Here is a 68,422-nt window from a genome sequence, read left to right on the forward strand (position 1 = left end):
CAAGCACTCACATCTTCACATATGAACAGGGAACATTACGATGCAGCCCTCAAATGAAACTCCTGCAATGCACCTGGAGCTTGTTATTCAAAAACATGAAGCATCTTCTTGACATTACACTGACATGGAGCTGATAAAGTAATGTAAGAAGCATGACTTTTGCATCAATGGGGCTCCATCCCGACTAGAGATGTAAAATTTCAGGAAATTTTGAAGCTCAGAAAAACCCCCAGTATTTTCCATTTTTTTTTCCAGGAGAAAACGGAAATTTTCAGAAAAATTGAAAAAAAAAAGCTACCTTAGCACTTCTTTCATCTTTTCCAGATTGAAAGTCATTCTGTTACTTTAGGAACATAAAATAGGACTTTGGACAATTTTACTTGGCATGAAATGTGTATCCAAACAATTATTACAAACAGAATTTACTTTTTAAATATTTATTTGTAATTGTAACAAATGGAGCAACAACCTCCTGAACTGTTTACTAGTCTATGTGGAACAGACAAAAAAACCTCCACAAAACAATTTTAAAAAATCCAGAAGTAACGATTGTTCATATTTCCTCTCCACAGTATTAAATAAAAATAAAAAAACCCCTCATTCTCATAAAAAGAACTGAAGAGGGGGGAAGTGTATAGAAGGGAGCGTAGGACGAAGTTTCAATGAACGGGCACGACCTAGGACTTGCTTGTCCTCAGTGCACAGAAATTCGAACAATCCGATACCACAATTTTTTAGAAATGATTTGAACATCTTGTTTTAAAATATTTTATTCAGCATAGTAAAATAAAACATAATCAATTTCTTTTCAATTTTTCCATTTTTTTAGAAAAAAACAAAAAGGGCTTCAGGAAAAAAAAATGGAAAAAACCCTGTTTTTTTCCCGGACCTTCACATCTCTAGTCCTGACCCATGTGCCACAGAACTCAGGTAGACTGTTTGGACCTATTTCATAGCATGCTTCTCATGAAAGTTGCCCATCTCAATGAAGCATGTTTTGAACACCTGTCTATATGCCAATACATGAAACAACAGCATGGGTGACCCTATTATTGGCTCACTTGAAGACCAGTAAAGACTGGCAGCAGACTCTGAGGACGAAGACAGCCTAAAGCCAGATCCAAACCATATACGTTGGATGACCTGCCTGCCGCCTGGATGTAGCATCAGCTTTAACAATGCAGTGTGTGGTGCCACATTTTCGCCACACCGGATGATTATCTAGATCAATGGTCTTCAAGTTTTCCAGAACGAGGATCTACCATTAATTTCATCCTTCCACACAAGGTCATTTTATTAAAGCTTCCATTCTCTTTCTACTTTTCTGATGCTGTCCTCCGCAGGCAGCCTAGCCACAAATTTCACCCAGGCTGCTGAAGTCCCACATGAAAGCCATTCTTTCTTCCTACCTAACTGCCACAATGTACACAAATACTTTTTTGAAGGAACTGGAAGTCAGGCCACAGTCCACCAGTTGGAAAACAAAGAGTCTAGTTCTAACAAGAAATATCTGCAGAGTATTTTGAATGAGGATCTCTCATAGTTCATAATTACTTCTGCGGTGCATCGCTGGATCTGGAGTTCTCCCAGAATATCAGCTGCTTTCCAGACAACAGATATTAGTTCCCCTTCAAGAAATGAAGCTTCAAAGGGCAGATTCTATGGCATCATAGCGCCCCCCTCCCCCCCCCCAGGTTTCTACCCCTCCTGAAGCTCTGCCTTCCCCAGGTACTGCACCCAAATCTCCAAGAATTTCCAGAGTTGGCAACAGAGATGGACATGGACTGGAAAAATGGAGGTTTGTGGAGGTTTATGAATTTCACGAACCACAAACTTCCATGAATGTTTCCAGTTTATGAACCAGTTTATGGTTCGTGAGGTCTGTGGGGACCTGGAAGTGGGCTCAGAGGTCTTCCAAATGAGGATGATCTCCAGTGACTTTGTTGGGTCAAACTTATGCACACATGAAGAGTAAGCAGGTTGGGTCTGGGATTGCCACCTTGTGTAGGAATCAGACATACGAGGCAGGTTCTCAGTTCCCACGTGAGAGGTGTCCAGTTGGCTTCAGGATCACAGCATGTGTGCAGAAGTGTCTTCAGCCTCCCCTTGCCCTGCACCTTTCTCCCAAACTGAAATGGTCCAGGAAGTGCTATTTGGCCCATTGGGGAAGTCCATGTTTTTGCTGAATTGGTCTTACAATCATCCCTAATATCTGATGGGCTCCACTACGCTGCCACCCAGCAAAGAGTGAAGCATTTGCAGATAGAGACCTGATGGGGCAATTATCATGAGCAATCGTGGTAATTTGGAAGGGACACCTAAAAGAACAGCAGTCTCAAATCCTGCAGCCACTCTGTTCTTCTGAAAACAAGCTCTTACAAAATGCATTTTTGTCTAATATATGACTTTGTTGTTTCATTTTTTCATGGAACCTTTACTGTTCCTCATTGTCAGTCCTCTGTTCTTTCCTTCCCAAGCTGTTTGCCCCTCATTTTAAGTTGAGAGGTATGGTTTACCATGGCCTGGTCAAAGCATACGAATCTACATGCAAAACACACACACCAGTAATTGCAGCTTCTAAAAATTGCACAGTAACTTCTGCGTTGCCCTGATGCTCACTCTTTTCCAACCAACGTGGCTCTTCACGCTTTGGAACAGCCATGGGATCTTGCCAACATTTTTTTTAAAAGGAAAAGGATATGCCCTTGAGGTCCATCAGGGAGAGAGTGTGTGATTTTTCTCAACTGTGGTCGTCTCGACATTTTCGTTTCAATTTGCAAAACATTTTTCACCTTAGGGACTTGAAGTTTATCTGTGTACACCTCTGTGAAATAACTGGCTTAAAGTTCAGTGAAGTTAGTTTTTTTCTTAGTTGGTGCTATAGATCAGTGTTTGGGGACAATTTTCTGATTTTAACCATTAGGAAAGAGGGGGAAAAAATCTTACGGATCTGTCAGTATTTTGCACATACGTTCGCACGAACCAAGGGGAGGCAGTATTAAGGGTCACATTCCTTTCAATGACAAAAACCAATTTTATGCATTATACCTTTTAAAGAATTGTGTCGTCCTGTTGCATGCATATGCAAATAAATCCCCCCCCCTTTCCAAGCCTATATGTATCCTTTTAGCCAGACAACATTAAACACAGACTATACTACAAAGAAATATGCATTTAGTAACTGCACTTCTGGGGCAGAAGGAGTGGTAATAAAGTCATGGCTATGTTAGTGCCATCCTAAGCACATCTATTTAGAATCTTTCCCAGGTCTATTCAATCGGGTTTACTCTCAAGAAAGTATCTTTGGATTGCACAGTCACCTAAACCTCAAGCTACACTGAAGTGTGTCAACGTGTCACTCTTTCAGAGATTTATATGCTATGATCTGAAATGTGCTCAAAATCATACCCTGTCACACCAGTACGGAGCCCGAGATGTGCAAGCGAATCTATGGAATGTCCGCATCAATGTCTTGAAACAAGAATGTATGCAAAAAGATCAGCTTCCAAACTTTTCTTTCCAAGCAGTAAGCACAGGTATTCTAATCTAGAGCCCCATGTATGCTGTGGCTCACATGTGGAGCTCCTGTGCATATAGAGGGAGGTGTGAGCAGGAAAGCCTTTGAAAATCAGGGAACTCTGTACATGCACCAGAGTCACTGAGCTGAGTTGTGCTGGTACTCCACTTACCAGTGATTGCCCCTATTTTTAAACATTCGTTATCAGCTGCTTCAAGCCAGATCTTCTTGTCTTTCAGTACATCCTACTCTAAGCCATGCCTTAATCGCGCCTTGATTTACATTCTTCTGCTTCAAATTAGTCATTATTATTTTTTTCCATAGAGAGAAAAAAGGAAAACGGTGAAGACTGGAGATATAAAAGTAAAGCCGATGGCAACAAAGCCTTTGCTGACATTGTGCGGAAAGTTCGCAAGGTTCCCGAAGTTTTCGCTTTGCATGTTAAGAAAAGACGAAGCCCTAAACACGTTTTGCTCTATACCACCCTCTGCTGCCTCACCTGCACAGGTGCCTTCTCTAAACCAAGTAGGGATTGAGAATCCCACCTTACAGCTCCCTGCTCTTGCAAGCCTCGTAACATTTAAGTTTTGAAACGACCCCTTCCAACCTTCCTGCCATTCTTTTTTAAACAAACACTTTATTTTCCCTTTTCTTTGAACCGCCCCATACTTTCCTCCTTTCCCCATTACATTGCTCCTTCTTCATGCACACTGTACTGCCAACTCAGAGGATCCACTGGTTTGCAGAAGGAAGATGAACAGGGTCCATTCTTTTGTGATTGGTTAGAAAGGGGCTGGCTTTGAGTCTCCATTTCTTTGGGGGGGGGAGTGGGTACATGGGTGTGTGTCTGTGTGTGTGTGTGTCTCGGGGCAGGCTGCACTGTTCTGATTGGCTGAGGGGCTGGCCCAAGATCTCCCCCCCTGCAACCCTCTGAAGCCAGCAAAGAAGGGATCCACCTCTGGGGCATTGGACCGTATAAAAAGGGAGCCTAAGAACTTGACAGAGTCAGTAGGAAGTTTCTGCTGGGGTCTGGAGTGGAACTACATAAATCAGACCATCCCTGTATGACTGGACTCTAAAGCAGAACCAAGGATACAAAGAGTCTTCATGTCTAATATTTAGACATGTTCAGCTTTGTGGATTCCCGGTTACTGCTTTTGATAGCAGCAACTGTTCTACTCACCAAAGGCCAAGGCGAAGAAGACAGTAAGTACAGCAACTCAAGCAACTTTGGCCACTATGCATGCGCTAAATAACAGCATTTATTGCAATCGGTTTGAGAAGGGGAGGGGGAGACTGACCTTTTCCCCTTGCTTGCTTTTCCTGTCTCCTCCTGCCAAGGATGAAACCTGTTTTTCCTCAAGTTGCGGAAATGTAGCGGTTGTCAAGTGATCGTCAACCCACTTCTGTAGAGGAAGGGGGGAAAGTTATCACTGTAATGGTATTCCGGTGACATGCACCCCTGTCTCGGGATATGTAAGGAAATGGACGGGTCAAGAAACACCTCCTTCTTAAGAGCTGTTCTTGAGAATCCTGTTCATGGAGAGAGGTCACCAGATGTTTATGACCTTTCTGAAGCTTCTGGGGTTGGCATGAAGGCAGGAGGAGAAAGGAGACAGCAGAGATTGGAAAACTCAAGCGTTTCTTCCTCTTTGCTCTTTGCAAGTGCTCTAGGAAGAAACAAAATAACTTCCCAAAACCCAGCTGCACATAGCCTTGGGCGTGTTTCTCTCTCTTCCCCTCCCTCCCTCCCTCCTCTTTTCTAAACATGCCCCTTGGGGCAAAGCAACAAGTTGGATCAATTAGAATTTCTGCAATTCTTTGCCAAGTTCAGCAAACCGGGGGTGGGGGTAGGTGGGGAGGGGGTCGTGATTGGAAGGAAGCGGGAAAGGGGAGAAGCTGCAGATGATGGAAAAGTCACTGTGTATTCTTGGAAAGCAGCGGCTGTGAGGAACAGGAGGAGGAGGAGGAGGAGAATAGTAGTGGGACAAGCCTATTTTCCTTGCCTTGTTGAAGAAGTCTGCAAAAATCATCAGGCAATTATTAAAGGGGGGGGAGCTTCAAGATGAGTCATAAGGAAAAATGTTTGAGCAACCAATAAAGCACAAAAGTCTAGACATCACTTCATAGACAAAGCCTGTTGGATGTTCAGGATTCGGAGGGATGGCTTTCTCCATCCAGTCCAAAGGCGACATCTAGTGGCCACTGATGGACTCACCCTTGCCCTGTTGCATTGGTCAGAAGGCGGGGGGGGGGATGTGGGGAGTGGCCTTGAAATGGATCAGTACTGATCAAAAGGAGTCTATTCTAGGGTCAGCAACTGAAAAGAGAACATCCTCCCACTTGGGGAGAAAATAGGAAAAAGTTAATTGTTACCAACAGCTGAAGTGATGTGAAAGTTTGCCTCCAATGGTGGAATTCCTTCTGAGTTTTGCTGCCATCTAGTGGTGGATCCGCTGTTTTCTTGCAACGATTCCAAGAGGGAGTAGTTCCAAGTTGCAAAATCCCATTATCATTTTTCCCCCGTAACAGAAGGCTTTCCCCCCTCTTTGTAATAAACAGCTTCCTGATGACTTTATGAGACAAGTTATTTCTATAGTCAATAGAATGAGAAGTATTTCTTAATGGGAAGTATACCCTATACCTGGAGAAATAACTCTTAGATGCAGAACTCACATTTCCATTTTAAAACGGTTACGGAGGTGGTGGTGGTGCTGGTAGAGAATCCCTAAACCCTCTCGATCATCTGCCTTTGGTGTGCTCTCCTTGCTACCATCCTTCACTTGGGTCTGCTCCATTTAACATCCTTGGTGCTACTAAATGCATTGGCTTTTGAACAAACTGGGATAGGATTTCAGCCTAGGTGGGAGAACTACGGCCACTAGACTTGTGAACAAGCCCTCTTATGTTTAACACCTGCTGACTTCTCTCCCTTCCAAAATTGTCTGCACCAGATCCAATTTCTCAAGGCCCCAGGCCATCAGCAGAATACATTTCCTTCCCCTCCATGAGTCCTCCTTCAATCTGAATTCCTGACTCTCTCTCTCTCTTATCTTCTTCCTTCCCTCCCTCCAGGATTTTTGCAGAAGGCTGTTAATTTCTTTCTCTCTCTTTTTTATTCGTGTTTGGTTTGGCTTCAGCTCCAGAACGCTGAGGTTACCAGTTGGATATAACAACTGGCCAGAGGTTTTTGTTTAAATTCCAAAGCAACTGGAAAGAGTTATTGTGGGTCTGGCTCATTTCCTGTGTCATAGAGTTGGCTTGATGAAAAGCAGATGACAATCTGGAATAACAACAACAACCAAAGTACCTCTCTTCGTGAAGTAAAAAGGGAAGAGGAGAGAGGGAAAGATCGAACCCAGAGTCATTGAGAAATATTCCTGCCCCGGTAGATCCATTATCAGAGATTCTCCCATATGCTCTCTTCTCTGCTGTCAGTGTTGACTCCCAGCCAGATCTTTGCCTCTTTGCTTGACTACCTTGTTTCCTTTTCTCACCTCTTCAGTTCCATCTGGGACCTGCATACAGGATGGTATAACATACAATGACAAAGATGTTTGGAAACCTGGAGACTGCCAGATATGCGTGTGTGATGACGGCAACATCCTTTGTGATGAAGTGATTTGTGAAGATACGGCTGACTGTCCCAACGCTGAGATCCCCCTTGGAGAATGCTGCCCAATTTGTCCTGATGCCGGTACTTATTTTATTAACATATCTCCTCCCACCTCCTATCCATTTGTCCCATCACTGACCAGCCTACCTATGCATCTGTCCACTGTTCCACCCAGGGCATTTTTCCCCGTGGGAACTCAATGAAATGGAGTTCTGGAACCTCTTTGGAGAAACGAAATTCTCAAAATATGTTTAAAAGTTTATGAGGAGCACCCATGTGTTTCTCCTTCGTTTCCCTCTTGAGAGTTTTGGCACCTCTTTTTCTTTGGGGGGGGGGAGCCAATTCCACCCATTTCATCATATCCTTCCACACTCCCAGCTAGCTATTCAAGGATTTCTTTCCTACCCATATAGCCCCCATCCTTCATATCTATTACATTCTAGTCTATTCCAGTTGATTCCATTAAGTCACCATTAATAATTTCAGGCCCTTGACCCATGCAATGTATTCCCATTGCCTTCTCCTGCATCATCACCAGCCAGGTCTGAGCTGAGTTCCTGTGGCATTGCAGCAGGGGTGGAGCTCAGATCTGACTGGCAGCAGTGTAAGTCCTGGAAGTGGTACCCACACCACTAATGGTCTGGAATAAACTAAGCCCAGTGATACATCAGCATTCTTCCACAGGGCCACTCCAAGCAGTTCCTTGGATGGAGAGTCGCTCAGCTAACCATCCAACATCTACTAACCTGCCCAAGCATCTAGCCAGATCTAATACTTCTTCTACACTTTCTTCCCTTCCCTTCCAATTTTATCCACTCAATAATATCTACATCTCCACCCAATGTTTCCAGACATACACCTAGGCCTTGGATTCAGCAGGAGCTCACAGGAGCACAGCTCCTGAACCTTTTTGAGGGTTTCCCCTCCTCCCCACCTTGTCCATTGAATAGTAGGTGCAGCTGCATAACAATCCCTGAATGAGCTTCACCACCTATTTTTCAACAAAATGACTCCTGCATACACCTATTGTCCATCTATCATTTTCTGACCTCCCATTCCCCCAACAACTCATTCCTCATGTAGCTACTGATCTGAGGCTTTATTTTCATTGCTAACACAACAATAACAAACCACCCCCGCAATCTAAGGCCACAATCCACATCTCTTCTGTGATTATACCATTTGGATTAGCAAATATAAGTATTTGTGTAAATATTATTGTGTCTTCGAGTGCATGCAAGGGATTCACGGGGAAGGCAAGGTTGGAACAGTTTTAAGAGACCATCAAATTTTTTTTTTCAGGATATGCCATCACAGTCTCCTTAGTTTTAACCTGACACTAAAATGAAGGCATTGGAATCAACTGGGCTCCATTTCCTTCCTTTGAAATAGGAATATTTCCTTTGAAATAGGAATATTTCAAATGAGATTGCCTAAACAGTTTGGTTGATGTGAAAACTATTCCTTAGATTAGCACAAGGCGTCTTTTAATTAGGCTGATAGTGAGAGCCCCTAGTTCCTGGATTCCACAGGAAAAGAAGCTTATTTATTTATTTATTTAATTTTTATCCCGCCCTCCCTGCCAAAGGCTTGCTTTCTCAAGGATTATTATTATTATTATTTGTCAGTCTAATTTGATGTTCCAATAGCATAGTTGGTATTCAGAGGCTCTTTCAGAAGTTTTCCTGTGGCTGCATATGAGAATGACTACTTTAGAATATTAATGGACCTTTTTTGCTTCTTTGTTTAAGATACCTCTCCTGTTTACACAGGCAATGAAGGTGTAGAGGTAAATGCCTTCTTTTCTTCCCCATAAACCTAAATTTCATTTCTTTTTATGGATCTGTTTTGTTCTCTGGGCGATAACAGTCTAATCACAATTCTCTTTTTACCTGGCAGGGTCCTAAAGGAGATCAAGGCCCAAGAGGTGATAGGGTAGGTATCTATAACTAAACCTTGGATTACTGCTGTTGAGATAAAGAACAAAAAGGATTGGCAGGAGGATCTGTAGCAAAATACTGTGTAAGACTGTCATAAGATACTGAAGACCCTTTCTTTGGTTCTATTTTGACATTTCCCTTCCGAGTTAAAAAAAAATAGGCTATTTAGATAGTTCTTGTAGGTTATCCTACCCTACAAAAAATAGAATTCATTTTAAAGCGATATTTACGGACATACAAAAAGCTCTAATCTTCACTGCAACTTTCCATAAAAAGTTCAACATGATTTTAACTGCACATCCACCTGTTGTCTCAAGCAGGTTCTAAGCCATAATGCAATTCATAACATACTTCACCACGGGCTAGAGATTTCCAAAATTTCCCATCCAAATTCCAGCCTTGCTCTACCTTATTTGGAATAGATGTGCCCCTGTTCCAATTTGTGTCCCAGTGGAAGCATTTTTCCCAACAGGTCTATGGGTCAGAGGATACTACGAGAAGTGCTAATAGGGGGATGCTTATTGTTTTTAATCTACAGGGACTTCCTGGCCCACCTGGCAGAGATGGCATTCCTGGACAACCCGGACTCCCTGGACCTCCAGGCCCTCCTGGCCCCCCAGGCCTTGGCGGAGTAAGTTGGATTTACCTGCTTACCTTACTTACTCCACCAATGCAAGGAGAGAACTTAACAAGTCTCTTTTTCCCCCTTTCCCCCAATAGAACTTCGCTCCTCAATTGTCCTACGGTTATGATGAAAAATCCGGTGGTATGGCTGTTCCCGGCCCAATGGTAAGTCTTCATGGTCGCCATTGTGACCCGAAGAGGAAGAATTTATTGCAGAGGAAGGAAAGGAGGGAGGAATGGCAAAAAGGGAAAGGGTAGGCTTCGGACAGATATTAGCCAAATAACCTTTCAGCTTCCTTCATATCTTAAGATGGTAAAAGTTTTGCAAGGTGGATAAGTAAGGCTGATGCTTGTTTCATAGAGAAGTTAATTTCTTGGAGCTGAGAATCAAATAGTAACCTGATTTTTGCAAGACAAGCATCTGACCACAGGAAAGTGGAGTAAGAGCTGATAGACCCTCTTTCCATAAGGAAAAGGGATTAGGTGGGGATTGTTACATTTAATCATACCAAGGACAGTATTTGTGGTGATTCTAATAAGGATTTGTATAAGCTCCATCCCACCCACCCCCCCGGGCCAGCCATAGACTGTATGGCACTCTAGGAAAGACTAACTTTTGTCCCCCCCCTTCCGATAACGTCACAGAGTCATATGGTGGGTGCCCAATTCAGCACCCCCAGAGGGCCAGTGCCCTAAGCAATCACCTAGTTTGTCTAGTGGCAGAACCAGCCCTGCCTCCCAACCAAACATTAACCTTACTAATCCTCACTGTAAAGTAGGTCATGGCTATAATTGGAGGTCATATGTGAGCTCAATATATAGACTGGGGGGTGGTTAGACTCATGTCTGCTATGCTGCCCTGAAAAGAAGCAGGAATGCTTGAATATAAGATTGATAGAGATAACAGAGAGGCATGCGAAATCCACCACCCCTTGCAGAAATTGTTATTTAAATGGTGGGTGGGGGCTCTCTGTCTTGTATGCTTTGGTCAAACAGAAAGATTCCTATTTTCCCATAAATTTATCCCTGATTACCCCTTGCTAGCTCACTGGCAAGCACCACTGGAAAGCCTTAATATCATGGTGACTGTAAAAACAGAGGTTCTCCCAAACCAATGCAGAAGATGGGTCAATATGGAAATGATACAAAGGGGATGGATGGGCCCATAAGACAAGAAAGAAAGAAGGATTCGGGAACTCATCATTATGTAGGCCTTTGAAAAGATGGAGTCAAGCAAGGTCAAGGCAGACCTAAAGAGCTTGGGTGTCAATTGGGTTTTAGAAAAGATGGGGCGAAATCCATTCAATCTGACAATCTAATGGCTTCTTCTTGTCTTTCTAGGGTCCAGCTGGTCCCCGTGGTCTTCCTGGCCCTCCTGGTAGCCCTGTAAGTACTTCTTTGATTTCTTCGTGATAATTAGGAAGTAGACCTTAATACTCCTTAGATAAGATGGTGTATTTGGAATTTTAGTCAACGGGTACATTGTAGAATCACCAAATTTGGTACATGACATAGAGTTTGCCATATGGTATGGGCAGTACATAGGGATATATCCATAAAGTATATGGGTACCTGTTGGTGAAAGAAGCAGGGTGGAAGGGAGACAGTCAGATTTCCATTGGTGAAGAAAACAATATTCACTACTTGCTTAGCCTTCCCTTCATTTCATAAATCAGAATAAATTATGCAGAGCAGGCAGAATATTTGCAAACATATTCAATTTGTGTGGTTTAATAGTTGTGGAATGCAGTTATTTTTGGCACAGAATTTGAAGTAGCCTTGGTTATGAAGTTCTTTGTTTTGCCCATACAGTCTTTGCTTTAGAGGCCTGCACCATTCAGAATGTTTGCCTTCTCAGTAATGTTTCGAGTAGAGGAAGTGCTGAGGGTAGAGGAAGTGCTCGATGATTTCTACTTTTCTCTTTGATACGGGGTGAGGGTAATGTAGTTAGATCAGTATGGACCAATCATGTGTGCTGAACTCCAGGCCCAGAAAACAAGGTGATACAAAACCTACTCCAGCCACCCCAGGGCTAATTTTTGTGCTTGAGCTAACGGGTTCCTATAATTCACGCGATATAGTGACAACTCAGCTTCCCAATCCAAAATGGGCATGAGGGTCTAATGTCTGCCCTCTGCACATGCTTGAGAGGCACTTGTGACTTTTTTTTTATTGCTGTCCATCATTGAGGGCTGAGGTTTGCTGAGCCTTGCCTCATGTTATTCTTTGTCATTGGTTTATAATTGGTTTACACTTTCTACTGCATTGTGTTAGATTGACAAAACCAAGGTGTAGAAGGCGGTTGAATGCATGGTGGGGGCAGGGGGAGAACCAGATTGCAATGGCGGACCATGCAATTGTCATCTGGGGTGTTTCAAGAATTCCACAAAGGTTTAGGAATCACAAAGAAGCGGAGGCTGTTCTGGGCCAAGACAGCAGAAAAAGGCATGGAAGCATAACTGGGAGAGGAAGGCAAAAGACAGGATCAGAACTGAGAGTTTATGGGCTCCTCCAGGATCCATTGAAAACAAACTGGGGTGCAGTTAGTAACTTGCTTTCTAATGCAACTCTTCTTCTGACTCTTCCAGGGCCCCCAAGGTTTCCAAGGTCCCCCTGGTGAACCCGGAGAGCCTGGTGCTGCTGTGAGTACCATCTGATCTTTGTTTTGCATTCTGGTTTCGCATCCAGGCCAAGCGGAACATTTTTCAGATCTGTTCTTGGAATTCTCTTTTTTCGCCACTCGAGGGAGCTTTCGGACAGTGGATGCCAGATTTTTTGGATTCAGAGGCCTTCTCTGGCTTGCCTTTTGAAGATTAAAGGGGCATATCTGCTGGGCTATAGATAGGAGTGGTCTTCTTGCCTCTGATTCTAACAAGTATGTTTCTTCTTGTGACACTCTAGGGTCCATTGGGTCCCCGTGGTCCAGCTGGTCCTCCTGGCAAGAACGGAGATGATGTGAGTAATTGTACTCTTCTTGGAGGGGGAGGGGGACTCCTTTCTTGCAAAAATCCAAAGATGGGGTGGGCTAAAATTATTAGGCAGGTAACCACCATCTGTGCTGAATTTTCTCAGAATTCTGGCATGAGAGAGTTAACTCACATATCTGTCATCAATTATCTCCAGAGAAAGCAAGTGTAATGTGTGATTTTGCACTGGGCTGGTTACCTGTTCCAGGTGATCAAAGAGCAGCTGCTCATGCTCTCGCTGCCTCTGGATGCTTTGTAGTTTATCTGCCCCAGAGGAGTTTGCTCCGTTAAACTTCACCATCTTCCATCAGAGACCTGAAATGGCCAACTAGCAGTTGAGAAGCCCCCAGTAATCCACATTCATCCCTGTCCAGTGCTCCTCCCATGGCCTTTCCTCTTCCTCTTGAAGCATGATAGCCTTTGCAGTTTGCAGAGTTTTTCATGTCTCTTGCAAATTTTAAAGTCGCACTTTCCTGGAAAGTTCAATCGTTTGGATCTTTTTATTTTTATTTATTTATTCAGGGCACTTATTACGCCACATTTCTCCCCAGTGAGGAGAAAAGGTGACTTACAAAAATGTCTAATGTAAATAAACAACAATTAGTCAACTAAAATACAAACAAAATCCCCAAATCTCCCTCCCCCCCAACAAAACTACATCCTGGACAGGTTCTGAATCAAGGGGTCATCTCACTAAATGGTTACAGACTGTAAGGCACAGGCTTACAGTCAAGGGCCAAGAGCCCTTTGGTTCATGCTGAAAGGCTTGTGCCTCTGACCACAGTATTAAACATTCTTACAAACATGATTCATCAGTCAACAGGTGTATACTTCTACATTAGCTGTAAGCATCATTGGTCCAGTACTGGCTTGTAACTTTTGTTCTCTTCATTCTTCAAGGGTGAAGCTGGAAAACCTGGCCGTCCTGGTGAGCGTGGTCCTCCTGGCCCACAGGTAAGATGTTTCTTCCTAGTTTCTAGCTCTTAATGGGCCAGACGTCAAGCAACTGCCCTTTTATAAACAGAGTTTGGAAATCCAGTCCAGTTCAGCCCAACCTTTGTCAGCTTTAGAATTCTGACACAGCAGGGTGGGCGCAGCCACAAAATGGCTGCCACTGAAGGTGGAGCCAGCCACAAAATGGCTACCACAGCTTACCTTCAGTCACACAGTGAAGATAGTTGTGCTGTGGTGGCAGCTGCTGCCAAAGCAGCATTTTCCGTGCAGCCAATCAAATCTCCAATGGCCAATCAGATCTTCCCACACTTTGAAAGAAATAAAAGAAAGAGCTAAAGAAGCAATGAGGCTACATCACTGAGGCTACAGTTGGCCTATAATTGTTTTTCAACCAATTTGTAATAAATACATGCATTTTTGTATGATTTGCATTACTTATATATTCATCTTTTATACTTATTGAAATTAACATTCCCCCTCCATTTGTATCTAATTAACCTTTTTGGTTCTTAATTCATCTTTTTGGGTTAAGTTTTTGTTCTCTGCCTTTTTTCTATTGAAGGAGCTTGAAAACCATATTAGCAAGGGATAGCTCAATTATAATTCCCAGGTCATATTCCAGGGTTTATTTATGCATTTAGCAACCCGCTGCAAGTACTCAATGATGTCATATAGTATATATATTTTTTATCTCACTCGCTTCATCATCCCAAATTATCCTGCAAGGTGATAGGATAAGTAGAGAGACACAGCCTTTCTGAAGGCCACGTTGTCTAACGAGCAGGAGTTTGAAACATCCAAAACCAGAGTTCACTGCACCGCACAGGCTCTGAGAATCACTAAAACAGATGATCCCCAAAAGACTCTTTCCCAAACTGTGAATTTGGAGCACTTTGGATAATCCCAGCCAAAAAGGGAATATTGATCTTGAGTAGACTTCAAGAGTGACCTTCAAGACAAGACATAATTGCAAGAACAGAATTAACCATTGAGGATACATTAGAACTTCTTAGGCCTTTTTAATAATTGCTTTACAATGTTGTAGCTATTGATCAAAGGCAGATTAAAGAAGCTCCAATCATATGCGATGCCTTGATGTGAAGATGACTCACACCTACAGAAAGATGAAAGCTCCTTTGTTGTTGTTATTGTAAAACAATTCCTCATTCATTTTATTTATTGTTACAGGGTGCCCGTGGTCTTCCCGGAACTGCTGGCCTGCCAGGCATGAAGGGACACAGAGTAAGTGAATTCCACTTGTTCAATATCCAGTTAAGTCCAGGAACCTTGTAATTCAGTGTCCTAAGACTAAACTATTGTCAGGACAACATATACATTTCTTCCACAGCCTTTAAGATCCTAGGAATAGCAACCTTCATTGCATAATTCCTGGCATCCATGACTGCAGTGAAAGCTATGGCTTTGGCCTGTGCCCTGTTTGTTGTCCCTCCAAGATGCTAGACTAGAAGGACCACCAGTCTGATCCAGCAGGCCTTTTCTTATGATCTTATGTATGACGTCACCCCCGAGTCGGAAATGAGTGGTGCTTGCACAGGGGACTATCTTTACCTTTTTATGGCATCTTCCGTTGCATAGACATGTGAACCTTGGAATAAAGTCCCCTTTTCTGGAAGATTACCAAAGGAATAGTCAAGGCTCAAGTTAACAAGGCCATTAAGTGCTTTGTTAAAAAGCTAATCTTGTTTAGTTTAAAAGATGCTCTTATATTTTAGTTGAGCATTGCATTATGGAGTCCATAGCCTTCTTCTGTAAGCATAAAAGTACAGACACACACACCCATTGGGGAATTTTACTAATTGGATTCTAATATTTCTCTTCTCCTTCTCCTTCCAACCATCTGTCTACTTGTTTTAGGGTTTCAGTGGTCTTGATGGTGCTAAGGGTGATGCTGGTCCAGCTGGTCCCAAGGTGAGTCTCCAGTTTACCTGTGAACTTCCTAAAAGTTTGTAAAGAATTCCTTTTCCTTCTCTTTTTGGTATCTGGATGTTGACTTCTGTGTGTGTTTGTTTCCTTTAGGGTGAACCTGGCAGCCCTGGTGAGAATGGTGCCCCCGGACAAGTAGTGAGTATATATTATTCTTATTCTTCTGTCTGTTGTTTTGAAGGAATACATCATTTGTCATTTTACAAGGATAGACTGGATATCAGCAAAGAAGGGAGGGGGGTGAGAGTTGTCCCACTTCCATCACTGAATCCAAGGAACTGCATTTGCCTGGAGTGGCAGAAAAGGGTGATGTCCTTCAGTTATTTGATTCTAAGCTTTGATTCAGTTAGAATTTATTCCAATCTGTTCTATCTTTGGAATCAAGTGAAATTCATTTATCTGAAGATGTCCAGTACACTACGCTTGCTTCATGACTTGGCTAATGAGCACTGGTGACGACCAGTTGAGTAACTCATGTTAACCACAGAAATCAGTGCAAACTGTGGGGATTTTCAGCCTGAATCCACCCTTGCACGATGTTCTCTGTGAGGAACAGAACACTTTGAAATGAAGGAGAGATGCCAGCTCTGTGAAATGTTTCTTCTCTCCCCCAGGGGCAAGGACAGGAGCCTCAGAAGAATTGGATGTTAGTAACATCTGAGTAGAAAAAAGAACAGAGAAAAGGCACTTTCACTTAGTGTGATGGACGCTGCAATGATGTTTAACAACTTTCCGATGCAGTTACAGACAGATAGCAAAAGAACAAAAATACATAGCCAGAAAGAGAGATTTTGAGTGGGAAACAGGAAGGGGTGTCTTTAAAAAATTAGATTTAGGTTAAGGGCTTTGGTGCAGAACAAAGAACCAAATTAGGCCTTTTGGGTGAGGAACCTGGCAAATCAAGCCTTCTGGTTGATAAGAGAACCCATTAAAGCCAGTAGACTCAGAGCAATAAAAAACACAATAGAAAAAAGAAAAGCCAATTAAAGGATGGGACAGAGTAATGGGGTATGGATTAAGAAAAATGCTTTATGCCAGCTGACCATATTTCCTCTTCTTCTGCTTAGGGCCCACGTGGTCTTCCTGGTGAGAGAGGCCGCCCTGGTCCTTCTGGCTCTGCTGTAAGTGTATTCCCTTTACACTGCTGGACCCTGATATCCTCAAAGGATTGTCCTTGCTTCGGTGCGAACTGATTGTAACTCAAGTTGCTGTCCCTCCCTACAGGGTGCTCGTGGTAACGATGGTGCTGCCGGTGCTGCTGGCCCCCCAGTAAGTATTTCTGTTGTGTCCTGTTTCTCCTAATCAGCCTTCATAGTGCTAAGGATGATGATCACTTCCGGGGCAAAGAGCAACTCAGCCATGCCAAATGTTGGCTGCTGTCAACCTCTGGTTTTGTTCTATAGGGTGGGTCTGCAAGGCAGGCCATACCTATAATTAACCAGCTCTGGGATGGCATAGTTTTGTCTCAACTCCAGTTGCCTTCCTCCTGTCTATTTCCAAAGCACAGGCCAGATCTTTGGCCATAGCTGGTGCTGAGCTGGCCAGTGCTAGGGGGCGGTTAGGCTGAGGTTGTAAGGAGAACTGTATAATCGCCACTTAATGTCTTGTCCCTTCCTCTTTTAGGGCCCCACTGGTCCAGCTGGTCCCCCTGGCTTCCCTGGCGCTGTTGGCCCTAAGGTAAGAACATTGACTAATTCAACGTCTATAAGTTGGGGGATATTCACTACAGAAGTGTCACAGTGGCTGAATTGTTTTATTATTTATTTTTATTGCCTTCATTTGCGCCTCCCCCAGTGGAGCCCAAAGTGACTCATATCATTCTCCTCTACTCCACTTTTATCCTGAGAACAACCCTGTGAGGCAGGTTAGGCAGAGAGTGAGTGATTGACCCCAGCCAGCTTCCATGGCAGAGTAGGGATTTGACCTTGGGTCTCCCAGATTCCAGTTCCTCTAACCATGACACCACATTGGCTCAACTTTAGCCTCTACAGGTGCCTTCACACTACACTAAATTATGCATTTTGCAAATAGATTTTTACTGTGTAGGAATAGCAAAAACCCAGTTACAAAATACATTTAGTGTAGTGTGAATGCACCCTACCATACCCTATCCTCAATATTGTTTCATTCTTTTAAGAGCAGGCTTCAGTTTTGCTATCTCTTCTTTAGACTCACTCACATTTCTGTTCCTTTTCACAATCTTCTTATTAAACCCACCACAAACATTTTACTCCTTTGGACTACTACTGATAAGCCCCAGTAAGAAGACAATTTTTGAAAGAGCTTCTTCTTAAAAGTCTGTGGATTGTGCTGGCTCAGTTACAAGACTGAGAAACCCCAAGAAGTCCTCATTACTTGTGGTCCCTGACCCCAACCTGGTGGAACTCTCCGATGAGCAACATTCATGTCCTGCGGGATTTAATGTAGTTCTGCAGGGCCTGTAAGGCAGAGATGATCTGCCAGATGTTTGGTTGAGGACAGCAATGGCATCCACCTGGCTGGTACTCTTACTCCCTCCCTCCCAACAAGGTAATGGCACAACTAGAAGTTCTGACTGCCATCTAATTAAGTTGATTGCTGGAACATTATTGTAATTTCAATGTTTTAACCTTAAATTAGTAAGAATAGGGTTGTTTTATCTATTATTGTACACCACCATGAACCCGGTTTACAGGGAAGGGCAGTATAAAAAGTGACTCTAATAAATAAATAAATAAATAAATAAATTTGTGGATCACATACATTCACTGATAAACTTGCTGCCAGAGTGGGCTTGTTGCCCATGGTATCATACCACACCACTTTGGTAATATTTGAACTCTATGACCCAACCATATTGCTTTCCAGTCTAGCACAGGGTTACCAGGTCTGGGTTGGAAAATACCTGGAGACTTTGGAGGTGGATCTGGGAGAGGGTGGGGTTTGGGGAGGGGCCTCAGCATGGTGCAATGCCATAGCGTCCACCCTTCAAAGCAGCCATGTTCTCCAGGGAAGCTAATCTCTGTCAGCTGGAGATCAGTTGTATGTGGGAGATCCCAGCCCCTCCTGGAGGCTGGCAACCCTAACGCATATGCCTAAAATTGCCAACTCCATCTTGGGAAATTTGTGGAGATTTAGTGGTAGTACCTGGCAAGGGCAGAGTTTAAGGAGGGCGGTATAGCAGCCTAGAGTCCATCTTCCAGAGCTGCCATTTTCTCAAGGAGAACTGATCTCTGCTGTCTGGAGCTCAGCTATAATTCCAGAAGAACCCCAGGCCTCACCTAAAGCTTGGCAGCTGGCAATCCTACATACACCTCGGGGACTGATGATGACGCTGTGGGAAGGAAGTGACCACATTGTAGAACCTTCTACATGATTTTCTGGTTATGATAACCAAAGCAGAGGTAGAACCATGCGATCTGAAGAGAAACCAGAGTATGAGGTGGAACCATAAAAGAATGGTAATGAGACTGTTCCAGCAATATAAGAAGTAGGCCACAGGCCTTACAAGTAGGTTTCCAAGAGACGGAATGAAAACGTCAACAAAAGAGTAATCTTTCTCCAGCAGCAAACCTCAGTTATCTGGAGTCAGAGACAGTGAGGCCCTGATAAGCCTCATTTAGGTTATAGGACCTATAGTGGTAATAGTAACCTGACAGGAAGATAGAATTTTAAGGTATCAGTAAGAGCAGGTAAGGAGTAGCAAAGATTGTGAGAAAAGGAAGATGCTGCCATCAGCCCTGAGGAAGACTTCTTATGTTTTCTCTTCTTTCTCTTTGCCACTTAGGGTGAAACTGGTCCCCAAGGTGCTCGCGGTGGTGAAGGCCCACAAGGTGCTCGTGGGGAACCTGGCCCAGCTGGCCCTGCTGGTGCTGCTGGTCCTTCTGTAAGTTCCAACACCAGTCCATTCCCCCCCATTTTTATCCACTCTGGTATTCCTCAGAATTTTCCTGGAGGCATTCTTCTCTGACAATAATCCACCTCTTTTTCTCCTCTTCTGTTTTAGGGCAACCCTGGTGCTGATGGTCAACCTGGTTCCAAAGGAGCTACTGTAAGTATCATTCCACAGCATTATTCCCACTTCCTCTGCCACCACCAGTTCCTACTTTTTTTCTTACCAGCTTTGCTCTCTCCTCTAGGGTGCTCCAGGTATTGCTGGTGCTCCTGGCTTCCCTGGCGCTCGTGGCCCAGCTGGACCTCAGGGCCCCAGCGGCGCTCCTGGTCCCAAGGGTAACAGCGTAAGTGTCACCTCATTGTCACTGGTCTTCCCCCCCCCCCCCCCATTTAAGTCACATCTACCTTTGAATGCTACTGAACAAATGAAGAGCTAGGCATCTGGGACTATCCACCAGTTCTCTTTGATTTTCTTGACCAGATGAGACCACAGAGATTCCTATCACTGCCATTATGATTGTCAACTCTGGGTTTGAAAATTCCTGGAGATTTGGGGGTGGAGCCTGAGGGGTGTGGTTTGGGGAGGGGAGGAAACTCCATATAGCATACCATATAGGCCATCAGATAAAGCGACCATTTTCTTCAAGGGAACTGATCTCTGGAGAGTGGTAATAATTCCAGGAGATCCCCAGGCCCCATGTGGAAGTTGGCAACTTTAGCAATGCAGAAAGTGTCTTCCTCTGTGTTTGCCCCATTCGCATGCTCTCTAATTGTTTTTGCTCAATAGTTAAGAGTAGCCAGGTCCTCAGTATGTTCTCCCAGTTGCTGAAGTGTTCCAATTATCCAGTGTAGCATGTGTGTTAAATTCTATCAGGCCACTCCCAATTTATGGCAGCCCTATGAATTAATAACCTCCAAAATGGCCTATCATTAACAGCCTTGCTCGGGTCTTGTAAATTTAGGGCCATGGCTTCCTTTATTGAATCAGTCCATCTCATGCCGAGTCTTCCTCTTTTCCTGCTGTCTTCAACTTTTCTGAGCATCGTTGACGTCTTGTCTTCTCATATGTGACCAAAGTACCATAGCCTCAGTTTAGTCATTTTAGCTTAAAAGGAGAGTTCAGTCTTGATTTGATCTAGAACCCACTGATTTGTCTTTTTGACAGTTCATGGTATCCATAAAACTCTGCTCCAACACATTTCAAATGAATCAACTTTATTCCTGTCAGTTTTCCCTACTGGGGCTTGGCTGCCAAATAACTGGCTGATGAGAAGGACACCAGCTTTCTTGATTTGGTCACTTCTCAAACCTCCCAGCCTGTACTGAGGTTTGAAATTCTGAAAATTACACTCTTACTTTTGTGCAGCCAATGAGATTTTTAAAATTTAGAATTAGATTTGTAGATATATATCAAAATATTAAGTAATGGTATCAAAATGTACCTTTTCATAACTGAAAAGGATGCTGCAGATACCTTGTTCCACAGAGAGCTTGTCAACTAGGATACCTGTTCAGATATGACACACGTTGGAAGGGATTTTATCAATTTCCCAGGGCTTTTTTTTGTAGCAGGAACTCCTTTGCATATTAGGCCACACATCCCTGATGTAGCCAGTCCTCCTGGAGCTTACAGTAGGCCTTGTACTAAGAGCCCCGTAAGCTCTTGGAGGATTGGCTACATCAGGGCGGTGTAGCTTAATATGCAAAGGAGTTCCTGCTACAAAAAAGCCCTGCCCTGCAGCTTCCCTTGCTATGCTTCCCATTGCCAATCCCTTTTTGAAAGATGTCAAAGCTAATCACTGGCTGCATTGGCACTTCACCCAGAGCTGGTATTGTTTAACACAGCCTGTGAGAGCATCACAGAGAAACCTCCTAGTCTTGTTCTCTTGTAGGAACTCAATAGGATAAAGAAGAAGAGAAATCCATCATTGGGTTGTTCACTGAGCCAGAGAAGTTATGCTTTTATTTCTCTTCATATCTTTAGGGTGAACCCGGTGCTCCTGGAAACAAAGGTGATGCTGGTGGCAAAGGCGAAGCTGTAAGTCTCCTTCTCACAATCCATATGTGTTGCACCTGTAACTTTCCCCAGTTTTGCTTCCAGAAGCAATTGCCGTCATTGTCTTCATATGCCTTTTCTTAGGGCCCTGCTGGTGTTCAAGGTCCCCCCGGGCCCCCTGGTGAAGAAGGCAAGAGAGGATCCCGTGGTGAGCCTGGACCCGCTGGCTTGCCTGGACCTGCTGGCGAACGTGTATGTAGCATCCTTCATCTTTGTCTCCCGACACCTCCGGGCACTAGGGTCTCGCATGCTTGGAGCACCTGTTCAGAATGGCTTATGAGTGGGACATATGTCCCTTGAATATGCCCACAGTACGTTGTTCCAGAGATGAGCTAGAAATTGCAAAAACAATTGGCAAAGGAAACCAAAGCTGACCAGAAGGGAAGTCTCAATCAATCGATGGGTCATTTCCCTGAGGGAAAGCTATTCTGAAAACGGAGCATGCTGCCAAACTTCAAAGGAAACTGAATCTGCAGGTGTGAGGTTACCTTTGTCAGTTGTTAGCAAATGCCTATTAAGAAAGTGCAAGACTTAAAATGCAATTCTATACAGAATCAGGGCACTAATTTCAAGAGGCTTTGACTGGTGTTACTCTGCACAGGATTTCACTGTCAGTTAACACATAAAGCATGTCCTTTGTTCATTCACTGGTCCAAACCCTCAAGGGCTCACTAATTAGGCACCATAAGTGAGCTTAGATTTTTCTGTTCTCTTCCACTGAGCAAATCGGCATTACATTCACACCCCAGCTTCTAAAGATGAAAGTCTTGCTCACACATGCCAGTGAAATGCGCGTACGTTCTGGATGGGCATTGTTTGTAAGAAAGAAAGATCCACTGCATGAGACACCTGGGAAACTGTGCTTCTTTTGGGATTAGCAAAAAGACCCTATAAAAGGAGCCCTGCTGGAACCAGACAAGAGGTCCATCTATTTCATCATCCTGTTTAACAGGATGGCCCAACAGTTGACAAAGAAGGCATAGAGGCCTGATCCTTCACCACAATGGTGCCTCCTAGCACTGGTATTCAGAAGGTGCTAGCAGACATTGATGGACCTCTCCCCTTTGAATCTGTCTAATCCCTTTTGAATAAGGATATATACAACTTTTCCCGCACCTTTTCTCTATATGGAGTTACAGGTACTGCCTTGAGGCAAAGGGAGAGATGATTAGGACAGCAGCCTGCCTTTAGCCAGGATGAATTATAATTCTTGAGAGAAGAGCATTGCTATTGGTTACATTAATACATTACTTTCTTGAATCATTTAGCTCAGGACGCTCTCAAGGAGGTCTTCAGTCCCATAAACCCCTAAGCTGCAGCAAGGTCCTTGTATGTCGTACCATCAGACCTTATCCTGGGCCCATTATTCCAAATCTGAAGTTGTGTTATATAGATCTGTAGATGGAATGATAAGTATGGGAGTCTGTCTTGGGAATAGGTGGGGTGCTTGGATGAAGATGCCTTTAACAGTGGGGGTTTTTTTTTCATTTTTCATTTTGTGCGTTTGTGTGCCCATGCCTGGAAGTTATGGAGACCACTGGCAACTCCAACTGGGGCATGGTGGATGTTCTTGATTGCTTGCTATCTTGATAGCTTTCCTCTGCCTCCCAACCCTGGCATTCTTTGGAGGTCTCCCATCCAAATACTTGCGAGAGTTGGCCCTGCTTATCTTCCAAGATCTGATGAGATCAGGCTTGCCCAGAGGTGAAATTCTAGCAGGAGCTCCTTTGCATATTAGGCCATGCCCCCCTGATGTAGCCAATCCTCCAAGAGCTTACAAGGCTCTTCTTTGTAAACTCTTGAAGGATTGGCTACATCAGGGTGTGTGGCCTAATATGCAAAGAAGCTCCCTCTAGAATTCCACCCCTGGGCTTATCTATCCAGATCAGGGTCTGGACAGTGTATTCTTGAGCATGTTTACTTAGAAAGAAGTCCTGGTGAGTTCATACAAAGTATAGCCAATGCGATGACAACAGAACTTTCCTTAGCATTGTTCCATTCATGCACAAGCAGAAGTGCACTAGCTTGTATAAAGCAGCCTATGCAATTCTGCGTAGTGTTGTACTGCATTTCCAAATGAATAAAGTTGTGGTTTATTTTAAAAGACAGTCTTCTGTTCAGGGAGGGGGAGAAACCCCATTGTGTGTTTTGCATCAATTTGCAAAACGGGGCATAAACCACTACAGATGTGCTTGCACTAGGCCATACACTGAGGGAAGACAAGAGGTGGATATAATGAAGATAACTTAGTTCGAAATTTAAAAATAAAAATGCACTTCTGCTTGCATGACAGCACTTTCGCATGCATTATAGGATAGAGCCAAGTGATTTATTTTTCTGCCTGAAACACAATAAGTGATTATATTTTAATGATCTGACAGCAGGATCCTCTTTGGGGCTTGCATATTGGCAAAATTCGATATGTGGCACTCACCTGATCTCTTTTCTTCCATTCACAGGGTGCTCCTGGAGGCCGTGGTTTCCCTGGCTCAGATGGCATTGCTGGTCCCAAGGTAGGTGTCTGTCCCATGCTGTTGATATCTTTTTCTACAGAAGGAAGGGCATGCACATTTCAAAAGGACAACATCTCAGGTTCTTATGGAAGCCAATAGCAACACTCCTATTATTTCCTTGAAGTCAAGGATGAGGGGTTGGGTTGAAATCTGGCCATTTTTTTTTCTTAGTGAAAGAGTACTTCCAGAATGTGAGGCAAAATGTGGGGCAGGGGAAGATGTGGATTTTCCATACAGCATTTGGAACCAATATTCCCTCTAAGCTGTGGAGTCTTGTGAGCAAAAATTCTATTTTGTGAGCTGCTGGCATGAAAGTTGTGAGCTACTGAATGAATTAGTTTGCTCCGGGGCCATTTAGCCTGAGTTAAGACAAAAAATGTGTGAGCGGGAGACTAAAAAACTGTGAGCTAGCTCACACTAACTCAGCTTAGAGGGAACACTGTTTGGAACCCCTGTGTGATCCTGTCCATCTATTTATGTTTGATATTAACTTTGAATACTGATCCCTGCCTTCTCAGCCTACTTTTTAAAACAATTTAGAATTAAGGTGAGGCTTGGTGCTCTAACAGTATTATATTTTTACATGCACAATAAATTTTATTGTGTTGGGCCATCGTAAGACCCTATGACGAAAGGCAAAGGATCACCCTAGTTAAAGTCTGTTTGGTGACGACTGTATGTCTTGAATTCCTTCAAACCAATGAGTAGCTGAATTGTTGCAAAGAGATAGATCCAAGTGGGCAGCCATGTTGGTCTGAAGTAGTTGAACAAAGCAGGAGTCAAGTGGTACCTTTAAGACCAACCAAGTTTTATTCAGAACGTAAGCTTTCATGTGCTCTCTAAGCACACTTCATCAGACAAGGGGATCAGGTATTGTGGGATCCTGATCCTGCCACAATACCTGATCCCCTCGTCTGATGAAATGTGCTTAGAGAGCACACGAAAGCTTACATTCTGAATAAAACTTGGTTGGTCTTAAAGGTGCAACTTGACTCCTGTTCTGTTGCAAAGAGAGAGAAACAGTGTGACTTGAATCCAGATTTTGGGGGTTGAGATTTAGCTGCCCAGCAAACACAAACGTAAGAAGATTCCAGGCACCAAACGGACATCTGCATCTCCCCAAAGCATCTGAACAATTTTGCAGGAGCTCAAAGAAGCTGGCAAAGGCCAACCATCAGACAGACTGGAGGCCTTTACTGCTCCCTTGTCCTCAGACTTCCATGATCCTTACTCCCAAGTGATGAAAACTGCTTTTGATGCCAGCTCTTCTTTCTCCCCTTCCTGTTGTTTTATATCATTTGTACTGTCAAGCTGGGTGCCAAGGACTGAAGTATATAAAGTGTCCCCCCCCCAAAAAAAAGTCACTTTCAAATTTCCCCACCCTGTTTGTTATGTACCCCAAGGGCTTTTGTGAGCCTTTTGTTCTGGGCACCAGAACTTGGCTGGGAGACAGCTTCCAACATTCCTCCCACCCTTTCCCCTTTTCCATCCCTTTAGCGCTTTCATCAACTTCAGTGCTTTTATCCTTTGACTTCATATTTTGCCCTTACGTCACCATGGGTTGAATCTAGCCAGCTTTCTCATCCAATCTTGTCCAATTGTCCTCCTTGCTACTGTCTCCATTCCACTTGGCATTTGTTCATGCAGCCTCTTTAGGTGGTCAAAGGGGACTGTTTATTCCTTTTTCACCAGCAGAAAAGCTGGCAGGATCCAACCGGTGGGAACCCTCCAGGTTTATTCTAAGTGGGCTTCTTGATGTCAATTTCATTGGAATGGAACCAAAACCACAGCATATATTGCTCATACGAGGGCCTTTTGGGCTTTTTTGTGGACCAATGGAGCAGCTAACAGTAACATCTTATTATTTTGCAGTATGCATCTTTAGCTCCCTTACCCCAAAATCAAGCAGTACTGATCTCCATCCTTGATTCACCTCTTTGTACTCTATTAGTCTGTGCAACTGAACAACAAAAAAAGAGCTACTAAGAGGGCACAGGAACTTAGGACAATACAATAATGCTAGCACTTGCCTCAAACTCATATAGTCTTTTCTTGACTCTCTTTACTCTTCTAGGGTCCCCCTGGTGAACGTGGATCTCCTGGCCCTGCTGGTCCCAAAGGATCTCCTGGTGAAGCTGGACGCCCTGGCGAACCTGGTCTCCCTGGAGCCAAGGTAAGTAAATGGCAAGTGCTTGGACAGAGCCACAGCCCAGAAACAGGCTTCCTGTTAACTGCTGTGCAACACAGAACAAGGCACACTGTATCACAAGCCTCCACTTCAGTAGATTTGGAGCCCATATCAAAATTTAACAGTGCCCCATATCAGGAAGTCATAAAGGAGTCACTTGATTCGATGTTAAGTAATTTTCATTATTTGTATTTTTCAGCATGGCTTCTTGATGAGGGCTCAGGGCAGGCAGACAGGCAGCATTCCCCATTGAGCAAAACAGAGCTCCTTCCTAATGTTAAACCTATGTAATATCACAATAATACAACCTTCCTCTGAAGGGAGAGAACCTCAGGGATTAGTTCTCATGGACATCTTTACCATTCAGAGCATTCATTTCAGTGAACTCTTGGGTTTTGTGCAATGGGCAAACTTGGAATAAAATACAAAACAGCTAATGTTTTCCCCTTCTCCCCTATCAATCCATAGGCTTTCCCAGATCTAGACAATGAAGAAATCCTTGTACCTTTAAGGAGTTGTGTGGAAAGGGTCCTTTTAATTCAGGTGTAATTTCTCCCATGTCATGACATTATTATAATGATGGGAGAAATCACGCCTTATAGGATTGTCTCTTCCATGCTGGTATGATCCACAGGCCTCTCAGGATTCAGAACTGACTGCTTAATAATTGAGAACTCCCAATAAAAATATATATACCCTATCAGAACAGAAACCACAGTCCTATAAAAGTAATATAGACCATTTAAGTATGTATTCCTTGCCCGTTATAACAGCCAATTCAGGAGATCTTTAACAAGCTTTATAGATGTGAGACAGAATAAAGCTGGACTAAAAGGAGGAAACTTTTTTGCATATGTGCAAACTTTCATCAATAGGAAAAGTGCCCCCCACACATAAAATTTATGGTAATTTGAGCGGACAAAAAAACCCAGGGCAAATATATTTGTCCATTCAGAATAGGGACTATGCTGATCCAGAATGCCATCACATTGCCAGATGTTTACCCCTGTGGCATTGTGACATCACCCACGTATGTGATCCATGACTGACTGGGTTCCCTCCATGAAGGGGAGGGGGAAAGTCTTTGAAAATAGCACGTGAAAAACAGCAGCGATAGGAAATGATTACTGCAAACAGCTGTTGAAAGTGCTGGCAGAAAAAAGAAAAGGCAGAGTTCAAAGAAGAATTCCAGTCTCCTGAAGGATCTCATTTTACTTGGAACTTGTTCATGGATGGCCATCCTAGAAATACATGATGTGCACAAAACTTCCAACACACCAAGAGCTGAGCCATTCAAATGCTTTCTCTACTGGGCACATGAACTCTCAGAATCTTTGCCCTGCTCCGTGACTTGAACCGTGCTTCCCAGCAAGCACATCAAGCCACAACTGGCTCACTAATTTATTTTATGCCATTTTTCAACCAGGTGCTCAAGTCAACATTTCAGATCAAAAGTCATTTGGATGTATTAATTATCCAAAAATTCTGGCACATCTGTAGATTATTTGAATGAAGAGCAAGGCAAAGATGTCACCCATGTGCAAATTCAGCTGTTTAGCAATTTGCAAAAATATGGTTAGAATCAGACAGCTTTTTGGCTTGTCAGAGTCTACGCCTTATTACAGCCACCATCCCATATGGCTTTTGCCCATGCATGTCCCATAACCCCCAGCATTGCCTTCTTGGTAGTAGAAGGGGACCCACTTCTTCCTTTTTCTCCAGTGGAAAAGCTGGTTGGATGCAAGCCCTACACTGTGTCAAAATGTTTCATTTCCATTGTCCAGAGGTTTAAAGTCAGGTTTAGAGTGTTATTCTAAATGAATTGAAGCAGTTGGATTCTGCATAAATGTGACTATTTGCCTTTGGGAGATGTGCAAGGCAGGTCAAAAAAGAAATCAATGGAGTGAGTGGCTGAATGTTTTAGCAGTCTAACAAAACACATGCTGCTTCCTTGGATAGATTGCTTTAGAATTTCCTTTTTACATAGGGGAAGCTAAGGCTCTGAAAAGAGCCTAGTAAAAAATTTCAATTGAAAGATAGGCTATTGAAGCTCACACAGACACAGACTCTGATAAGGTCAACCTGACTCATATGAATAGTTCCAGAGGTTTGTCCTTCCATTTTCTGAGACACTGCAAAAGAATCTGTGGCACACCCCTCAGGTCACAGTGTTATGACTTAGGGCATCAGAAAATCTCATCCTATCATATTAAGAACATAAAAAGAGCCCTGTTGGATGAGACCAGTGGTCCATCTAGTCCAGCATCCTGTCTCACACAGTGGCCAATCAGTTTTTCTGGAGGGTCAGCAACAGGGCACAGAGGATGAGGCCTTCCCATGATGTTGCCTCCTGGCTCTGGGTTCCAGAAGTTTAGTACTTCAAAACATGGAGTTTCACCTCAGCCACCATGGCAAGAAGCCACTGACAGATCTGTCTTACATTAATCTATCTAATCCCCTTTTAGAGCTAACAATCCCCTTGTCAACCCTAGCTGGCACACGCTCTTTGTTAACCCATTGAAGACTGCTTCCTAACTTTCTCCCTCTTTCTCCATTTTTCAAGGGTCTGACTGGTAGCCCTGGCAGCCCCGGCCCCGATGGCAAGACTGGACCCACTGTAAGTAACTAGATGGCCCTCTTCTGTGCTGCTCTGAAAGGATTTTTTTTAGGGGGAAACAAGTAATTGCATTGGTAACTTCTTCTCCCAATAGGGCCCTGCTGGTCAAGATGGACGCCCTGGACCTGCTGGTCCTCCTGGTGCAAGAGGTCAGGCTGGTGTGATGGGATTCCCTGGACCTAAAGGTGCTGCTGTAAGTAACAACTCTCTAGTTGGTTCCTTTTCCTGGACAAAATCTTAAGTTCCCTGGGAGGGTCCTGTGTTTTCTGATGATCACCCCCAGAAATAGTGTCAAAAGGGCTGTTTTTCAATACTCTGTAGCTTCCAGTAAGGGGCTATTTGCAGGGCTTCTGGAAAGAATGGCAGCATTTGGTTCCCTACAGTTGCCCCACGAGTGGCTCAAGGAAGGTTGACATTCAGTGTGGTTTTCATACTAAATTTTGTGCTTTTGCAGTCAGAACTGCAGAATGGAATTATAGCCTCACAGTCTTAGATGGATCAGTTCTTACAAGCATCTTCTCCTAAACTGAATATTCAGTTCTTACCTCAGATAGTTTACCTGAGTTGACTCTTGCCCTAAATATAATTATAGAGTGCTTAACTTGTCTCAAGAACATGTGTCCGGAGGTTCCCTGTGTCCTGGTTATATCTTCAGAAAGGTATTCTAAGATGTCACCAAAATAATTAGAATAGTCACACACACACTCCAGAAATAGGCTTTATAAATCATCTCATGGTGGTTTTCCCCTTCCACTATTTCTTAACATATACATGTGTTCAATTATAAGTGCCTGGAGAAGTAGATACATTTTCTAAATGAACAAATAATATGATTGCAAATGTTCTCTCTGGAGCACCTCTTGATGTACCAAATAATATCAGGATTTCCTCTTTGCAAATTTCCCACAGCAGCTTTTCAGACTTCCGCTTTTAAAATCTTGCTATCACTTCCATGAAACGATTATAGCAAGCAGGCCATTACGATTTAGATGAGCCTGAAAATAAAGATTTGCTTCAGGGAGTTTTCTCTCTCCCCGCACCTCCCTTTTTCGGGCAATTCATCATCTCTAGATTATGAACTAGATAAGGGTGGGAGTTTAAAAGACTGTTGGTTTTTTCCCAGCGATGATGTGTAGAAAAGTTTGTAGATAAAAGCTAGAGGAAAAATGATGGGGAATTTTCAGCCACAGAGGCTCAGTAAATTTGACATCCACAACAGTGTGCCTCTGTTTGCGACAAGACACCCTTGGCCTAATTCCATTCTTAAGAAAGCAGAGATGCAAGCATCGGTGTTTTCCCAATGAATGCTCACATCAACTTATGATCCAAAGTTTGCACACTGCTGGCATATAGAAGCATACCTCAGGTGTGATTGATCCTCCTGGATGTGTCCTAGTGCAAGCTGAGCATGGACAGTGGAATTATAAGAAACCAAAATCCACATGTTTGCTGCAAATACAGATGCCTATGAAGCTACAACCCCTCTTTTCCTCTTATAGGGTGAGCCTGGCAAACCTGGTGAGAGAGGTGCTCCTGGACCTGTTGGTGCTGTTGTAAGTATTCAGCTCTGGACCTTCTTCCATCCTGTCCAGACCAGACATCTGAAATACTGGAGAGATTTTTAGAAGAAAGCTAGAAGTCTTTTGCTTTTTGTTTGGAGGGAAGTCTGGCTTGCCACGTGCTATCAGACCAGACTTATTTAACACCGAGTATGTGTCAGGGACTTGATGGAACGTAAAAGAGATGTGTCACAGAGAGTTTGCCATCGACATTTGAAGAGATTGTGGCTAAGTGGAAAAGCTTGGGCTTTACATGCCAAAGGTCCCAGGTTCAATCCCCAGCAACTCCTGTTTTCTAAAAAAGATGAGGTGATATGTAATGTGGAAGACCTTTATCAGAGATCCTAGAGAGCCATTGACAGTCTGAGTAGGTAATACCTACCTTGATGGACCAATGGTCTGATTCAGTATAAGGCAGTGAAGGAACAGTGGATGTGGACAGTGAAGGAAGAAGTTTAGGTCTACCAAACAGGTAGTATCAGTGTCTCACTGACCAGCCAATGGGCAAAGGAACAGCAGAGAAGGGGGAGCTCAGAGTGATAAATGAGAAGAGACCCAATCAGAGCCATGGTGTTTTAAGGCTTCCTCCTCTTTTCTTCCAGGGTCTTCCCGGTAAAGATGGTGAAACTGGTGCACAAGGACCTTCTGGCCCAAGCGTAAGCATGCATCTTTTGTTATTTTTCACACCTTCTGCACCTTCGGCAGTTACCTCACTTTGATTCCTACTGTCCCTTGAACTTTTCCTTGATTTCCATCACAGGGTCCTGCTGGAGAAAGAGGTGAACAAGGTCCAGCTGGAGCTCCTGGATTCCAGGTAAGAGATCTTCCATATAATTGACGCATAGACAAGCCAATGTATATTTTGTCCTCGGCAAAATCCTAAGTGCCAGAAATCATGAAAAATGTCATTTAAAAAAATCAGGAGATGGCACTAGATAATGAAAATTAAGTACTCTTGCATCTGCTTGCTGTACATTTGCATGGTTTGTTCTGTTTCTTCGTTTCAGGTTTTAAAATAGATTTTTGCAGCTATTTTTTCCCCTGAGAATGAGCTAGAAGGGAGATGGGAGGTATAAAGCAGAAGAGTAGATAGCAGGACACAATGAGGACTAAGAACTTACAACTGGGGGGGGGGGGGGGAGGGAAAATTCCAGATGTATAATCCAAGATAAACAGACAGTAAACTTTGGTGTCATTGCAATCCCCTTTGAGAAACACTACTGAAGTGCCACTGCTTTACATTCCCAAGAAATCTAACCTTTTCCTCCATTTCCAACTACCTCTTGCAGGGTCTTCCCGGTCCCGCTGGTGCCCCTGGTGAATCTGGAAAGCCTGGTGAGCAGGTGAGTCATGGGCAGGCTAGAGATTTGGGGGTGGGTGGAAGAGACTGGGGAGGGGAGGAACCTCAGCAGAGATGTGATGCCACAGAGTCCACCCTCTGAAGCTGGCATTTCTACAGGAAAACTGATGTTTGTAGTCTGGAGATCAGTTGCTGTAATTCTGGGAGAACTCCAGGCCTTACCTGGAGGCTGGTAACCCTAATAACAGGCTCTTTTTAAAGGTGTGTGAAGCAGAAATGATAGCACCTTCATACAGCTTTGGTTGTGGTATGGGCACGATGGTCCTTTGACAATCCTGCCTGCATATATTGGTCTTAGGTCTGTAAAGACTGGGGGGGAAGGGGTCATGGTCAAGACTGCTTTGCCTCATACCCTCCATACATAGGGTTGCCAAGTCCAATTAAAGAAAAATCTGGGGACTTTGGGGGCGGAGCCAGGAGACTTTGGGGGTGGAGCCAGGAACAAGGATGTGACAAGCATAATTGAACTCCAAGGGAGTTCTGGCCATCACATTTAAAGGGACAGCACACCTTTTTAAATGCCTTTATTCCATAGGGAATAATTAAGGATAGGGGCACCATCTTTTGGGGCTCATAGAATTGGACCCTCTGGTCCAATCGTTTTGAAACTTGGGGGGTATTTTGGGAGAGGCACTAGATGTTATACTAAAAATTTGGTGCCTCTACCTAAAAAAATAGCCCCCCTAGAGCCCCCAATACCCACGGATCCATTCCCTATTATTCCCTATGGGAATCGTTCTCCATAGGGAATAATAGAGTGCCCAGTAGACATTTCCCTCCCCTCCACACACTTTCTAAAGGGGGGAGGGCCTCCAAACCAGGGAATCCCCTGCCTCCTCCCTCTCTCACACACACAAGTACTTAATAGAACTCTACTTGCTGTGAAAACGAAAGAAAAAAAAGGGAGGGGCTGTTCTCCGAAGCCCTTCCTGTTTCCTGCTTCCTGCCCAGCCTTAAAGGGGCACACATTTTACAAATGACTCAGGAGCTCTGCACCAATATGAAGCCTACACGTATGTTCTCCCCCCCTCTCCCCCAGCTTCCTAATTTTTAAAGAGCGAGGGATGAGGCTGTGAAACCAGGAGTCCCCTGCCAGGGCGGGGGGGTTGGGAAGCCTATCCATACAGCAAAGCTGTTCCTTCCCTTTTCATAGTTTTTAAAAAAAAATTATATTAGCTTTATAGCCCACCCTCACCTATAAAACAGGGCTCAGAGCAATAACAACAATATTCAGTAACTATATCTATTAAAGCAACTCTTACATTACTGTTTCAATAAGTACAATGGCACGGAACAGGAAGCATAACATGGTGCCCCTTATCTAGAGGGGAAATAACTATCATACACTTAGTAAATAAAATAATGGACATTCATGTCTCCAGTGTTTAGCTGGAAGCCATTAAGTATATGTGTGATATTGATGGCAAATTCCATGCTACAAGAAAATAATAGTCAAATATTTCCAACTCTGGACCCCATCAGCCCTCCTTTGTAACTCCTCCTCTGGGCAAATTTAGCCTCCTGCCATTTGCTTCTGTCCTTTTAAAGGGTTCTAGAATTGTAGATGGAAACACATGCCATAGAACCTAACCCTGAGCCATAAGGCAGAAGAAACAACCCCCTGCCATTTGCTTCCAGCTGGCTTTTGCCTAATATGGAATTTACTGTAGAAGAAATACCATCGCCATGGAAAAACTGGATAATGCCGAGATTTTAGCACCAAATTAATTGATGGTTTTAATTAGATGGTTTTAATGTAGGATAATATGTTTTGCAGACAATATGTTTTGTAAACACCTTGTTTTAACAGTTGAAATGCAGCATATTATGTTATGCCATGTGAGCCGCCCTGAGCCTGCTTCGGCGGGGAGGGCGGGATACAAATTAAAGATTATTATTGTTATGAACCATTATTAACCATTTAGCAGCCTCAGCCAGAACAGCTATGATGCCTGCATGCTTTGCAAAGATATTTTGCTAAACATCAATGTAAACCTCTTCTTTGTTTTCCTGACAGGGTCCCCCCGGTGACCTTGGTGCTCCCGGTCCATCTGGCGCAAGAGTAAGTGACCTTCTGCACAATCACTGGTCATCTGAGCATCTTCTCATTTATTCACCGACACCTCCTATGGCAGAACTGTAATCAGCTGTATTTACTCCTTTGGCCACCTGCAGGGCGAGAGAGGTTTCCCTGGCGAACGTGGTGTCCAAGGTCCCCCAGGTCCTCAGGGTCCCCGTGGTGCTAATGGTGCTCCTGGTAACGATGGTGCTAAGGTAAGGGTCTCATGAAGATTGTTTCAGTAAAAGTGAAAAACAGGCTGTTTTGAGAAATCTGGAGAGCCAGTATAACTCTAATGTTATTGCACAACCCTCCATCTACCTGTTATTCTTAAACATACCTGGAGAATTTTCTTTGTTAAGAATATGTTGCGATGGGGGATGGATAATAAGCTTCCTTATACCACCTGTGACCGGCAGCAGCTTTCCAGCGCAAGTTCTTCCCAGTCTTATTACCTGAGACTCTACCTAGAGATTACCAGTGACTGAACCTGGAACATCCAGCATACAAAGCTGGGCACACAAGGTTCAGCTATGGTCCAGTTGTCCATACCCAGGATCAGGGGGGTTTTTTACGCACTTGGACAATCAAGTGGAATATTTTAATCACATTCATTTAAATTCATAACCCCCTGAATTGGAGCTGTGACACGCAAGCTCTGCCTGTGCCTTCTCAGGCTCTCCTTAAGAAATTCATATTGGCAAAGGTCCCAGGTCTTATTTCACCAATGTACCAAAGAAAAGACTGTGTCAGGTTCTAGGTCTATATTTCTAGCTTTGATCCAAATGCATAGCAATGGTGACGATGGTAATTCCTACACACTTGAGCAGAATCTCTCACTTTCCTGAGAGTGCCGGTTCCCCTCCTCAATCCCAGGCAAACCTGCAGTTAACAAACAAACAAACAAAAAGGATGGGAATGCCCAGGGCTTTTATTTTAGCAGGAATTCCTTTGCATATTAGGCCATACACCCCAGATGTAGCAAATCCTCCAAGAGTTTACAGGGCTCTTTGTACAGGGCCTACTGTAAGCTCCAGGAGAATTGGCTACATCAGGGGGGTATAGCCTAATATGCAAAGGAGTTCCTGCTACAAAAACAGCCCTGGGAATGCCTCACCACATGAATTCAGCAGAATGAATTTTTTTTTTCTACACTGCACATCAGGGCTTTGGGGGGGGGGGCAGGAATGCACAGGAACACAGTTCTGGCTGTCCTGGTGTCAAGGGGTATGGCCTAATATGCTGTTTTTTTCCTACAAAAAGCCCAGTGTGAAACAATGGTGTCATCAGGGGGTGTGGCCTAAAATGCAAATGAGTTCCTGCCTGGCTTTTTCTGCAATAAAAGCCCTGCTGCACACAAATGAAAAGCTATAATATTCTGGCCTGCTCCTCCTCAAAGTACTTTCCCCAGAAAGCTGTTTCTGAGTGAAGGACCAGGTTAACCAAAGCCCTGGATTCCCAGCCATGAATGGTCTTAACTAATGGGCAAAAGAGACAGCTATTTTGGGCGCCATAATAGAGGGGCCCCAACTATCCACAGCCCTCCATAGGGGTTGGTCATAAATGCTAAATGCTGTTAGACAAAATTTATTTATTTATTATTTCACATTTCTATCCCACCCCTCCCAATCGGGCTCAGGGTGGGTCACATCAAGGAGAAAACAATTACATAAATTCTAAACAACTAGGTAAAACATAAAAACCAAGCAAATCAGTTTCCTAATTAAAAATTCAGATGGTGATGATTTCAAAAATCTGGTCCCTTGCTGAATGCTCAATCAGATGATGATGGTCACATCAGTTACTGCTCCTGATTGGGCCAGCATGTGACAGGGAGGCCATATTGGTGCTCAGTGATGTCCATGGGTGCATGCGTGTGTTTATGTGCATGTGTGCATCAATCCAGAAAGGATTGTGTTGGGGTTTTGGGGGGGGGGCAGGGGGGAATGGTGGCTCAGTGGTAGAGCATCTGCTTGGTAAGCAAAAGGTCCCAGGTTCAATCCCTGGCATCTCCAACTAAAAAGGATCCAGGCAAATAGGCATGAAAAACCTCAGCTTGAGACCCTGGAGAGCCGCTACCAGTCTGAGTAGACAAGACTGATTTTGATAGACCGAGGGTCTGATTCAGTAGAAGGCAGCTTCATATGTTCCTATGCTTTTAAAATCTAGTAGCTTAGCTCTGTTTCTGATTTTTTCTCACTTCCATTTTCTTGACTCTAGGGTGATGCTGGTACTCCTGGTGCTCCCGGAAGCCAAGGTGCCCCCGGTCTCCAGGGAATGCCCGGTGAACGTGGTGCTGGTGGACTTCCTGGTGCCAAGGGAGACAGAGTAAGTACCTGGACTGTTGAAACCAGATCACCCAAACAACAGGATGTTCTGTGGCCAGAGAAGCAGACTGGGTAATGGCCATGCTGGTAAAAGCACAGCAATGGCAGTAAAGGCCATTTCTTCAGCCATTTCTGTATTTTTCTTCTTCCTTTATTTCTTTGTTCCTTCTGTTATTCATTTTTATCCTGACTTTCCATGGCGATTAAAGTGGCAAACAGGGTTCTCTCCTCCTCTATTGTATCCTCACACAACAACCCTACAATGTAGGTTATGCTGAGAGAATGAGCAATGTTCAAATCATAAGACCACAGTGGCTGTCTTGCTACTTTCCCATCCACCCTTGGCTCTCCATCAACCCATCCTCCATACTGTTCCCTATTTTGAAACGCAAAGCATGGACATGGAGAGCTACCACATGAAGCTCAGACTATTGCACAGACAGCCTGGAACTGCAGGGCAAACTTCTTTCCTAACAAAGCATACGCCTTGCCATCAAGCCATGCCCCCTCTGCTAGCATCATCACACAAGAGCAAGAATGGATCTGTGGTTGTTCTTCAGTAGGCATATAAACATTTTTCCTTACGATTCCTGGTAGGCAAATGATCCTCCCCTTCTGTACAGGCACAGCAGTAGGTTATTTGCTTTTGGATGCCAACCAGGATCCCGCCTTTTCTCTCCAGCAGTTGAAGGAAATTCCCTCACACCAAACTTAATTTGCTATCCTAATACAAATTCTGTAAGACAAACCATGGTGCACCCACTCTACAGAGTTCTCCTTCCTCAGTGCTTCCCCTAACCTGTTCTATTCAGATGCTTTATAGCCTTCTCCATTTTCATCCCTAGGGCGATGCAGGTCCCAAAGGTCTTGATGGTGCTCCCGGCAAAGATGGAGTTAGAGGATTGACTGGACCTATTGGCCCTCCTGGACCTGCTGGTATGCCTGGCGATAAGGCAAGTGCTTCACCTTACAAATCTTCTTTCCTGAAAATCTCCCATGATCTCCAGTTGTTAGGTGTCAATGAACTATATGTATTTCCTGGTGTCTACATAAATAGCTTTCCTGATTGACCTTGCCTGTTGTGTGTAGACCTAGAATCATAGAATCATTCAGTTGGAAGGGACCTCCAGGGTCAACTAGTCCAACCCCTTGCACAATGCAGGAAACTCACAAATACCACCCCCCTCTCTAAATTCACAGGATCTTCATTGCTGTCAGATGGCCATCTAGCCTCAGTTTAAAAACCTCCAAGGAAGGAGAGCCCACTACCTCCTGATGAAGCCTGTTCCACTGAGGAACCGCTTTAGCCGTCAGGAAGTTCTTTCTAATGTTGAGTCAGAAACTCTTTTGATTTAATTTCAACCCACTGGTTTTGGTCCTACCTTCTGGGGCCACAGAAAACAATTCCACACCATCCTCCAGGGCAATGAGCCCATTCTAGAACCTTCTTTGCATTGTATATCCTGATTTTTCACCATACTCACTTGTCCTGTTTCTGGTTGAGACTGAAAGACCCAGACTAGTTTGCCTTTCATACATAATGGATGTAAGAAATAGACAGGGCATGAGAAAATAGGACTGCCAATATCCAAGTGGCATCTGGAGATCTCCTGGGATTATAACTGATCTCCAAGCAATAGAAATCAATTCACCTGGAAAAAAATGACCACTTTGGAAGGTGGACTCTATGTCATTAAACTTTGCTGTGGATCCCTCCCCTTCCAAACCCCACCCTCTCTAGGCTCCACCCCCAAGATCTTCAGGTATTTTCCAACTTGGAGCTAGCAACCCTAGAAGTATAACTGTTGATAAGGGACTTCTTTTGGCCTCCAAAAGAGCAAAAGTGAAGGTGGTGGACAAACAGTGATCATCTACAAGGCAGATTGTCTCATAGACCACCAGTTTCAGACTACTGAATCTCTAGCCCAACCTTATATGTACCATTCGAGTGGGGTGCTCTCAGGTCCTTTACCGAAGGTTACAGAGTGAACCAAACAACAGAATACTAGAAGTCACTGATGCATATGGATTATACTGTACCAGACATAGCCGGGATTCCACTTCCCTTTTCCAAGCCCAAATTTCTCATTCTGCCTGCTTTATGCACAATCCTCAGATTCACTCTCAAGTCAGTTTTGCACTTCCCACTTCAAACTAGTGTAAAGAGGAGGAAACATCAGGTTTTCACTCAATGGATTCTGCACTAAATGTCAAGGCAAATCGACCATTTTATAAAATTATTATTCACATGGTGAATTAAAATATTTGGAGCAGTACAATGCATGCCAATAGGAAAAGAAGCATTCACGATCACAACCAAATTTCCCAAAGTCTGCACCTCATCATAGGTACCATTATCAGATAAGTTTTTCTAAAATCTATTTTACATATTATGTGATCCACTTATGGTAAACTGCTATCTGGCTGAATCCTATAATTTGGTGCTTTTTCCTATTTGCATTACATTTGGTGATCCCTCCTGGCTCCCTGGAGCTTATCCTTGATTTTTGTTTTAATTCTTGCCCAGGGTGAAGCTGGCCCCTCTGGCCCTGCTGGCCCCACTGGTGCTCGTGGTGCCCCCGTAAGTACTTTCCCCAGCTCCTCTCTTTCTTTATTTCCTTGGACCTCCCTCCCATTGATGACCATATTCACCATGTGGGTCTCCCTCTTCTCTTTCCCAGGGAGATCGTGGTGAAACAGGCCCTGCTGGACCCGCTGGATTCGCTGGCCCCCCTGTAAGTATGATGGCAAATCTCAGTTCCCAGTGAACTGCATTCTATGCATGGGAAAGGGTGGAGCGAGCAATCCTTCCACTTTGCAGATATGACATTGAACAGCTAGGATTGGCTTCTAGATACACAAAGTGGACTACATTAAATTAAAATGCAGCGGGTACTGTGATTGGTCAGTTAACAGCAGTGGCAGCACAAACCAAATACCCCTACTTGGATGCTTCCACTTCCTCCTTCCTCATCCCAACTATAGCAATTGTGTAAGCAGACTCAGGACACTCTTCCAAAGGCAACCCAGGAGCTTTTTTCCAATGGTTTTCCATATGGATGTTTGAAACAGCAGACAGCTAGTCATCACCCTGGTTGATCCAACACTTGGAATATTTCCATGACTGGATCAATTGCAGCCTAGACTTTGGCACCTCAGAGAATTGTCACATGACACCAAAGTGTATTGGAAAAGTTAACTTGGGTCACTGCTAGTTATGATTTCTTTGATACTTCTGAGCGCTTTGCATGTCTCATCTTGACTAACCTCCCCATGTCACTGTGTGGTTGGTCAAGATGAGAGATTATGAGGCTACCCAATGGATTCATAGCTGAGGACTGGGAATTTGATGTCCAAACAATAGACATGGGTCTTCCATATCCAAGCCAGTATCCACTGAAGCACAAAGGAGTGACCCCACTATGTGATCAATGGGGAGCTCAATCAGTACTGCAGATCTAATATTTGAACATTCCATCCTCATACTCGTCAAGCCACCTCTTCCCCATGTATGTCGTTCCCCCTCCAGTCTAAGCAAACAAAATTAATACTCCATCACTTCATATCTGACATCAGCAGAACTACAATCATCAGAAATCACATAATCTAGCCTTCTTTGGTTCAGTAAGATAGCTTAGGTCGATATACCTGGTAGATGTGGAGAAAGACACCATATTAGTAAGGTCTCTCTATCTTGTCTTTGTCATCCATCTGTTCCTCATAATCTGTTCCTACTCACCTCTGCAGGGTGCTGATGGACAACCTGGTGCTAAAGGTGAACCTGGTGATGCTGGTGCTAAGGGCGATGCTGGTCCCCCTGGCCCTGCTGGAGCCACCGGACCTCCTGGACCTGCTGTAAGTGGCACATTACAACTTTGTAACCTCTCTTGTGAATCCTCATACCAGTCTTTAGCTAATGCTGTCTTCTTTTCACCTGTTGCAGGGTGGTGTCGGTGCTCCTGGAGCCAAAGGTGCCCGTGGAAATGCTGGACCCCCTGTGAGTGCTCCCCCCCACACTTGCTAATAAATAAAAAATGGCATGCATTCAAAATATTCATATTAGCCAATGACTGAGCATTTCTAGGTTCCAGCAATAGCCATTTATCTTAGTTAAAAGCCACTGTGGAGAGTATTGGAACTCTCAGCACGAACCAAACTGGTGGTGGTAGAAAATGCCATCAAGTCACAGCTGACTTATGGTGATCCAGTAAGGTTTTCAAGGCAAGAGATGTTCAGAAGTGGTTTGCCATTGCCTGCCTCTGTGTCACAACCCTGATATTCCTTGGAGGTCTCCCATCCAAGTACTAGCCAGGACTGACCCTGCTTAGCTTCTGAGATCTGATGAGATCAGGCTAGCCTGGGCTATCCAGGTCAAGGCAACAGCCACGCTAGCTGCTGCAACATAAGAGATGCAGCACCTACCAAAAATATTACAGTCTGTTGCAGGGGTAGCCAATGGTAGCTCTCCAAATGTTTTTTGCCTACAACTCCCATCAGCCCCAGCCATTGGCCATGCTGGCTGGGGCTGATGGGAGCTGTAGGCAAGAAACATCTAGAGAGCTACCGTTGGTCATCCCTGTGTTAGAGGAAAAAGACAGAGCTCTTCCCAACTGTTCCAAAATGGTTAATCCATTTCCTCAGGGAACTGGCTATGTCATGGATCAGAAATGATCTCATGTTAGTTAGTTACTATATTTCGATATTAGTTTCTCTCACTGCTCAAAGTGGATTACAATAAAAACAAAACAAATTATATTGCCCCTCCCTTCTTATACGCATTCCCCAAATTAGTTCCTGTTAGTGAGTGAACGTTCTCCAGAATGAGAGGTCTGTAATATTCTGAGAGGTCTGTAATATAGCTAAGCAGGAAAACACCATGTACTGCTTCTGAATGCTCATAGGCATTAATCTCATCAGATAGGAGTAAAATTTCCTATTAGGAAATCCCACCTAATTGATTTCAAATGAATTGTGTCACATAACTCAAGCTGGGCAATATAACATACATGACACTCCTCAACTGTCAAGACTGGGTGAGATTTTACTCTGTAGTGCGTATCCCTACAAAACATTAGCAGCACTATGCTCTGGCAAGGGATTAGAAGGACTGAGAGATCATCTTTCTGTAACAGAAGTCATAGCATTGCAAAGAGATCCCTTGGTTTACAAGCCCCAGCTCAAATGAATACCAAATCTGTTTGGAATCGGTGCAACATTCCACTTGGGAGGACATCAGCATCAAATAGAAATGCAAGTGACTTTTACAGGGAAAAGGTTATTGAAATTGAACTTTCTCCTCCAATTTCATTTACAGGGTGCTACTGGATTCCCCGGAGCTGCTGGAAGAGTAGGACCCCCTGGCCCATCTGTAAGTACCCCTCTGCCCCACACGTACACATTTATTTTATTCATGTTAGCCAATAACTGAACATTTCTAGGTTCCAGCAATCTCTTAGCCATTTGTCTTAGTTAAAAATTACTGTGGAGAGTATTGGAACTCTCAGCATGAACCACACTGATGGTGTTGGAGAGTGACATCAAGTCACAGCTGGCTTATGGTGAGGGAAGGGATAGTAGCTCAGTGGTAGAGCATCTGGTTGGTAAGGAGAAGGTCCCAGGTTCAATCTCTGGCATCTCCAACTAAAAAGGGTCCAGGCATGAAAAACCTCAACTTGAAACCCTGGAGAGCCGCTGCCAGTCTGAGTAGACTATACTGACTTTGATGGACTGAGGGTCTGATTCAGTATAAGGCAGCTTCATATGTTTTTGGCAATAATTTGGAAAGCTAATGCAGAGCTCCCTGATGGCTGGAATGCTGATGCTCATTGGAAGTTTCCTAAGATCCCACAGTATGCCCCCTTTGTCAGAGAGACCAGCGATGGTGACTGTCAGGAAGAAGAGATACTGATGTGAGAATAATGGCGAAGCAACTACCATCTGAATTTTCAGAATTTCTTATTCTGCAGTAAAAACTTCAAGCAGTATTCTTAATTCAAAGACTTAATATATATATTAAATCTTTACATAAAAGCTTTACAAACTTGCTATCCAGATTTTCCAATTTTAGCAAGAATAGCAAATCCGGAAGCTTTGTAGGCAATTCAAAACCTCAGTGGGGAAGCGGTAATCGTTGCCATCAGAGCTGGAGTTTGCCAATATAATTCAAATATATTAAGACTGAAATTAAAATGTTGCAGAATCTAGCTACTCCCATTATTTCTAATATGGGACAGTAGATACTTCATCAGTTTAGTTTTAGCATTGCTACAGGAAAGGAAATTTCCCCTCACTGAAATTCAATTGATCCTTCTTATTCCTTTTCTCTTCTAAAAGAAGGATTTCTGTTCATTCTTCCTTGAAAAGAAATCGATGCGCCCTTTGTAACTTCAGCCTATGTAGGTGTTTTAATGTTGCACACCACTCTAGCAGGAAGATAGGAAGGTTTGGGAAGACCTGTCTCTGAGCATCTGCAGAATGCAATTTTGAAATTTCACAGAATCTCCCTTTCTATCCCTCTTCTCTTCGAAGTTCTTTTTGAGTAAAATGGAACTGGTTTGAAATAAACTCCAAATTCCTAAAAAGAAGCAAAGAAAGACACCGTGGGATTCCCAGGGGGAAATGAATAAAGATTCATTAAGAGAATATCTCTGAACCATGTTATTTAGTAGGAATTCAACTTGTAGAATTCAGGAGAGTATAAGAATGGAAGGGAAGACCTCTTGGGCATAACTATTCTACAGACTCAAATAATGGTGAAGTTCTCTTCCCAAAGAACTCTGGGAACTGAAGATTGGAGAGGGCTAGGAACATCTAAGAGAAAACTCTCAACTCATTCACCAAACCTCAATTCCCAGAATGTGCAGAGGAACACCATGATAGTTAAAATGAGTTGGCCACTGTTCTCCATGTACTGATTAAAATACTGCAACTCTGTTGATTACATTATTGTAACTGTAAAATACATGGGGATGCTCCTGAAGATCACCTGGAAGCTGTAGTTGGCTCAAAAAAGTAGCAGCTCACCTTTGACTGGGACTGGGTGCTGGAAACACACAGCTAAAAACTACCAGCCAGCATCACCTCTAGGATTCCACTTATACCCTGAGCAGAATCTCAACCCATCCAGGGGACCTTCCCCAAAGAACCTCCAGTGAGACAGGATTCTGTGCTTCTTTGTGATTATGAGAGTCACTCTTGTTTTTTTCTGTTCCTTTTCCAAAAAGGGTAACATCGGTCTTCCCGGCCCACCAGGCCCTAGTGGAAAGGAAGGTGCCAAAGGACCCCGTGGTGAGACTGGACCTGCTGGCCGCACTGGTGAGGCTGGACCTGCTGGCCCACCTGGACCTTCTGGTGAGAAAGGATCTCCCGGTGCTGATGGACCAGCTGTAAGTAAATGCCTCAATCTACAGTTTACTTCTCTTTTAGAAGGGTAGCTTGACCCACGCTGGGGATAGCCTCACTGTGGAGTCTTCCTTTGACAACTAGAGATGATTCTTAACACAGAATGAAAGAAATCCCAATTTCATCCCAGCCAAAAGACAACAGGATCAGGGTTCCTTTAGGATGGGCATAGGTGGGAAGATCCAGAAAAAAATAAGTGAATCGCAGTGTAAGACTATTCAGGACATCCAACTGTCATTCATGCAAATTTTCTGAAACTTCCAGTTTCCTGGCCCATAAAAATGCCAACCAGTGGTTTCTGCTAAGGAATAACTCTTCCCCTTCTTTTTCCATATTGCAGCTTATCACTTGCAGGAGTTCTCCATCCAATCAGAAGATTTTCATGTTGACCTCTCACTCAATTCTCTTTCCTTTCCCTCTTTTAGGGTGCACCTGGTACTCCTGGCCCACAAGGTATTGCTGGAAACCGTGGTATGGTTGGTCTCCCTGGACAAAGAGGCGAGAGAGGTTTCCCCGGTCTTCCTGGACCCTCTGTGAGTATTTCAGCACTTCTAACTCCTCTGTGAAGATAAACTGCATCCAGTTTCACCTTGATCCTTGTAGGTTGGAATGTTGACCCTCAGAGATAAAAGGTTTTCTTGTGCCAGGGTAAGGGAATCTGGATTTATTCATACTTGGGGGCTTGCAAGCCCAAGAGGAATTAAGAATCTATTAAAGTCAGATGATCTCATATGAACTTTGTAGTTTGAACAAAGGAGCAGAGGGAAATACAGTAAAACAGAATTTCTGTGGGATTCTTGCATATGAGACGTGCTTCTCTACTGCATATAAGAACATAAGAGAAGCCATGCTGGATCAGGCCAATGGCCCATCCAGTCCAACACTCTGTGTCACACAGTGGCCAAAAAAAACAGGTGCCATCAGGAGGTCCACCAGTGGGGCCAGGACACTAGAAGCCCTCCCACTGTGCCCCCCTGCAAGCACCAAGAATACAGAGCATCACTGCCCCAGACAGAGAGTTCCAACAATAAACTGTGGCTAATAGCCACTGATGGACCTCTGCTCCATATGTTTATCCAATCCCCTCTTGAAGCAGTCTATGCTTGTAGCCGCCATCACCCCTGTGGCAGTAAATTCCAGGTGTTGATCACCCTTTGGGTAAAGAAGTACTTCCTTTTATCAATTCTAATCCGACTGCTCAGCCATTTCATTGAATGGAATTCAATGGAATTCAATGAAATGGAATGAATATATTTTCATGGAAAATGCTCTTGAAATAAACAAAACATTTCTGAGTAACGGTGTTCAGAATTGTACTCCAAGACTCAACAAGAGACCTTTTCCCTCTTCAATTAGAGCATTACCCACACATCATTTTTGTTCCTTACTGGTTTTAAGCTTTGTAGCTAAAAAGAACAGTAGCAACAAAGAAATTAAGGAGCAGCATTCTATTCATATTGCAGAAGATAAAGCACTTTTTGAAAACCTGCTAATACATATCTGCCTAGATCAGGGGCTGTTATTTCTCTGACAAAATACTGAGCACTGAAGAACAGTTCCTGGGATTCAATCCACTGTCTTTGCCCTCCAACATATGAGGAACTTTGAAAAGAGATTCGTTCAAAACAAGACTGATGTAACAACCAACTGCAACTGAAAATATTCCTTGTCATTCCTAAGGAAGGAAGTTTCATATGAAAGAGGCCTAGAGGCAGAACTTCCCACAAGATGTGGTAGCATTCATGGGCTCATATTTTAACCTGAGCATCTTGCTTGTCATTCAAAGCAAAATTGACAGAGATTTTGGGTTTTAAGGGCTAAATTTGGTTTGTGATTTCAGCAGCACCTCAGAAAATCTTAGCCTACAGAATCCTGGATTTCTGGCACAAAGAACCATCCAGAGCTTCATAATACAGTCATTTCTATAACTATACAAAGTAGAGCTGAAATGAATTCATGTGGAAGGAAAAAATAATCAAGCAAATTTTCCTAGATCAAATTTACTTGCAAATCTAATTAGGATCCAATTTACAATGTGTTAATCCAATTTACAATTTTTCTCGTTATGAATATGGCTGCATTCAGAGTATAGGAAGGGAATAAAAACAGAACTTAAAAGTATTGAATTTGGCAGTAAAAAACATAAGTTGTTTTAAGGATGTAACTAGAGGACAAGTTTTAGTTTTTTGAAAGTCCTCCCTAAAAATTAAATTTCAAAAAAAAATTTGGAATTTTACTAAAATATAAACTATACCTTTTTTGAGGTGTAGAGCAAAGTCTATTAATACTTATGATCATGAAGCAACTAAACTTTTATAAACCTGCACAGGGTAGTTTTGTAAGCTTCACAAAACAAGCAAGACGCCCTACAGAAATTATATTTAGGACATGCCCTTGTATATCAACATCTAGTACAACAGATACTTCCAAAATGCTGTAGCATTCCAGAGCAATCTACAGATATACACACATTATTCTCCCTCTGCTTGATCCCACACCCAAAACTTTGAACAGGTTACTTTCCAGAGGACTAGAACATTGTTTAAATTCTATCTGAACAAAGCTCCTTCTTTCCCTTTGTTGAACTTCAGTAAACAGTAGTAGTGTGGTGTATAGATATATGATTTCCCTCTTCTTCTTGGGCTGTGTCCAACCAACTTTTCTGCTGGTGAACATCAGTGGAGGGAGGTTTGCTTTGGCCACCAAAAAGGTTATGTTGGGCATCATGGGACCTATATGGACAATATGGATGGAGGCTATAGTAAGGAGGAGAAAGGTATGAGATTGAACAAAAAAGCTGGCTGGATTTTTCATTCCTCATTCTCAAACACTGGGTCCTTTCAATTCTGCATCTGATCTCTTCAGGGCGAACCTGGCAAACAAGGCCCATCTGGAGTTTCTGGTGAACGTGGTCCTCCTGGCCCAGCAGGACCACCTGGATTGGCTGGACCTCCTGGTGAATCTGGACGTGAGGTACATCTTCATTTTTATTCTTCCACACCTGCTGTCAGTTTGGTGTAGTGGTTAAGTGTGTGGACTTTTATCTGAGAGAACCAGGTTTGATACCCCACTCCCCTACTCTTGCAGCTCCTGGAATGGCCTTGGGTTAATAATAGTTCTTGCAGAGCTGTCCTTGAAAAAGCAGTTTCTAAGAGAGCTCTCTCAACTCCACCCACCTCACAGGGTGTCTGTTGTGGGGGAAGAAGGTAAAGGACATTGTAAGCCACTCTGAGACTGAGATTCAGAGTGACGGGTGAGGTATAAATCCAATAACTTCTTCATGATCATCATTCTTCTTTGGGGAGCTTAAGAACATAAGAGAACATGTTGGATCAGGCCAGAGGCCCATCCAGTCCAACTCTGTGTCACACAGTGGCCAAAAAACCCAAGTGCCATCAGGAGGTCCACCAGTGGGGCCAGGACACTAGAAACCCTCCCACTGTGCCCCCAAAGCACCAAGAATACAGAGCATCACTGCTCCAGACAGAGAGTTCCAACAATACACTGACTAATAGCCACTGATGGTCTTCTGCTCCATATGTTTATCCAGTTCCCTCTTGAAGTTGTCTATGCTTGCAGCCATCACCACCTCCTGTGGCAGTGAATTCCATGTATTAATCACCCTTTGAGTGAAGAAGTATTTCCTTTTATCAGTTCTAACCTGACTGCTCAGCAATTTCATTACCATCGGAGCTCATCTTCATTACCTTTGGAATCTATTACCATTAACCATAAATATTATCTAAGCAAAACTATGCCATTTCAGTGGCAGAGCAGAGGTTCAACATTTAAGAAAGTTCTACATTCTGTCCCTGATATCTCCAGTTAAAAGAAGGCAGCAGGGCTGGGGAAGAATGTTCCTGAGATCCTGGAGACCTGCTATTAGTTAAAGTAGAAGTTATTATACTAGATAGGCCATTGGTATGAGAAGACGGAAGCTTCATAAGGGACCTATATGCTTTACACGTGGTTCATACAGGTTCATTCTCCATATTAAAAAAAAACTCTGGAGAGCTGCTGAAAGTCACTGTTGACAATATTCAGCTAGATGGACCAATATTCTGAATCAATACAAGGCAACTTCGACAGTTAACAAATGCAGTACCTTACAGCTGCAGAATCTGGAAATTCTTTTTTGCTCAGCGCAGCATTTTGAATCTCTCATTAGTTATCTGTATTCTGTTCCTCCATGATCTCTCCCTCTCTTCTTGCCCTATAGGGTTCTCCTGGTGCAGAAGGTGCTCCTGGACGCGATGGTGCTGGTGGTCCTAAGGTAAGTTATGAAGCAGTTGTCAAGAACTGGTTGGAAACACAAGAAGATAGCATTACAAACTTTCAGCTTCAAGGCCCACCTCCCAGCAGCTCTGAGCCTTGATTCTCTCTTCCTCATTTTCCTTTCTTAAATAGGGTGATCGTGGCGAAAGTGGCCCTGCTGGTCCCCCTGGTGCTCCCGGTGCCCCCGGGGCTCCTGGCCCTGTTGGCCCTGCTGGCAAGAATGGCGACCGTGGTGAGAGTGTAAGTGATGGTTCCTTTCATACCCCTTAAAATATGAAATTTGTGGTCAAAAAGGAGGCCTTTGCAGAACTAGGGAAGGGATCTAGAAATCCACTATTATCCCATACTTCTGTGTCGGCTCTGCCACAGACACAAGATCACATTCTCTTGCTCCAAATCTATGAACATGGAATATCTACCTTTGCAAGTTTCCCTTTTTCCAGTCTCTGAAAAAGCAAAGCAAAAATATGGGCATATGCAGGCCTTGAATTCAGCAGGAGCTCACAGGAGCACAGCTCCTGAACCTTTCTGACAGTTCCCCCTCATCCTCCCCACCTACGTACCTACTTTGTCCATTGAATAGTATGTGCAGCTGCATAACAATCCCTGGATGAGCTCCACCACCTATTTTTCTACAAAGTGACTCCTGGGTGTATGGATAACCCCTCTAACAGCTACCACACTCTGCTTCTACATTTCACAATGATCGAAGATATCATTGTACAGGATTAACTGGACTGGCAGACCACTCCTGTTTCTGAGTGCACATTCACTGAAGGCATGATGTCAAGATCATACCCTCCTACTTCACACTGTTTAATTTGGAATGACATGCATCCATGGTTTTATATGATTAAAATCATCACTTGAGCTATATGTATATACTGAAGGAACATGGGGCAGGAAGAACTTGTTTTATTGTTTCACCAGCCTTAATACACTTGCATCAGCATTAAGGGGAGGTCATAATTATAAATGTTTACTTTCTACTCCCCAAAGCTGAGGGAATAATCCATAGATCTTACCTGAAACCCACTATATTCTCCCAATCTCACTATCAAGCTCATAATTCCATCAATATGCTTTAATCATTAAATCTACACTCTCTTCCAGAAGAACTTTATTTATAACCTTCTTGATGAAACCACTAGATATTCTTTGAGGTTCATAGTCATATGGCCAAAAATAAACCAAGGGAATTGCCTGCCCATGAAAACTGCTTTGCTCCTCCTAGAGAAAAAATATATGGTTGGGAACTTGGCCTCTGATCACTGTGGAGTAATCAATCCCATATGAGAAAAGGGTGACCAATGCTCCCTCTAAGCTGTGGAGTCTTGTGAGCAAAAATTCTACTTCATGAGCTACTGGCATTAAAGTTGTGAGCTACTGCATAAATTAGTTTGTTCTGGGGCCATTTTTCTCCAGCTAAGGCAAAAATGTGTGAACCAGCGGCTAAAAACCTATGATCTATCTCAGACTAACCCAGTTTAGAGGAAACGCTGGTGGTGGCCAAGGCTTTTTTTTTTTTTAAGCAGGAATGCACAGGAACACAGTTCCAGCTGGCTTGGCTTCAGGGGGTGTGGCCTAATATGCAAATGAGTTCCTGTACATGCTGATCACACTTCCATATGAAGGCTGTGACCCTAAAGAAAGCTCCCACATTACATACCTACAACAATCTTAACTGCAAAAATTTTAACTGTATATGTTTATATTTGTCTCTTCCCCCTTCCCCTACCCCTTTAGGGTCCTGCTGGTCCTGCTGGTCCCGCTGGTCCTGCTGGAGCTCGTGGCCCTGCTGTAAGTGTGAAGTTTAAAAAAACGAACTTTCTGTTTTTAAATAAATAATTAAATCAGTATTGTCATCACAATGAGGCCATTTCAAGATGGCTACCATTTTTTTTTTTAAACCAACGATGGAAAAGGGAGGTGAGAACGAAATCAACCCAAAATTACTGATTTGATTTGAGTTCAGTTTTGGGTTGAGTTTGTTTTCCCCTCTTTTCCATTGTTGGCATTTTATTTTAGCCAATTGAAATTCCTTGAGTATTCATTAACCAATTATTTTAACATCCTGCGTTCAAGTCTACAGCTATGTAGACTGGCCTTACAGGACAGACAGATTAGATAGATAGATAGATAGATAGATAGATAGATAGATAGATAGATAGATAGATAGATAGATAGATAGATAGATAGATAGATTTTTCCATATCCCATGAAGTGGAATTTTTAATCTTTTCTTTCTATTCCCAGGGAGCCCCTGGTGCTCGTGGTGACAAGGGTGAAACTGGTGAACACGGTGACAGAGGCATGAAGGGTCACAGAGGATTCTCTGGTCTTCAGGGTCCCCCTGGTCCCCCTGTAAGTATCTTACCTTTCCAACCTAGAGTATTCCGCTGTGTCACAAAGGCCCAAAGCTTTATGCAGCCATGTCTGTGAACATAACCATAGCCAGCAGGTGGTTGATTCATTTCACCTTCTCTGTTTGTCATTCTCCTGAGCTGTTTCAAGAACTGGTAGGGAAAGGAAGAATTCTCAAAATAGTTTTCCTGTGCCAAGGGAATACGAAGTAAATAAATAAATCCTGAATGATTACAAAAGATACCCTAACTCCTGGATCCCCAGCATGGCACCCACCAGTGTGTTTCCTGACACCTGTTTGTGTCTTGGGGATAAAATCCAGAGGGTCTTGAATAAAACAGCAGGGAAAAGGGGGAGGGGACTTCATGACTGACTAGAAATGTGCTGCTCTCATCCTGGCCAGACACAGGACACCAGTGTACAGACTTTCTTATTCCACTCAGCTTGGAAATCCAAGGGACATATCTGGGAAGTGCTCTCTCAAAAGCATCCACTTCTGCTGTGGGAGACTTACTCTTGGGGGGGGGGGGCTCCTTGGTGATAACAGAGTGTTATTTCCCATTCAACCCGGAAGTGATGTCAAGGTGTAAGGGTGACATTCTAGCATTCACCCAAGTACAGTTTTGGGGGAACATTAGAACATCACCCCCATGTGGTGACCTCCAGTGGATGTCACATCACCATCCTCATGCCTGCCTTATTTGTGAATCCTCTCAGAGGCAGTTGTCTGTCCACTGTCAGAAACAGAATGCTAGGGGAATTGACTTTTATCTTACCCAGAAAGGCAATCCTTACCTAATGCATTTAATAAACAGAAACTACTATTAATTTCTACAAGGAGATGCCTCTGAAATATGGCATTTTTGGGATCTTTTTAAAAAAACCCAATGAGTATGTAACCTGCATGGCAGCAGCCTCAGAAGAATCCTAATGGCTAAAGACTGAGTGGCTGAGATGCCTGACTTTAATCCACAGTGACAGTTAATTAGCTAATCACACCAATCCATTTTTCAAAGTTCCTAAAAATTACAGCATATTCTTTCTCAGATTTCCCTCTGTTTCCCTAATCATAAAACAAGCAAAAATAATTTCACAAGATAGGTGTCTAGTGTTTGACCTGTTGATTACAGCTGAGCATATGGAGCACAGTTGCCAACTTCCAGGTGACACCTGGAAATCTCCCACTATTACAATTAACCTCTGGACAACCAAGATTAGTTCCCCTGGCAAAAATGGCTGCATACCCTGTTGAGATCTTTCCCTTCCCAAACCCTGCCTTCTCCACCCCCCAAACCTTCACTTATTTCCCAACTGAGAGCTGGCACTTCTAACATGGAGTAGTAGGCCTCAAGCCTCTGTCACAGTGAATCTCTTGACTAGGATGAGGCAGATTTTGGCCCACCTCACTGACAGAAAAGTAAAAGCCAAAATCTACAGATGTTCAGTGCCACCACTTCCTCAGTTACCTTTGACAGTTCAGCATGCTCAAATCCGTTTTCAGGGCCACACACATTGAAGAAAACAATAATAATAATAACATTTGGAGCCAGGCAGTAGACCTGGTTAGATTTCTAAAACCCTCCAATTCCATTTCTTCTTGCTCCCAATACAAATATTTTGCCAGAAGTTGTAAAAACAATGATATGTTTGGTGTATGAATAAGTTTTGTGCCTTTATTTCCATTTATTTGCCTTTTCTCTAGGGCTGCCAGGTCCCATATTCTCCTCAGCGGGGGGGGGGGGGGGGGATGGACGGACTTGGGGGGCATTCCAGGAGGAGGAGACTTTGTCATATTTGGAAGAGATTTTCTTATACTGAAATTAGTCAATTTTGCTCTTTGTTATAAGATATTACAGTGTTTTTGTTTGTTTAGGGTTGCCAGGTCTATGTTGGAAAATACCTGGAGACTTTGGGGGTGGATCTGGGAGAGGGAGGGGTTTGGGGAAGGGAGGGGCCTCAGCATGGTGCAATGCCCTAGAGTCCACCCTTCAAAGCAGCCATTTTCTCCAGGGGAGATTATCTCTGCCACCTGGAGATCAATTGTAAAAGCGGGCTCTCCAGGCCCTACATTGAGGCTGGCAACCCTATTTTTCACCCTCTTAGGGACTGGCAACCCTACTTTCCTCCCCAAGGGCAGAAATCTAATAATTAAAAGATGTTCATTCAGCAAACAAACACTGACAAATGCTCATTTTCCACTGTACTAAGCAAATCTACTGGCGCCCCCATTTGGGGGTGCAAAGCCTCAATGGGTGTTAATTAGGTTCAGGCACATAGCAGCCCAACAAAAGACTATACAAGCCATATTTGGTTTAAAGGCGAGAATATCACTGAATGTCACTGATTTGATTGTCACAATAGCTTTCTCATATGCTAATCAAAAATTTGAGGTGCTAAGGTGAATATCTAACTGAGTTAACTTTTCATTTCTTCTTTCGTTTAGGGTTCTCCCGGTGAACAAGGTCCCTCTGGTTCTTCTGGCCCCGCTGGTCCTAGAGTAAGTATGATTGTTTTGCCACCTCAGTGGATATAGACATTTCCAAGGGCAAGGTTTGATAGAAGACAGGTGAAGTTGAAGGCCAGAGCTGAACTCAAAGATGTAGCCAGTTGTAAATACATGCCTTCCATCCAGGGCTGTACAAATTTCCACATTCCTACTATAGTCCTCCTTCTTCAAGATAACAGCAGTGTGGGTTTTAGATTATTTCATTAAATACTGTGACAGGAGTATTCCTGTCACAGTATCATACAGGAAGATTTATCATACAGGAAGATTTCTTGGCCTGCATGTCAAGGCAACCAGCTCTGTTATAACTACGAAGCTACTTTTGCAGTTTTGAGATTTGAAAATGAGGGAATGTCAACACAGTTTGGTATTTTTACCACTAAACTGAATGTTTGGGAAGCAGGCACAAAATAGAACAGTCCCTCTTTCCCCTTTTTACTAAAATGAGCAGTGAAAAATCACAACAGTGGCAGTATCTACTGTGCACATCTCAACCATGTAGATGTGTTATAATAAGGATGGTATTATAATAAGGATGATACCACGGCATCCCAGTCTTCAATACTATGGAAGAAAGAGTGGTCTGTTTTTCAGCGGACCAAAATATAGATAGGTGAAGCCGAGCTTAGAACCTTCCAATTCTCTATGAACTCCCATCTGCTCATACTTGCCTTTTTTTTTTCCTTTCCTTTTTTTTTTTTGCATTCTTTTGCAGAAACCCATATAATAATGCATTTGCATCCTCTTTTCTTGACAGGGTCCCCCTGGATCTTCTGGTTCTCCTGGCAAAGATGGTCTGAATGGTCTCCCCGGACCCATTGGCCCACCTGGTCCCCGTGGTCGTACTGGTGACATGGGTCCCGCTGTAAGCATTCCATTTTATTGTGGGAGTCTCACAACTGTAATATGTTGTGTATAGAAGACTTTTGTTTTCAACTCTTCTTTTTCTGCTTCTTCTTCTACCACAGGGTCCTCCTGGACCTCCTGGCCCACCTGGTCCCCCAGGCCCACCTAGCGGTGGCTTTGATTTCAGCTTCCTGCCCCAGCCTCCTCAGGAGAAAGCCCATGATGGTGGCCGTTACTACAGAGCTGATGATGCCAATGTGATGCGTGACCGTGACCTGGAAGTTGACACCACCCTCAAGAGCCTGACCCAGCAGATTGAGAACATCCGTAGCCCTGAGGGAACCCGGAAGAACCCAGCCCGTACTTGCCGTGACCTGAAGATGTGCCATGGAGACTGGAAGAGCGGTGAGTGCCAGAAAGCCAATTCTGAGATGCCAGAGGGTTTTTTTTTCATTATTGAGTGAGGGGCCAATATGGAATTTCCCATTTGGCCCAGCTGGCCAGTGATTCATATCTTCTCTTAGTCTCTAGTTCCAAAAATGGATTGCTTGAGTCATGTGGAATTATTATAGGAATCTCTCAGCAATGTGATCTTCATTTTGCAGATCCCAAGAAAACTGCAGAGATGTGCCTGATCAGGTTGTTCAGGCTCTCGCACCCTCTCTGCCAAACAAAAATATCTTGAGGTCAGAGTGCCACTTCTTGTGTGGATCTGTAGGATAGGAAGGTGCACAGAAGACAAGTTTCCTTTTGCAGTGTGAGCTATTCAGCTCCATTATTCATTTCCACATCATCCTCATTCACTCATCCTTCCTCATCAGGAGAATACTGGATTGACCCCAACCAAGGCTGCAACCTGGATGCCATCAAGGTCTACTGTAACATGGAGACTGGAGAGACTTGCGTCTACCCAACTCAGAACACCATCGCCCAGAAGAACTGGTACCTCAGCAAGAACCCCAAGGAGAAGAAACACGTCTGGTTTGGTGAAACAATGACCGATGGTTTCCAGGTGAGACCAGGAACCAGTGGGAGAGAGAAGGTTAAATTACAAATTAATTGGATTGGGACTACCAAATTAGTACCATAAAATAGGAATGGTGAGAGTTCCTTCATTCTCAGGTTTATTCAGGTCTCTCTTCTAAGCTAGGATTGGTAAGAGTTCCTTCAGGATTATGTGTGATAGTAGCATTCATGAGATCTACTAAAACCCTCAAGGAAAGTAAGGAATCCATGTCTGCTCCCTGGTGGTGGGGTCTTCAAAAGTTATTTCAGCAAAGGTTTGATTGGCTTAATTTAGGTGGATTTGATCCAAGGGGCAGGATATCTGGATAGTCTCTTAAGGTTACACCCTGCCTTATTATTTTCATTGATCTCCATCACTATAGATTACGGTGAATGGGTTTTTTTTTATTTTCCTATTGAACAAGGAGGCTGAGAGGCCTTTTCATGAGAGGAAGAACATGTGTCCTCTATCTCTCTTTGCATCTCATGTCCTTAAAATAGTCTACTACTGTTTGGAATCTGGCTTCATAACTCATCACTTAAGCTGTGCCAAGACCCAAAAGTTCCCGCCTCTCCATTACTAACAGGGTACCCTGAGAATGGAGAGAAAGATAAGGCTTAAGTAGTTTTCTGGTTATAGAAAAGGGGTTTCTAAAAGATAGTTTTTTGAGAGGTGATGGCATGAGTACTAACAAATTTCTTGCTGTGTCCTTTTCTCTGTTTCCTTTGCCAGTTTGAATATGGTGGTGAGGGATCCAATGCAGCTGATGTTGCCATCCAACTGACATTCTTGCGCTTGATGTCCACCGAAGCCTCCCAGAACATCACTTACCACTGCAAGAACAGTGTGGCTTATATGGACCAACAAACCGGCAACCTGAAGAAGGCTTTGCTCCTCCAAGGATCCAACGAGATTGAAATCAGAGCAGAGGGAAACAGCCGCTTCACCTATGGAGTCACTCAAGATGGTTGCACGGTGAGCCCTAGGACCTTAAGTGGAATAGCCAGCCTGCACCAAGTCCAGGGGGGACTAAAGGTTTTTACTAGTGCAGGGTTTCCCCTTTTCTCTCTGTACCTTCTGCTAAGGCTTCTGTCCATACTACAGAACTACAGTTGATAGCTGGGGAAAGACTCAACAGAAAAAGCTGGTAAACCAGGCTAGACAGCTGTGTGTAAACAAGTAAGGTTTGCAGGCTCCAGCCTCCAATTAGGGTTACCAGGTCTGTGTTGGAAAATACCTGGAGACTTTGGGGATGGATCTGGGAGAAGGCAGAGTTTTGGGGAAGGGAGAGGCCTCAGCATGGTACAATGCCTTAGAGTCCACCCTTCAAAGCAGCCATTTTCTCCAGGGGAGCTGATCTCTGCCAGCTGGAGATCAGTTGTAAAAATGGGAAATCTCCAGACCCCACCTGGAGGCTGGCAACCCTACCTCCAATCCATCTAATGAAATCTTGATGAGGAAACATGTCTCACAGCAGGTGTGCCTTGACTGTTGTGTGCATGGAAACTGGGATCCCTTTAGTTATCCAAAAGGGATTCCCATATGCTATAAACTACTCATCCATTAATACAGCAGAAACTTTTTTAGAAGGTTACCATGTGATGAGGCTGCTCTAGGAGACAGTCGGGGCTGGAGGCTCCTTAAGAGGCAGGGTCATATGGACAAATTGTACTATTCCTCTGTCCTTCCTCCAGTCCTGAGGGCCTGTGTTCTGTTCACACATAGCATCTCCAAATTCCTGCATTGGCTTTTTATGCTGCCCTTAATCATCAGCGTTCTTAATAGTGGAGTAATGCTGCTCCTCTGAAAACCTGCTAGAAACATGCAGAATGCCTCACTATCTTGCCAAAAGTAGAGGCAATGGCAACCAAGATGGTAGGGTTGCCAATCCCCATTTGGAGGCAGGAGATCCCCGTTTGGAGGCCCTTCTCCTGCTTCACAGTCATCAGAAAGCGGGGGTGGGGATGTCTGCTGGGAGACTGATTCCCATAGGTATAATGGAGAATTGATTCATGGGTATCAGGGGCTCAGGGATGGGGCTGTTTATGAGGTAGAGGCACCGAATTCCCCGCATAGCATCTGGTGCCTCTCCTCCAAACACCACCCAAGTTCCAAAAAGATTGGACCAGGGGATCCTATTCAATGAGCCCCAAAATAAGGTGCCCCTACCCTTCATTATTTCCAAATGGAGGGAAGGCATTTAAAAGGTGTGCGGTCCCTTTAAATGTAATGTCCAGAACTCCCTTTGGAGTTCAATCATGCTTGTCACAAACTTGCTCTTGGTTCCATCCCCAAAGTCTCCTGGCTCCACCCCCAAAGCCCCCAAATATTTCTTGAGTCATACCTGGCAACCCTGCAGGATGAAGAAGTGCCCAAAACATGGAACCACTGGTTAGGTAGGAACACAGCTGGCCAAAGCAGGAGAGTTTGGATGGGGCTATACTAACACAGAAGCCTTAAAGTATGTTAGGTCTTATACAAAATTTTAATTTATTCTTCTTTTCCCTTCCTCTGCAGAGTCACACTGGCAGCTGGGGACAGACAGTCATTGAATACAAGACAACAAAAACTTCCCGGTTGCCCATCATTGATGTGGCTCCCATGGACGTTGGTGCCCCAGACCAGGAATTTGGCCTTGAGATTGGACCAGTCTGCTTCTTGTAAACCCCAAAGGAAACCTGACAGTTTAAAAAATAAAATAAAAAAACAGCCAAAAAAGAAGGAAATTTCACATGGACTTGAATTTGTGTCTTTTTCTATCCATCATCTCTAAAACTATTTTCGTTTCCGTTAAAAAAACAAAAAAAGCATTAAACCAAAAAAATAAAAATAAATGACTTTTCAAAAATAATTAAGGAAGTGCATCCACTTGCTTGACTTTTTTTAATTAAAATCCCCGAAGACAGAATGGTTTGATTTTATTTTTTTATATAAACAACAACAAAAATCAAGTAATATCTTGGGACCACTATTTGCACATTCCAAAAATACATATGTAAAGACCACAAAAAAAAAATCAGTCTAAACCAAGCAACACCTGAAATCCAACAACCCACTGAGAAATCTGTTGTTTCCAGCAACGAGAACAATGCTAAACTAGTGGTAGAATCTGACCTTTACAGCCCTATTTAAAAATTCATCCCCTAAACCTGGAGTTGGAAAAAAAAATCCCCAAATTTACTCACAAGCCAACTTTCTCTGCCAATAACTTTATATAGGAAGTTTTTCTCTTTTTTTTTTAACATGAAGCAATACCACTGCGAAGAGTCTCTCAGCCATTTGAAATGTACATTTTTTTTCTGGTTTGTTCAGTCGGCAATAGAAATACAGGTTTGGCATTTAGTGGTTTTTAAAACAGGACCTGATTTGGACAATTAACAGGTAACAAAAATGCCTGATTCTCTGAGAGAGCTCAGAGAATGTATTTTGAAGGGAAATATGTAGGGGAAAATGTGTTTATGAGCTACAAATGTTTTGTCGGTGAACAACAGAAGGAAAAAAATGACCAGTAGTTCCAGAAAGCAGAGAAAATGTAATGTTAAATGTATATTATTGTTGTATGGACGGCTACCTCACCATTGTCATAGTCAAGTACTTTGGGGTAGTTTGGGGTTTTTTTAAATGCTAGCACCAGGTTACATAGGGGGAAAGGGCAGTTGGGCTAGGTTCCAGGTTTTAGATAAAGGTGCTAACTGTGTGTTTTATTTTTTTTCTCTCTCTCTTTAGTCTGCTATGTTAATAATTTTCAGGTCCCATGGAATTTTTTTTTTAAGTGATGGAAAACCTACAGAGACCTCGCCCTGAGCAGAGGTTGCTAAAAGGGGCTGTTTGGTGCTATAGTATTGGGACTATTGGGAAGGGGGAAAGCAAATTTGAAGCCTTGCTGCCCAAAGATACTTGTGAATTTTCAAAAGGTGCTATTTTTTTTAACAAGCGAAGACAAAAATCCAGGATGGAAAAAAAATCAAACATTGCTAAAAGTAGGGATCAAGGTCTGAGCAATTTCTGTCTTTCTGTTGTAAAGCAGGTGGATTCCCTTTTGGCTTCTCTTCTCCCCATTCATCCAGTCCTTTTCCACCACCACTGCTCTTTCTTTATCTCTCCCCATCCGCATACAGCAACCTCTTGTGCCAAATCTCTCTCGTTCTCCTGTGGTCCTCACTCGCTGCTGACACCCTCATTCTTTTCAGTCATCTTTTTTTTTTTCTGAGCTCCCCCAACTTCGCCCTCATCCTGACTTTTTTTCTCCTGTCTTTTGGTGGGTTTACAATTTGAGCAAACCTATTCCCCCGCCCCCCCTCTTTAACAAGAGGCAGTTGTTCTAAGGGAGTGTGAGCGACCGAAGATTCTGTACCTATTTTGTATATGTATAATAATTTGAGATGTTTTTAATTATTTTGACTGCTGAAATAAAGCATGTGAAATGATCCAAATACACCAGTTGTTCTTCAGACTTTTCTGTCATGCAAGGCAGGTGGTCGGTTGGGTTGTTGGCGGGAGGGGGTCGGGACAGGGAAGGGCTTCCTACATTTTATCAGGCTTGTCTACACTTCAAATGTAAACTATTTTGGAATGCTGTGATGTTAGCTATCCTGGCCAGGAATTTACAAAAACATAATCTTGTAAAAGCTGCTGAGGATTTTCTGTTGAAGAGAAATCTAACTTCCGGTTAGGGCCAAACTAAATGTTTGTGTTTTTTAAAGAACTGAGTCTGGGTTCTCTCTCTGGAACCAACTCAGGTACCCCTTGGACCCAAAGCAGCTTCAGGGAATTTTTTTTTTTAAGGAGAACTCAAATGGACTCAGAACTCTGCCAGTCATTTTTCCTATGGGGGAAAATAGTTATTTCCCTGATTTTGCTGATCCACATGTGGTATTCTGCGCATGTGGAGCAGCAAAAACTGGGAAATAATTCTACACCAGTACTGTTTCCACAAGGAAAAATGGCTCCTCCCACCATGACAAAATGAATTCTCAATTAAAAAAAGGAAAAAAAGGAATTCCCCACAGCTGCTGTGCAGGTGAGGGAAATCTGAGTTTGATTCAGGGAACCGAAATCTTTAAAAACACAAACAGGTAGCTCGTGTCTAAGAGGGTTTTGGAGAGAAGCCATGGCAGTAAAACCAATTTTAAATTTGCAATGTAGACAAGTCCTAGAAGATGAAAGGAGTCCAAGAAAGGCCATCTTGCAATTATCCTTTCTTTGCTTACAGATTTCTCAATTCGCATGGTTATCTTTGTCTCATTTTTACTCTGTTCTTTTATGCCTGATATTCCCTCTCTGCCCCCTTTCCTTTCCTCTTCTACAACTGGCCAATTTCCCCCCCACCCAAGTCCTCCCACTCCCTATGCTGCTACCACTTGTAGGCCTGCCACCTTTTAAAATGGATCCTTTTCCTGTGCCATTCATTCGGAAATTAAGTGGTGTTGCATTTTTTTCATCATTTGGCTTCGCTGCCAAGAAAATCCTCACCTCCTAAATTTCTAGGCACTCCTGCTGCTGTCAGAGACCAGGAGCAGAAGTGAAAAGGTTGGCATATCCAGCTTGCAACTACATCATTTACCAAATTTAATTTTGTATGCTATCTCTAAATGCTTCAGTGTTTTTATTTTCTCCACAAGGATTCCCTGCTTCTACAACATGTTAGCTGCCAAGCACACACACGCCTGCCCCCAGCAAGATGGTTATGAAGGCAGAAGACAACAAAATATGACCACCCAGTCACTTGGTTAGGTAGAATAGTAGTTATTTTGAATACCGAGGTGGAAAAAGCACCCTTGTCCAGTAATGATAAATGACGGCAAAAGCTTTAGACTCACCCAAATGCCAGAGAAGAGAATCCTTCACAAGGCTTCTGTCAAAAGCAGAAACTTCCAGGGAATAATCCACCATAAAAAACGGGACAAGGAATTTCTTTTTCAAAAAGTGTTAGTTTATCTCTCCTTAATCCTCTCTTGATTCCTCACATGGCCCACTTCTCCTGTGTGACCAAGAAAATGCAATCCTTCTTTCAAAGGAAGGCATATTTATTCCAGAAATTAAAGCCACTTTTCCCTCAAAATATGGAAATACATCATTTCCATGTGTCAGAAACCACCACTCCCCTTCATTGTTCAGTAGGCCGAAGAAAGATCTTTGTTCATTTCTTTGAAGAGAGAACCTGGAAATCATACTACCAACAAGGAAAAAAAATGCTCTGTGTATGTGCCAGTGCAATTTTTTTATATTATTCCAAATTATATGGAAAACAAGCCAACATACAAATCAAATCCTAGGCTCCGGCCTACAAAAGCTGTGACCACAAGGAATGAGCCAGTCTCTAAGATTCTATGGCGCTTTCTCTCTTCTTAATATCCCAAGATATTTGTTTCACCCCAACCTCCAATGTTCTTTCTTCCTTGGATTTATTTCTCCTCTTTTTCAATTCTCCATGTCTTCCATCTCCTTTTCCATTGCACTAAATTCAGCCCCCTCATATACCTTTCTGCTGCTTCTTTCTCTCTCCACTCTCTGCAGATGGTTGGAAATGGGTTGAACTTTCTGGTCCTTTTTGCTTTCTTACCTGATGATTTCAGAAAGGGGAGGAGAGAAATCAAAAGTGAGATGGCATGCTCCCCGTCACTGTGCCAAGAAAACCGGACGGTGTTCAATGGCCCTCATTCAGGAGGAGTTAGCTAGAAGGCCTCTTTGCTTCAAAGAGTGCTTTGTAAATGGGAAATATATGCTGGAGACATCACACACAGCAAAAATTTACTCCTTCCAAGGAGGCCTGGTTGAGAAGGGAGCATAACACAGCTAGTGCCTGCTGTTGCTCGAGAATATGTTAGGGTTTTAAAAAAACAAAACAAAACAATGAATGCAGGTTCTTTTGCATTATCAAAACATCCAGTGGTTGCCTGGAAAATCTGAAAGCCTAAGTTGGGTAGGGAAGAAAAATAGACTGCAGTTTCTGTCTGTGATCCTGCCTTCACCTGGAAGTAGGATTGCCAGGCACCCCCAGCTACTGGCACAAGATGGGAGGAGTAGGGTTGCGAGATCCAGGTTGGGAAACTTCTAGAGATTTGGGTATGGAGCCTCAGTGTGGTAAAATGCCCCAGAGTCCATCCTCCAAAGCATCCATTTTCTGAAGCGGAACTGATCTCTGCAGCCTGCAGATGAGCTGGAATTCTGGGGGATCCCCAGGTCCCACCTGGAGGTTGGCTTGCACCTCTACCTGGAAGTCTTTATTCTTTAAGCCCCTTTAGGCTTGCCAGCTCCCAGCAGGGGATCTCGCGGTATGGCAGGCTCTTTCCTGCCCCCAGTCAGCTGACTGGCGGAGGGACACCCCTCCCCAACAGCCACTGTGTACCTTCAAACCTCAGAAGGTTTAAGAAGATGCTGGGAACAGCTTTCTTCTAGAAAGGTGCATGTGCCTTTAAATCTTTGAGCCAGGCTGAATGGGAGCAGGGCAAGCCTCCAGAACAACATGCCTGTTGAAAGGGAAGGGAAGGAGCCCAGAACCTCAATTTGTTTTCCAGTCCTTTAAGAAGCCATTTGCACACTAAAATTGTAACCTCTGGTTTCCCTGTGTTAGTCTGACGAACTGGATTGAGTATAGAACAGTCAACAACTCCCATGGTGAAAAAAATTGCCCCAGTGAGACCAGAAAGTGTGTGCTTCCAAACTGTGTTTATTTTGGCTGCTCTGTGCCTCTATGTTTGTGTGTGTGTGAGAGAGAGAGAATGGAAGTGGAAGTGCAATCAGCTGCTTGGGAAACAAGGAAATGAAGACTGTATTCAGGGGAACTGCACTGCTGTATTTTTATTTATTTATTTTAGGGAATGAGAATGTCTCATGGCTCCACCCCCAAAGTCTCCCGGTTCCATCCCCAAAGTCCCCAGATATTTTTTTAGTTAGATTTGGCAACCGTAAGCCCCTTGCAAACCAACCACCAAAGTCAGCAAACCCAGCCTAGCTTCACTCTGACCCTCCTTAATCAATTTATCCCCCAACATTCTTCATCTAATTCCTACTGATCATTTACCTTTCTCACAGCCATCTGTGGAAGATCCACATTAGGTTCTAGTTAGAAATTCAGAAAATACAGTTCAAAGCCTAGTTCTGTGGTGGTTAACCTTGAACATATATGAACATATGAAGCTGCCTTATACTGAATCAGACCCTTGGTCCATCAAAGTCAGTATTGTCTTCTCAGACTGGCAGCGGCTCTCCAGGGTCTCAAGCTGAGGTTTTTCACACCTATTTGCCTGGACCCCTTTTTGGAGATGCCAGGGATTGAACCTGGGACCTTCTGCTTACCAAGCTTACCAACCTTAAATTCAGTACCAACTACAAAACATACAGCATTATCACTTGAATGCCCTCCAAGTCACGAGTGAAATATTAGGACATAGACCAGTCCTTGGGCTGCAACAACATGGCCTAGCCCTTCCTTCTTGGCTCTCCCTAACCTAATAAAAGATTGTCTGAGGTGTGGGATGGGGTGACCCAGAATTCCTCCAATCAGGGTTGTAGCGTGTGTTTGCTGGAGGTGGCACTCCCTATTGAATATGTAGCACCCCCACCCAATCTTACTCAATCTTCGCTTTCACTTAAAAAGGAAGATTGGGGGAGATTGGGTGGGGGCGCTGCATGTTCACTGGGGGCACTTGCCCCACCCCCCACTAGTTACGGCCCTTCCTCCAATGCCCCCTCATCAGGGGCATGCCCTATGAGGTACCTATGCAGAGCTTTTGTTTGTAGAAAAAGCCCAGCAGGAACTCATTTGCCAGCACATCAACATTTGCACAGTGAGACTTTGTGGGTTTGAGGACATTGCAGCCAAAAAGAATGCCTGCCCCAATCTAGCTGTTCCTTGTTCTAGCATTAAAAATTAAATATGTCTGCAGGCAATAACTGACTTCTTTCCTTCCTTTTCTGACTTATTTTATTGGGGGTCCTATATATTATTTTAAAAGCAGTAATAAGGATTACGAGGATGCCTGAATTTGGGACCCTTGTTATACCCATCCCTGTACCAGACGACTTCCTCTTCCATTTACTTCCAAGCAGCTGTGATTCTTGTTTGCAAGATGAGTTTGCAGACTGGAAGAATTGTAACAGAGCCCTTTTGATGCTGCAGCTATCCCCTTACAATGAGTCTTTTGTGTCTTTGCTGGCTAGCGGCCCTCCACCTGGCACTCCTTCTCTGAGACATCAACAAGCATTTTCCTGAACTTGCTGAGCAAGCAGCCCTGTTGTTGTATAGTCTTCCGGGAACAACAAAAGCAAAAATTCTCCCTTTCGGTTAAGGTGGCTGTAATCCCAATCCTGCTTCTGAAGCTAGATAACCTTGTAAACAGAACAAAAGAGGAGTCAGAGACTGAGGATAAACTTGCGGCAGAGGTTAAAACTTGTTTACTGGGGGAGTCCAGGAGATGATCCACTTTCATGCTAGAAAGGAAGAATGTGCAATCTGTTCAATGGAAATAACGGATTTTAAGAAATGAGAAAATACTCTTGACATGTCGGAGCATCACTGTGAAAGGGTATGAGAGAGGCAGCATTGTGTTCTCAAAAAGGATCAGGTGTGTGTTTTAGGTACATCATTCTTAAAGACCACTTTGAGTTTCAAAATTAAGACTCTGCATATGTAAGATGTAATGCTTTTGTCTTATTAAATGCAGCTTTAAAAACGGCCACATAGTTGTTCCAGAGATTTGGAGGCAGGGACTACAGCTCTGATGATGTCACAGGCACCAGCCAATGAGCACCCACAACAGCTGCAGGCACATCTAGAGAAATAGCCTTTGTCACCTTTGAGGGAGGAGGAATCATTTTCCCAAGTACAATTTGAAGTGTGCTGGAAAACCTACAAAACTGATGAGTTTGGATTAGAGATGAGAGGACAGAAGAGTTGAATCTTGCATTGTGGACATGACGGCTTTGCAAGTGCTCTCAGTGACTGCAGGCAGCTTTGCATCTGCTTGAATGGAAAGGCAATCAAAGCAACATGCTGCATTTGTTCGGGCTGTGTGTTGGATTGCTGAATGGCCGTGGCATTCTTCAGAGATTTTGCATCCCTGAGTGTCCCTGGGCAAAGAAGAGGTGGAAAAGACTGTTTGCCTGACCAGAAGGAAGAAAGGGAGTCCATTCTTATGGATGGAAGAGAAGAAGGACCCCAGGATCAGATGTTTTGCCCGCTCCTAACCAGCTATTGAACACATCAGATTTGTGGGATATAAATTAGATTGTCTTGGATTCTTTCCAGCACTACAGATTTATGACATAATTTCTTCTATTTTTTAAAAAAAAATCAATTTCATCTCACCATTTGGAAGTTCATTTGTCATTGTTTGAGTTAATCCTTTGCTTCAGTTTTGAGTTTGACAGGGGGTGAGTGTGTGTGTGTGTGAGAGAGAGAGAGGATAAGTTGTGTGCTTAGAGACTAGCGTGACAGTCAACACACACAATATGTAAAATTGTACCACTTCTCAGTCCAACTCTGACAAAGGGTACTGTGAAACGTGGAGTGTTGCCTGCATACATCTGCTCTGTTTGGACAAGTGAAATAAAGAAATTCCTTTGCCTGTTTTGTATATTCTATCTTTACAGTTTGTTTTTAAAAAAATAAGGACTATGGAGCTGGGATGTTTGATGAAGCAGGGCTTCAATTGTGTCATTATGTAACAATATACACTATTACATACATATATATACACACACTTGACAGTAAGCAAGAGCATTGAACATTTGGAAAGATACATGGATTTGCACACCTGTGCATCTAAGGCTTAGGTGTGTTCATGGATATGGGTTGGATGCACCATTTTTTTTTCTGCTGGGGAAAAGTAAGAAGGCATTTTCTTTGACTACTCTAAAAGGCTATGCCTGAGAATCATGGAACTTCGATGTACAAACGGGAGCTGTAGTATGGATGGGAATTGGGAAAGATTAAGTGAAAACCCTGGTTGGATCCAATGATGTGTTTTGTCAAAGGTGCTGTAGGAAGAACAATAGGTCCAGAGCTGCCATTTCTCTGTCTGTATGAAAGATGAGGATGTGGTATGGGCAACTGGACGATGATTTCTTAGGGACTACTGTGTGACCATGTTGTAAGCATGTGCTTTCTGAATGTATATTTGTTTTAAATTATGCCAATAGCCTATGTATATGTTGAAGCTGTATTTGTATGTGTGTTTTTGTGTGCATGCTAGATATGTAGGAAAGTCATTATTGTAGGACTCATGTGCTTATGTAGATATAATGAGGCTGGCAAAAGGGTACGTGATTACTATTATACCCACAGATAAAAGTGCCTAGCTGTCCCCCTCTGAACCCTTTTTAAAATTCAGACCAGTTTCCCACTCACCTTGTTTTGGTCTTGTTGCTCCTTTTCCCTGCGGGGCTGCTGGATTTTGCACAAGGTGCCCCAGCTGGCGAGTTGCCCCGCCCCTTTTCAAGTTCCCTCCAGGGCAGACAGAAACAGGTTTTCAGAGGATCCTGCCTGCTGTGGAGGGAACTTGAAGAGAGACAGAGCAACTTGATGGTCCGGGGCAGTTTGTGTGAAATCCAGCAGCAGCCCCATGGAGAAGAGGAGAGTGAGAGCAGCGTAAGTTTAGTGGGAAATCGGTCTCAGTGTAATATTTGTGACCCTCCAGTCTTCTGACACAATGGCTGAATTTAGTGATAGGTTACACAAACAGGTTAGTAGATCAACAATCTTACATTTAAGTTCCTTAAGAACTTTCAGGTGCATGCTATCAGCATCTGGAGATGTGTCAGTTTTAATTTCCCCACTAGGTCTAGAACTCTTGTCATCTCAATTTGATTCAGCTTTTCTGACTCTTTTCTTGAAAACAGTGGCTGTGGCATGCATACACGTCCCATATATTTCACAGTACAGAGGCAAAGAAATCTTCTCTACCATCTCTTCCTTTAACAGTCCCTTTATTCCTTGGTCATCCAGCTTCTTTGGCTGGTTTCCTGCTCTCAGTATATTTAAATAAATGTTCATTGTTTGTCCTGATGTTCTTAGCAACCTGCTCTTGAAATCCTCTTTTTGCATGCCTAATTATTAACTTCCATTTACGTATTTATCCAGCACCTATGGTAACTTCTGTTCAATTCATTTAGGCAGAACTTCCACTTTTTAAAAGAAGCCTTCTTTACATAGCATCCTTGATCTGTGTTATTAACCATACAGGCATTCTTTTAAACTTGGCAGTGCCTTTCCTAAGCTGAGGAATGCATTCTGTCTGGGCTTCAATTAATGCGATTTTAAATAGCTTCCAAGCATCCTCTATGGATCTGACTTTCTTGTGTTTCCCTTTCAGTTTCTTTTTAACTAGTCCCTTCATTTTTGTAAAGTTGGATCTCAACAACTCATTTTAGAAGTTGCTCAAGATGGGTAGCCATCTGTCAATCTGTCTGTAGCAGTAGAAAAGAGCAAGAGTTAAAGACTAACAAAATTTGTGGCAGGGTTTGAGCTTTCATGAATCACTGCTCTCTTCTTCAGATTTTAGAAATGTAAGTCTTTATGAATACAGACCTCTACTTTATGGGTTGATGGAATTTAGAGTGAGTGGGGGCGGGTGGATTGGCCATTATGTCTAACAGGACTTCTTCTGGAGGTTCAAAGGCCTCCCTCCGTACTTGGACCATGCCAGCCCAGCAATGTGAAGGGCCAACATGGGGGGAACAGCGCTTGGCATGCCCATGCAAGAAAGTGCCCAGCTTCATGCAGCATGCAGGTAGGTAATCAGTTCCATGAGAGGTGATGCGCAGTCCACCCAAAGCCCACAGAGCCCTGGAAAGGTGGTACCAAGCCCACCAGTCCTGGGGGAAGAAGCATCCAGACCACCCGAGGAATGTACAGCCAAGGGAGACTGACCCTAGCTTCCCCATGGCCTATGTACTATCACTGTTTGAAAGGAGATATTTTGTGACTGTGTTACTGATGGTGTTACACTAAATAAACATTCTCTGTGCCTTGTGAGCAGCAACTGTGATGGGGGGGTTGTAGAAAAGCCCAGCAGGAACTCATTTGCATATTAGGCCACACCCCCTGACATCACCATTGTTTCACATAGGACTTTTGGTAGGAAAAGCCCAGCAGGGACTCATTTGCATATTAGGCCACACCCCCTGACACAAAGCCAGCTGGAAGTGTGTTCCTGTGCATTCCTGCTAAAAAAAAAAGCCCTGACTGCGATGGTTTCAGCCATGCCTTGCGTTTTCCCTTTATCGAGGAATCTGAAGAAAGGTGGAAGAAAGAAAATGACACAAAAGAGAAGGTTCAATTTTTTTATTATTTCGTGGTGCAAACTGGAAACCAAAAAGCATATACACTTGAAAAAAAATTGTAAGTTTTAACTGCCATGGTTTTACCTAAGAATTCTGGAATTTTAATTTTGCAAGAGCTGGCCAAGAATCTCTGGCAAGCAGTGAGATCGCATTAGTGGCTCCAAATGTCCTACTTTTTTGATGACTACAAGCAACCTGAGTCAAAGTATTCCACAGAACCAAAATATTCCAAGCCAACCTTACAAAGAATGACCACATTACTCCATCCCGTTCTTCAGCCCAGTCATTACAGTTATCAAAATGAAAACATGGAACAAAGCAGAAGCCACCATCTTGAGTTTCCCATCCAAGCTAACAGAATTATCACAGTACTGTGAGATGATCATAGCAGAACAATTCTCATCTGTCACACTGATCTAATGGAGGAGAGAGAGAAGAAAAATGAATAGTGCCAAATTTCCTTTAATTAAAAAAGGGGGAAATTATAGGGTTGCCAAGCACAAACCACACCAGACTGTACATAAAACAGGCTCTAAAAAGGACACATCTACTTGGTACCATCCCCTGATCCCAATGTTGTTTAAATTGGGATAATTTGGTGGTGCAACATCCTATTATTCTTCAGCT

General features: G+C 43.4%; 1 protein-coding gene across 1 annotated transcript; it reads left to right on the top strand.

The window, feature by feature from the left end:
- Positions 1–4,502: 4,502 nt before the first annotated feature.
- Positions 4,503–58,948, top strand: COL1A1 (collagen type I alpha 1 chain). The gene is made up of 51 exons (XM_060256650.1): positions 4,503–4,723; positions 7,023–7,214; positions 8,885–8,922; positions 9,033–9,068; positions 9,612–9,704; positions 9,794–9,862; positions 11,039–11,083; positions 12,286–12,339; positions 12,599–12,652; positions 13,564–13,617; positions 14,806–14,859; positions 15,493–15,546; positions 15,655–15,699; positions 16,629–16,682; positions 16,786–16,830; positions 17,185–17,238; positions 19,328–19,426; positions 19,547–19,591; positions 19,680–19,778; positions 21,419–21,472; positions 21,575–21,682; positions 23,950–24,003; positions 26,078–26,176; positions 28,755–28,808; positions 28,903–29,001; positions 30,308–30,361; positions 30,970–31,023; positions 31,128–31,181; positions 31,657–31,710; positions 33,745–33,789; positions 33,903–34,001; positions 36,007–36,114; positions 36,959–37,066; positions 38,641–38,694; positions 38,795–38,848; positions 39,861–39,968; positions 40,057–40,110; positions 41,428–41,481; positions 43,337–43,498; positions 43,940–44,047; positions 46,380–46,487; positions 47,734–47,787; positions 47,922–48,029; positions 49,536–49,589; positions 50,046–50,153; positions 52,597–52,650; positions 53,417–53,524; positions 53,628–53,910; positions 54,327–54,517; positions 55,244–55,486; positions 57,029–58,948. The coding sequence occupies exons 1-51, from the start codon at positions 4,642–4,644 to the stop codon at positions 57,173–57,175; spliced, it is 4,362 nt and encodes a 1,453-aa protein (XP_060112633.1). The 5' UTR covers positions 4,503–4,641; the 3' UTR covers positions 57,176–58,948.
- Positions 58,949–68,422: the final 9,474 nt, after the last annotated feature.

This window comes from Heteronotia binoei, chromosome 15 (assembly GCF_032191835.1).
Source record: "Heteronotia binoei isolate CCM8104 ecotype False Entrance Well chromosome 15, APGP_CSIRO_Hbin_v1, whole genome shotgun sequence".
NCBI classification, from domain to species: domain Eukaryota; kingdom Metazoa; phylum Chordata; class Lepidosauria; order Squamata; family Gekkonidae; genus Heteronotia; species Heteronotia binoei.

Excerpts from the sequence above, each read along its gene's own strand:
- COL1A1 (XM_060256650.1), top strand. The coding sequence starts at position 4,642 with ATGTTCAGCTTTGTGGATTCCCGGTTACTGCTTTTGATAGCAGCAACT. Across the intron at positions 31,182-31,656 it reads CTGGAGCTCCTGGATTCCAG|GGTCTTCCCGGTCCCGCTGG; the intron begins GTAAGAGATCTT and ends TACCTCTTGCAG. Across the intron at positions 54,518-55,243 it reads CAATGACCGATGGTTTCCAG|TTTGAATATGGTGGTGAGGG; the intron begins GTGAGACCAGGA and ends TTCCTTTGCCAG.